Genomic DNA, 70,834 nt, shown 5'->3' on the forward strand with positions numbered 1-70,834 from the left:
CACTGCGCTGTACAGTAGAAGCCATTTTAAAGCAGTACAGTAGAAGCCATTTTAAGGCACAACAGGCTGTAACTTAACAGAACACACACACCCCGAGGGGGTGTCAGGGGTGTCTTATCCCCCCACCATATTTGGTTCCAGAGAGTACGTCATCTGTGTATCACATTTGGTTGAAATTGCTCGAGGCGTTCCAGAGTTATGCTGGAACGTACACTCACGCGCACAGCCATTTTTATATATGTATAGATTGTTTTGGAATTGAATGGCACACGAAGAAAATATGTTAGAAGCACCACCCATAATCCTTGATGTTACTCATTCTGCCCTGCTGCTTACATCGTATCGGGGGGGTGCCTTTGGGGTGCCTTTTCTCTGCCTAAGGTTATGATAGAGGACAATAGAGCCGCCCTGAGTCTCTCGGGAATAGGGCGGCATACAAGTTGAATAAACCTAAACCTAATTTATTTCACAAGAGGTAGTTCTCCAGATTGTGATGGATTATACAGTAGTCTTTGGTGAAGGAATGGATGATGGGGAACCTATTTTCTATAGGCTGGTCTTCTTGTTCAGTGACATCCCCATCCTACCTGTAATTCAATCGAGCTCTGGAGGAAAGGAGAGCTATGGGGCAATTTTATTTGACAGTAAGGTAAAGGTAAAGTGTCCCCCTCGCACATATGTCCTAGTCGTTCCCGACTCTAGGGGGCGGTTACTCATCTCCATTTCAAAGCCGACAAGCCAGGGCTGTCCGAAGACATCTCCGTGGTCATGTGGCCAGCATTACTCAACGCCAAAGGCGCACGGAACGCTGTTACCTTCCCACAAAGGTGGTTCCTATTTTTCTACCTGCATTTTTTTACGTGCTTTCGAACTGCTAGGTTGGCAGAAGCTGGGACAAGTAATGGGAGCTCACTCCATTACGCAGCGCTAGGGATTCGAACTGCCGAACTTTCTGATCGACAAGCTCAGCGTGTTAGCCACTGAGCCGCTGCCCTTTTTTTAATTTGACAATAGCCGGTGTTCAAAATCTTGCTGGTTGCAGGCAATTGCTACACAGCCGGCACTTCTCTGCTAAGGAGGAAATTTTTTTGGGTGGGTGGGTGGGGGAAGCAAACTATATAAAGTGAATCCAGAGAATGTTGTTCAAGAGAGAGATTCCTATCTAAAAGGCCTTCCCTAACTCTACATCCTCAAGACAGACAGGTGACAGACCTGTACTCCCTGAATTCCTAGAGTCCCAAATCCTGGCTAATCCCAACACATCTAGAAGAAGTTAGACTGGGGAAGACTGCAACCCCAGGCAGCATGCTATAGCTACGTTCATACAATATCCTTCTCAGCTGTAAATTTAGGAACTGCATTCATACAGGCTGAACTTGGTTCCGGTGGGTTCCTACCGGTTCGACCAAACCGGTAGTGATTTGGCAGGCTGGGTCGCAGGAACCGGCAGCGACCCAGGCCTGCCATGCCCCCTGTACCGGTTCTCCTACCATCTTGATTTTTGTTTCTACCCATGCGCAGAACAGTTGTAATTACACAAATTTAACTTTTCCCTCTTCTTTTAAACATTTTGTGCATGCGCAGACCTATTTTTGCGCAAATGTGCACATGCACGGAGCACCGAAACCGGCAGTAATGCCGGGAGCAACCACCCCTGGTTCCGGTTGACCCAGTTTCTCTTTATGGGGAGGAATTTGGAGTGCGAATCCAGCTTCTTTGGTTTAGCTTATGGGTCCGTGGATGGTGTGAATCCCATTTTTTTTTTAGTTCAGTAACCAAGTTAAGCCCGTTATGTGAATGCGAGCGATCTGTGGCCATTAACAGGTAAGAAATATAACAGAATATCCAGCAGCATGTCCCAGAGTCTCTGATAGCAAGGTTTCTCTTATTCCTGGACCTCTTGACTGGAGATCGAAACGTCAACGGAAACCAGAGCTTTCGGTGTGCAAAATATCTGCCCCACGAGTGGAGAACAGGATTGAACAGGAAGGGTAGTCCATCCAGCAAGAAGCGTTTAATCTTCCGTTAATCTCTGCAGACTCGCTGGATTGACCAAATGTCCCTAGCTGTGACATATTTGACATTTTTCATTGTCCCACAAACACAGCCACAGCCACGTCACATGGAGTCCCATCAAGGAAGCAGCACCCGCCTCCGAAGGAGAAGGGGGAAGTCAACACCCTTCTACCTAGGTGCTCTTTTGGGTGTGGGTGGGAAGAGAGGACCTGGCCAAAGTTGATGTTCTCGCTGGGGTTGAGGTGGCCCACACCATCGTGGGAAAAGGAGAGAGCTTCGGGGTCTTTGGTAGGGGATGTATTGCAGTCAAGGGCATGAGTCCTGCAGAGCACAGGTCCCACCTGGCCACCTGGAGTCCAGCCCCCATCTTGGAGTTCAACCTATTGGGAGCCACAGGACAGGCTCAATATTCAAAGCACGGCCCAAATCACCGAGGAGAAGCAGAACCACGCGGGCACTTAAGTAGCGTGCCAGGCTCCTGCCTCATGTGATGGGACTGCGAAGGTGGGTGCCACTCTCTGCAGGGCCAGTGGTGACCACATGGTTACATTGACACATCGTTCCTGAGGGGTTCCAAACCTGCCCCGAGAGCCATGTTCAGCATGGCTCTTTCCCTCAAACATCACACACAGACCTCACACAAGGAAAGTGGGGGGGAGCCACAGGAGGACGAGGCAACCCTGCCCCCTTCCTCAAGCACACACACAAGGTGCATGGCTGACGGCCCCCACTGCCCATCACTGCAGCTGTCCTATCTTGTCGCTGTCTCTTCCCTTGGGACATGCCGTCGATTGCGATTCTGCCACATGTTCTGGAAATTTCCGGGCGTTCTTGGGGCTGGCAGACCCTTTCCTGGAAGCCTGTGGGCTCGAGAGGCCTTTCTTCTGGAGCTGAGGGCTGGATTGAGCTGAGGAAGACTTTCTGCCCAGGTTGGGACTCCGAGAACCTTTGCTTCTCGGTGGAGGTTGAGGAACCTCAAGGCTCTTCAGAGCAAGGAGCTCACAGTAACGGTTGCATTGATGGGAGGTAACGAAGTGATTGAGGAGGTTGGGGTAGCAGCTCTCCTTCAGGCCTTGGTACCTGGCAGAGAAAAAAGGTTACTTCCCAAGATACATTCCCCTCCCATCTTTGACACGCTCATAAATTATGGGATTCACTGATGCTTCCCCCTGGTCTTCTATCTATTAATGGGTTTGTTATGACCTAGGCTTCCTCAAAAAGCAAAAGAGTCTTGGCACCGTCAAAATCCCTTTTATTTACATGACTGTGAATTCCTTTCATTCACAGTCAGCAAAACATACTTTCCAAGGAATATTTATCCACACGAACCTTATCTCGTTTGGAGAGCTGCCAGGCAACTAGTTTCCAAATGCAGGGCAAAGCAACACTTGGCACAGATTCTCTTATAGAGCCGAGGTGGCGCAGTGGTTAAATGCAGCACTGCAGGCTACTTCAGCTGACTGCAGTTCTGCAATTCGGCTGTTCAAATCTCACCGGCTCAAGGTTGACTCAAGCCTTCCATCCTTCCGAGGTGGGTGAAATGAGGACCCAGATTGTGGGGGCGATATGCTGACTCTGTAAACCGCTTAGAGAGGGCTGAAAGCCCTAGGAAGCGGTATATAAGTCTAACTGCTATTGCTATTGCTATTATAGTCACAAACAGAACTTTCCACTCTTGAAACGACTGAAGGAACAAATTGTTTCCTGCAAAAGCCCCCTCCCCATTTGCTCCTCTTTTGTTTTCTATCAGAGGGGCCAATCACCTCCAAGGTGTGGCTTTACTCGACCCTGCTTTCTTAGATGTCTTCTGGCAGCTCTGCACATGCGCACACTGGGAACAGGCTCCAGATGTTCCTCTGCCTCACTGCTATCTATCTCCTTCTCTGCCTCTGATGCAGGGCCCTTGTCTGAGCTTCCCTCAGCCTCCAGGACCGGCCCTTATTCCTCCCCAACTTCCTCACTGTCCGACTCCGCTGTCAGCTCTGCTGGCCATTGGTGGACCACAACAGGATTAGCTGGCATCTGAGAGACAGCCTCTGCGTTAGCAAGCACCATAGAAAATTGCAAAGGATGTGTCTGGAGAAAAATCTCAGCTCAACCCAGGAGATCTGTGGGGTGACTAATCAAGGTTTAAATGCCCACATCCCATCAGATCATCTGGCCTGGATTGTACAAGAGTTTAACATGGGGCTGGCCAATCTTTGTCTTTTGCTAAGCCATGATGGACAAAGATGTCATGGGTTCCTAGTTCAGCAGTATGAACTTCACAGAAATCTGGTTAGACAGCAAGAGATTACTATCATGGTTTCAACCTAGAAGGAAGCTATGGAAGGAAAATGCCCTAAGATACACTGAAAGTTGAGTTAAAAAATGTGCCAAAGCTGTTTATGGTTTGGCAGGAGGATAGAAACTGCTAGTTAGCGATATTGGCAGATTCCTTTATGTGCCAAGAATATAGAATCATAGGGACGGAAGGGATCTTGGAGGTCTACTAGTCCAACCCCTAGCTGAAGCACTAGTCTTGGCTCACTCTGGTTGAACCCAGTTATCCAGCCTGGATGGAAAGCGACACAATCTATCTATCTATCTATCTATCTATCTATCTATCTATCTATCTGTCTGTCTGTCTGTCTGTCTGTCTGTCTGTCTATCTATCTATCTATCTATCTATCTATCTATCTATCTATCTATCTATCTATCTATATCTCTATCTATATCTCTATCTATATCTATCTATCTATCTATCTATCTATCTATCTATCTATCTATCTATCATCTATCATCTATCTATCTATCTATCTATCTATCTATCTATCTATATCTCTATCTATATCTATCTATCTATCTATCTATCTATCTATATCTCTATCTATATCTATCTATCTATCTATCTATCATCTATCTATCTATCTATCTATCTATCTATCTATCTATCTATCTATCTATCTATATCTCTATATCTATCTATCTATCTATCTATCTATCTATCTATCTATCTATCTATCTATCATTTATTTATGTATTTATTTATTTATTTATTTATTTAGTAAATTTATAGGCTGCCCAATCCCGAAGGACTCCGGGCGGCTTACAAAGCGAAAAGAAGAGAAATTAATTTAAAAAAAAATAAAGGAAAACAATTTAAAAACAATCACACATGCACCCAATCTGATTGGGGCTGGGCCCCAGCGATGAGGTCAACAGCCCCAGGCCTGCCGGAACAGCCAGGTTTTAACAGCTTTTCGGAAGGCCACGAGAGTGGGCAGGGTCCGGATCTCTGGGGTTACTTACAATGTGGTTACTTACCCCTTGATTTTGGTAGCAATCTTCACATTGGTGACCTTCCACCCAACACCTGAAAAAGAAGCTCTGATGAAATCGTAAGGCAGGTCCACCACTCCTCATTTTTGTTCAGTAACGCTATCAGGCTGACTCTGAGAAGGACACACTGAAGCCAGCCTCTATCCATTCATCTACAGCAGAGGTGCCAAAATCTACATTCCTACCACTGTTGCTGACCTCCAACAGTGTCAACAACTCCCAGCATTACTCAGAACATCAGGAGGACAACAGATTACCTAGAGAGGTAAAGGTTCCCCTCGCACATATATGCTAGTCGTTCCTGACTCTAGGGGGCGGTGCTCATCTCCATTTCAAAGCCAAAGAGCCAGCGCTGTCCGAAGATGTCTCTGTGGTCATGTGGCCGGCATGACTCAACGCCAAAGGCGCACGGAACGCTGTAACCTTCCCACCAAAGGTGGTTCCTATTTTTCTACTCGCATTTTTAACATGCTTTCGAACTGCTGGGTTGGCAGAAGCTGGGACAAGTCACGGGAGCTCACTCTGTTACGTGGTGCTAGGGATTCCAACAGCTGAACTGCTGGGCTTTCTGACTGACAAGCTCAGCTGAGTCACCGTGCCACTTCTGAGCTAGAGAAGCTTCACCTAAAAGTTAGAGGGTGCATCTAGTTGCCCACACAAAGGCCTCACCTTCCAGGTCCGTCACCAAAATGTTGCCATTTGTCCACTGGTAAAGCCAGTGCTGGAAAGCAGAGCACTTTTGCCCAATCTCAGAGGGGTCGGGTGGAGCCAACCTGTTGCCATCTCCTTCTCGTCCACAGTAGCACTGAAACGAGCCAGGTAAGTCTTGCTCCATGGTTGCGTAAGGAATATTGTTGGCTGGGCGATAGATCAGGTAAAGTGGGATTATCCTGCGTCAAAGAAAAAGAGCGCTCCTATTAGGGAACTTCAATTAAATTAGTTGATACGTCAGATGTGGCCATTGTCTCCCAATTAAGACAGAGGTTGGTCTGGAAATGAAATTGTTTATTAATGTACTATCAGAAAGTTATAGTCATTGTTATGAAAGTATTTTTTTCGCAGATTTTCTTATTATTTTTTCCCTTCTACAACACCTTACAGTCATTACATCAACATTGTTATGTCATCATACCTGTACGTGTATATAATATTTTGCTTCTATATTTACACACCATTATACACAGTTCTATATATATTTATATATATTGTTTTTTGGCTTAATTAATTTTATTCTTGTTTTGCAGCCATTTGTACCAATTGTTCCAAATTTCATAATATTCCGACTCTTCTTTATCTTTTAATTTCAGTGTTAATTTGTCCATCTCTGCACAATCCAAAGTTTTTTTTATCACTAATTCGTCCGAGGGGGTATTATTTTGTTTCCAGCATTGGGCAAATGCTATTCTAGCTGTAAGTCAGCAGATGTATTAATGTGTACTTAATTTTCTTTGTATATTTCCCTTTGATTATTCCCAGTAGAAAGATTTTGGGTTTGTATTTTATCTGTTCCCCTGTAATTTCTTGCACCCATTTCCAAATTTTTGTCCAATATTTTTGTGTTTCCGGGCAGGTCCATCATATGTGATAATAAGTCCCTTGTACTTTTTTACACTTCCATACTTATGAAAGCATTTTTTTTGCTATGAAATAGAGTGTTTGATCATATGATATATAAAGGACAATAATCTATTCAATGTATAAGAATTGGATGATTTGAATCCTATGCCTAATTGTAAGTATTGACCATGTTATACTGGAAAGATTTTTATATGTTAAATGGACTAATGATGATGTAATGAATAATTGATACATATATGAATTGAAATGTTCAATAACTACTTGGATTAGCAATGGGAAACTATTTCTGGAGTTGAATATGCCACACTATAAGTATTGTATACTCTATGGATGATTAATATTAGCAGTAACTTGAACACATAATGCTCAATGACAAGGATGTATTTAGTTATGTTTGATGGATAACCAGTGATCTTATTTTTAATTGTAAAAACGGATGCACAAAAGTTTGTAATCAAACAACATGCTTGATGAAATTGAGGGAAGTTTTTTATATGTGTTGTTTTGTTTTTGTTGGTTTTAAAAATAAGATAGATAGATAGATAGATAGATAGATAGATAGATAGATAGATAGATAGATAGAGATAGAGATAGAGAGATATAGAGATATAGATAGTGATAGAGACAGAGATAGAGATATAGAGAGATAGAAATAGATAGATAGATAGATAGATAGATAGATAGATAGATAGATAGATAGATAGATAGATAGATAGATGTAGATATAGATATAGATAGAGATGATAGAGATAGAGATAGAGATAGAGATAGAGATAGAGATAGAGATGATAGAGATAGAGATAGAGATCGAGATATATAGAGATCGAGATAGATAGATAGATAGATAGATAGATAGATAGATAGATATAGAGATAGAGATAGATAGAGATATAGATAGTGATAGAGACAGAGATAGAGATATAGAGAGATAGAAATAGATGATAGATAGATAGATAGATAGATAGATGATAGATAGATAGATAGAAAGATAGATAGATGTAGATATAGATATAGATAGAGATGATAGAGATAGAGATAGAGATAGAGATGATAGAGATAGAGATAGAGATAGAGATATATAGAGATCGAGATAGATAGATAGATAGATAGATAGATAGATAGATAGATAGATAGATAGATAGATAGATAGATAGATAGATAGATAGATAGATATACACATACATACATACAGAGGTTGGGACCAGCTCAGGCGAACCGGTAGGGATGATTTGAATCAGTTTGCCGAACCGGTAAAAATCACCCCACCCACGCTCGCCCGGTCACCCACTCAGTTGCCTGTTTGCCACTCACCTCTTCGGGCCACTTGCTCGACCCTTCCAGCCGCTCGACCTGCCCTCCCAATCCAAACATTTTTCCTTCCATTCACAGCAGAGCTGCTGCAACCTGTCCCTTTAAGGTAGTCCCCAGGAGGGAGGGGTTCCGGGGCGGAACCATAAAGGTAGCAGGACCTCTGCTGTGAACGGAGGGAGAAACGTTCAGATTCTCTCCCGTATTTAACGTTGAATTCTGTGGCAGAGAGGATCGGAACGGAGGTGTAGGACCCCCCCCTGCAAACCTATGAAGGTTTAAGCAGGCAGTTCAGAAAGAAACTACGTACTCAGGTATTGATCCAAAGTCAGCAATGGCTCGGGTCTCTGCAGCGAAGATCTTGCAGTATTCCCGACTTGAATTCTGGATTTTACACTCCTGCAAGGAAACGGACAGTTCTTGACATCTTCTAACCAGACAGTAATGGAACAGAAGTTGCTGTTCTGACAAAGGCTTCCCAAGAGCATGAGGGAAATTCCTTGTCCCGAGAAAAAAAACCCTTTTATTAATTTCCTGTGAGTTCTGCTCATTCACATTCAGCAAAGTCTTTCCAGGGAGGATTTACAGTCACAGACGTTATCTGGGTTGGAGAGCTGCCAGGCTCTATATCTGCAAAACCTGGCAAGGAGTCTCGGAGAGTCACAAACTAATTAAGCGAATGAATTGTCTCCTGCAAACTCCACTCCCCTTTCACTCCTCTTTTATTTCTTCTGGGAGGGGCCATTCATTGTCCGCCTGTGGCCTTACTCCCATGTCGCCCCCTGTTCTTTAGCTGTTCTCTTCGTCTGGCAACTCTGTGCATGCACACACTGGGAACAGGCTCCAGCTGTTCTTCTGCCTCACTGATGTCTGACTCTGAAGGCAGCTGATAACTGGCATATGGCTCTGGCCCTCTCTCTGCCCTCCGACACAGAGCCCTCATCAGAGCCTTCGCCAGACTCCAGGACTGGCCCATCTTCCTCCCCAACCTCCTGTCCGAATCTGCTGCCAGCTCCGCTTGACACTGGCGAGCCACAACAGTTGCCTTCAGAAGTAGTGGGAGCTTCGTCACTGGACGTTTGAGTGTGGGTTTGGACTAGATCCCTTTCAACTCTGTTGATCTGTAAATATGTAAATCAAGCAAAATAAGTCACTTAGACTTATCTACCGCTTCACAGTGCTTTACAGCCCTCTCTAAGAGGTTTACAGAATCAGCATCTTGGCCCCAACAATCTGGGTCCTCCTTGGAAGGATGGAAGGCTGAGTCAACCTTGAGCCGGTCAGGATCGAACTGCCAAACTGCTGGCAGCCGGCAATCAGCAGAATTAGCTGCAGTACTGCATTCTGACCACTTGCGGCACCACGGCTCTTATGACTATAATTCCGGGCTCCATTGGGGTCATAGGTCAAGCGCTTTGTCTAATTCTGGATGACTGAACTTGAAGGTCTGCTTGACCACAGAACTGGGGTCTACCCACCTGAATGGTGATGTCGTAATTCCTCTCCACCAGCGTGTTCTCACTGCGTCCACCAAATGCAATGAGGTTGTGGACCTTAATGATGCCCGTGTGCCCAGACTCAAAGACCGGCTCAAGGCCATAGATGGCACGGGCCCGGCAAGCCTTGCGTAGAAATCCTTGTCCTGCCTCCAGGTCCTCCACCATGATCCGACCAAAGAGCTTATCCCCCCAGAAGCCAGAGTCAGCTAAGCCTTTGGCAAACACCATGGGGGTCATCTCGATCTCCTCTCCAGCTGAAAAGAACAGAGGATGTGTCTTAAGTTTAAGACTGGAATTCCTAGCAGTGGAGGAGAAGAAGAGGAGGAGCAACCAGGTGGTCATCTGGGCCATGTCTACCGCTGCAGCAATGGCTGAAGTAGGAAATCAGGCATGGGTTGATTCCACCAAGATTTGCTGGTCTGATTCCATAAACAGCATTGTCTGCAAACACAGCAGTTGGATTCACATATCATAAGAGTGCCAAAACACTCTTATGCACCAGTTGCGTCCCTACCTGAACCGGGAGATCCTCACAACCCTTGTGACCTCTAGACTGGACTACTGCAACGTGCTCTACATGGGGCAGCCCTTGAAGAGCATTCGGAGACTTCAGCTTGTCCAGAATGCAGCGAGCGATTGTGGGTGCACCTCGGTTCACCCACGTAACACCTATCCTCCGCGAGCTGCACTGGCTGCCTATTGGTCTCCGGATACGCTTCAAGGTGCTAGTCGTCACTTATAAAGCCCTTCATGGTATTGGACCTGGGTACTTGAGAGACCGCCTGCTGCCAATCACCTCCACTAGACCGATTAGATCCCACAGATTAGGCCTCCTCCGAATTCCATCAGCCGGCCAGTGTCGACTGGCGACTACCCGGAGAAGAGCCTTCTCGGTGGCTGCTCCGACCCTTTGGAACGAACTCCCCGTGGAGATTCGAACCCTCACCACCCTCCAGGCCTTCCGCAAAGCCGTTAAAACCTGGCTGTTCCGACAGGCCTGGGGCTAAAGAGCTGTGGCCCCCGTCTCGAATGATATGACTGTTGTGTGTTTTTAAACTATGTATTGTTATGTTTCGTTTTTTATTTTTTGTCTGTACCCCCCTTCCCTGATTTGAATTGTGAGCCGCCCTGAGTCCCCTTTGGGGGAAAAGGGCGGCATACAAATATAATCAAATCAAATCAAATCAAATAACAATCTTGGCCCATGTATGGCCACAACCAATGAAATAGGAGAAAGGCCCAGAATTTTGCTCCAAACATCCATGAATAAAATATCTCCCTTGCTTGGATCTTTGGCCTCAGTATGAAACTGGGTCAACTCAACCTCTTCCCTTCAACTGGAAAGTCATCCATGGTGAAGAGCTTGGAAGGGTTCATGACAGGGGTCAGGTTATCTCCAAGGACATTGACTCACCATACCTTTTTTCTGGTGTACTTTACCTTCTATTTCTTCTTTGGCGATAAATCCGGAGAGGACTAGGAAAAAGAACAAGATAAGGAAAGAGATATATTATGATTCTCTTACTCAGAAGAAGATCGGAAAAGGGGTAAGGAGATCTCAATAGAGTTGGATTCAACGCATTGCTGGACTTGCTCTTTTGGAAGACACAAAGTCACCCATAGGAGATGACCAGGATGACCCCGAGGGAGGAGTCAAGCAAGTCATTAGTCTCAAATTAGTCTCATGCCCACAAGAGATCTAAATCCAGCTCACCTTGAATTTCATTTGTCAATTTGCTTTGACCATTAGTAGGTCAGATTCTTGTAGACAACTTAAGCTTGCAATAAACCTCTATGCTCATTTGAACGACCTGGATTTCCTGATTTCTGACACTTGACACCACCTTTTTCCTTGAGACTCATTTCTCTAAAAAGTTTCTGACTCACCCCTCTCTATACCTATTACAATGTCTCACTCCGAAAACTGAAAGAGACACGTTGTGATGCTTCCCAGAAGATTTATCTATTGTTCCCCACTATAGACAAAGTCTAGCCAATGAAAACAAACTACCACCCCCACCCATATAAAGCATATACTTTGGGAACTGTTCTGACCCCCCCCCCTTCTCCATCCAGGAACGAAAGCCAAAAACAAACGTAAATAAGAATACTTTTTAATCAATCCAGACTCTCGTTGGCTGCAAGCCCAAAATAAACAAAGAGATAAGCACTCTGGCAGCAAGTCCTACAAAGCTAGGTAGCAATGCAAACAAACTCTGGCAGCAATCCAACTTGCCAAGTTGATTTCTCGTTACTCGTGAACGCTGACTTCTGCAAGAAGGGCGTGGCACAAGCAGTCTCTTTTATAATCAGGAGAGGAGCCTAATGACCATCAGCTGAGCGTAATTACCTCCTGTAATTACGTAGTTGTTCTTGACGCCGAGTAGCCCTTCGCCGGCGTGCATCCCGGAACAACTCACAGGTGGTTTCTGTATCATTCTCTCTTGTCTCCTCCCCACTGATCCAAGGCTCAGGCGTCACCTGGTGACCAACTAGTCTCTCTGCGCCCTGCTCGGAGTCGGAACCCTGTCCAGGGTCCTCCACATCCTCCAGGGCCAACTCATAAGACCCCTCGCTGTCAGAGTCTGGTGACAGGTCCAACGGCTCCTGCTGAGCCACAACAGGGAACTATTAAGGAGGGGGCATCTTCACTCTCTTTCTCTCACACAAACTATCCGAACTCTCTTGCTTCTCTAGAATCCAATCCTTCCTTCCTGGGAATTTGGATGACATCCCATCACAAACAAGCTCAAAAGAAAAAAGAGCTGCTTTGCAACAGGTTGTATCTCCTGGATTCCTTTACGTTCAACTACGGTTGTCTCTATTTTCGTTGCAATTCCTTGCCTTTGGGGGACCTCCCAGTTGTGCACACACAACTTCCCTCTGGACATTTTAATTTCATAACTTCTGTGGGCAACAGTTTTCCCATGAAATATTGAGTAGCAACAGGACAAAAGGACAACAGAGCAGCGTAGTTCTTGCCCATGGGCCATCCTTCGGAAATTGTGGAGTTCAGTTTCCAGAATTTTCAATAATGTCCACATTTGTTGGGGGATTCCTCGAGTTGAAGTCCACAGATCTGGACTCATTAAGACCATTATCATGCCTACTAAGACTGTGTCAGGGTTCCAAATAGCATCCAAAATTAAATCAGAGTCCAAGGCAAAGTATTGCTCAAAGTCCCAATTTATGAAGAGAGCCATGTTGGCACATCTGGGGAAACCCGAATCTGAAAACTTCCTGGTTTTCCCAACCCAGTTGAAAGTTCAAGACCTTGCCTCCACACCCACAAGTCCATCCCATGGTCCAATCTTCCACTGCCATGCTGGCAGCTTCCACCCATCCAGTCCCGGTCAGGTGCAGAGGTGCAAAGACAAAGGATGACCTTGGCTTTCTGGAAAGAATGTTGTTATGGCTACATTGCATCTCACTACTTATAATCCCCCCCTCCCATTTTCCCACCATAGGAAATTGGCCCAAGATCCAAAAGAAAAGATGACTGCAGGACTGAGAGGCTGGTGCAGATGGAAGTCTAGCATTCTGTCTCTATTATCTCTTCTGTTACCCAGACTTAACAGCGAAAGTCTATCTACTGAGCGACTAAATCTTACCTTCAGAACTCAACAGGAAGTCGGTACTGTCAGTCCCGTATTCATTCTGGATGGTACATTGATACACCCCACAGTCCTTCGGGGACATCTGCACAATGGCCAGAGCTGCCTGCCCTTCATCTCCAGAGCTGGAAGACATGAGATCTAGAGCACACACTGCAGGAATGACTAACCAGATACTTGCAAATTATCATCATAAGAATCAAAGAAATTAAGCTGATGGTGAATAAACGTAAACCTTTTGCTTGAGTTAGGTAAGCTAACAGCCCTCCCCAATTTGCTACCTACCAGAGGTGTGGGACTTAACTTCCAGAATTCTTAAACAAGCATGACCTGATGATGGCTGGGAATTATGGGGGATGGAATCCAGTCTATCAAGAATGTTGGGGAAGGACTGAAGATACGAGCTTGGGCCGGGGTGGGAAAAGTAAGACAGAGCAAAAATTATGTGGGAGACACTGCTCACACCATCATATTTCTGCTGCAGCCTTTTACTACTGGTTCTGTGGGTGTGGCTTGCAGGGTATGGCATGGCTTGGTGGGTGTGGCTTAGTGGGCATGGCAGGGGAAGGATACTGCAAAATCCCCATTCCCTCCTCACTCCAGGGGAAGGATACTGCAAAATCCCCATTCCCATATCACTCCAGGGGAAGGATACTATAAAATCTCAATTCCCTCCCCACTCCAGGGGAAGGATACTGCAAAATCCCCATTCCCTCCCCACTCCAGGAGAAGGATACTGCAAAATCTCCATTCCCTCCCCACTCCAGGGGAAGGATACTGCAAAATCTCCATTCCCTCCCCACTCCAGGGGAAGGATACTGCAAAATCTCCATTCCCTCCCCACTCCAGGAGAAGGATACTGCAAAATCTCCATTCCCTCCCCACTCCAGGGGAAGGATACTGCAAAATCTCCATTCCCTCCCCACTCCAGGGGAAGGATACTATAAAATCTCCATTCCCTCCCCACTCCAGGGGAAGGATACTGCAAAATCCCCATTCCCTCCCCACTCCAGGAGAAGGATACTGCAAAATCTCCATTCCCTCCCCACTCCAGGGGAAGGATACTGCAAAATCTCCATTCCCTCCCCACTCCAGGAGAAGGATACTGCAAAATCTCCATTCCCTCCCCACTCCAGGGGAAGGATACTGCAAAATCCCCATTCCCATCTCACTCCAGGGGAAGGATACTATAAAATCTCCATTCCCTCCCCACTCCAGGGGAAGGATACTGCAAAATCCCCATTCCCATATCACTCCAGGGGAAGGATACCATAAAATCTCCATTCCCTCCCCACTCCAGGGGAAGGATACTGCAAAATCCCCATTCCCATATCACTCCAGGGGAAGGATACTACAAAATCTCCATTCCCTCCCCACTCCAGGAGAAGGATACTGCAAAATCCCCATTCCCATCTCACTCCAAGAGAAGGATACTGCAAAATCCGCATTCCCTCCCCACTCCAGGGGAAGGATACTGTAAAATCTCCATTCCCTCCCAATCAGCTGGGACTCGGGAGGCAGAGAATAGATGGGGGCGGGGCCAGCCAGAGGTGGTATTTACTGGTTCTCCGAACTACTCAAAATTTCTGCTACCGGTTCTCCAGGACTTGCCAGAACCTGCCGAATGCTACCTCTGGCCCACGGGAGACATTGCCACAAGACTCACCTTCTTTTGACATCTGCAATGGGCACCTCATCCTTGTACCAGATCAGCTTGGAGTCACTCAAGATGTTGAAGAACTGGCACCATAGCTTCAAGTTCCCGGAGGCATCGGAGAACTGTTCTGCTCGGATCTTGCGAACGACTTGCGGTGCTAAGAAATGACGACAAATCAGAGCAGTCAGTTCTTAATGCCTAAACGGGATGTTGGGATTAAACAAGTGGCTAGTCCTCAACTCCCTTGGCTTTTGGAATGTTTTGGATTCTAGAAAGCAGGGAGCGCCCAGCAGAGAGGCAATAGCAATAGCAATAGCAGTAGACTTATATACCGCTTCATAGGCCTTTCAGGCCTCTCTAAGCGGTTTACAGAGAGTCAGCATATTGCCCCCAACAATCTGGGTCCTCATTTTACCCACCTCGGAAGGATGGAAGGCTGAGTCAACCCTGAGCCGGTGAGATTTGAACCGCTGACCTGCTGATCTAGCAGTAGCCTGCAGTGCTGCATTTAACCACTGCGCCACCTTGGCTCTTTGAGCTTCCGTAGGTTTGGTCAATCCACAGTTGTGAAGGTTCCAGGATTTCTTCCTACCCTGTTCAGCCTCCAGCCACCTATATCCCCCTTTTCGGACCTAGGCTTCCCCAGCAGCACGAAGCCAAATCCTCGTCTCGATAAACCTCATGGGAGTGGGCGGCATACAAATTTTATTAAACTGAAACTGAAACTTTTATTTAATGTACAGTGAATTCCTCTCCAGAAAAGTCCCCCCTCCACAGTCTTTCAATATAGCTCACAATTACCTACCTTTTTATCAGGCTTCGAGAGTGGCCAGGCCGAGATCTTCCAGACGGGCACAATAGTTGGCGAGAATGCAGGAATGAACTAATTGTCTCCTGCAAACTCCACTCCCCTTTCGCTCCTCTTTTATTTCCTTTGGGAAGGGCCATTCACCGTCCACCTGTGGCCTTACTCCCAAGTCGACCCCTGTTCTTTAGCTGTTCTCTGCATCTGGCAACTCTGCGCATGCACACACTGGGAACAGGCTCCAGCTGTTCCTCTGCCTCACTGATGTCTGACTCCGAAGGCAGCTGATAACTGGCATACGGCTCTGGCCCCCTCTCTGCCTCTGACACAGAGCCCTCATCCGAGCCTTCTCCAGACTCCAGGACTGGCCCATGTTCCTCCCCAACCTCCTCTCTGTCTGAATCTGTTGCCAGTTCTGCTGGCCCCTGGCAGGCCACAACACCCCCAGAGAGAAGATCTTTTCAAAACCTCCCTCATCAAGATCTCTTGACTCTCCTAGAAAGAGGTATTGCACACCTACCTTTAAATGGATCATTTGTTTTCCTAGGTTCTCCTATCTTGGGCACACTTTCTTCTACACTCTCTGGAGCCAACGGGGAGCTGTCCTCCTCCTTTTTGCTTTCTTCCGCTGTCTCCTGATACATCTTGGGAACTTCCAGAGTTGCCATCTTCCTGGCAAAGCTTGGGGAGCGCTTCTCCACAGGAGGAGAACCCGGGGCCGAGGTCTGCAAGAGAGCCTGGCTCTTGCGGCCCTGCTGTGGAGACACACTGGGACTGTCCCTTTTGGGCCGCGGCTGGCTCTCCAGGGCCCCTTCTTCCATCTCATCAGCTGGCTTGGTTTTGTGTAGAAAGATCTTCCGACGGGCTCCAGAGGCCAGCTCCTCAGGGGTGGCGCTTGGCAGAGCGGCTGGGGTCTCACTAACCATCTCAGAAGAGGGAAGATGGGGGAGACCTTCTGGTTCTCCTCCAATGCTCCCTACCACAATCGAGGGAACGCAGGGTAAAGGAGGGATCTCCAGTTCAACGTTTAGGTTCTTCTGGCAGGCGAGCAGTTCTTGGTTGATCATTCCCGTGAGTTTCCTAGACGTTTTGGGAGTCAGTTGCAAGTTCTCGGCGCTTTGGAAAAGTTGAGCGGTCTCCACCTGTTCGAAGATCTTCCTGGAAGTCCTGGGAGTTAATCCTGCAATGCCCACATCTGGCAGATGTTTCGGAATAGCGCTTAATGGAGTCTTCTCCTCCATCATCTTGGCTTCTGGCTTGAGGCTTCTTGCTTTGCCTTTGTCTGACTCAGAGGTCATCTTCAAGAGCAAAAGCAAATAATTTTTCAAAGAAGAAACAAGGTCGCTGTTCTGTTCTTTCTCCACTGTTCGATTCTCCTCCGCTGCAGGCTCAGGAGGACGAGAATTCTCTCTTAGAAGAACATCAGAAGCTATCTTGTCCTTTTCCTTCTCTCTAACCTCTGTCTTCTTGGTGTACGTTTTAGACTCTTGCTTATCTTTTTTACTCCTTGGAGGAACCAGGAATTCTTTCTGCACACAGACCTCCTTGGTTTCAACCCTGGTGACTTGTTGGCCTGGTTCTTCTGAAGCCACCATATTACCAGGTTCCCGAGGTTCTGTTTCTCTCTTAATATCTTTTAGCAAGTGGGCTACGGATTGGTTCCTCTCAACAAGGTCTTCCTTGACCGGAGAAAGCGGAGCTGGTTCTCGGGAATCATGAGGCACAGGAGGCATCGCCACTGTTGAAGCTGGAGGAGGACCCTCTGAAAGAACTTGAGAAAGATCTGGGGTTGTTGTGGCAACTTCTGAGATCGGTCTTGACTTTTCTATTGCTTCAGATGATCTCTTCCTCTCGGGAACTAAATGCATTTGGGGGCTGGGTATATTGTCTCTCAATATCTTAGGGGCTTTTTCTGGCTCTTCTCCTCTTGTGCCTTCGGTCCAAGGAGCAACTTGGTCCAACTCATCCATGGGTCTACCCTGAAAATGGGTTCCTTGGGCTGCTGATGCAGGAGTATTTGGACATTTATCCTCAAGATTAGGAGGTAGTCCACGTTGGATTTCATCCTGGCCCCAACCTGTAGAATGCTTCTCCACATCTTCCATCTGAATCTGATTGTCCATCCCATTTGGCAATGGGACACCAGAAGAAATGCCTGGGATATTCTGAGAAGTCACCGGACGATTCTGGAAAATTGCTGGCTGGTGATCTTCCAGGTGTTGCATTCCCATACTTGAATCTTGGATCTCTGGGCTGGAACCTGATTTCTTCTCCGGCCGTTTTATTCCTAAACCTTCCGAGAGATCTTTCCTTATTGATAAGCAAGCTGTTTCTTCTTTTGCATCTTCCCCAAACCTGGAATTTGGAGACCGCAAAACAGAGGCAGCTGACAGGTTTGGCTGTGAGTTTTCTGAGGCCTGCAAAAGAAGAGACAGTCATTATTTCAAAACTAGGAATCAAGACCAGCAAACTTTCCTCTCTCTTTCCATTCTGCATTTTGGGAAGAAAAAAATTGCATTTGCTACCTCGTTTCTCCTCTCCGATCCATTCCTCACTTTTGATACCCCTCTGAATTGAGACTCATAGCAGACGGTTTTGTTTTTTTTAGTTTTGCTTGTATCGTTACCAAAAAGTGTCTTTGCCTCCTCCCCGGCCGTTCTTTGAAACATTACACGTTATTTAATTGAATTCTTAGATGTCAGTTGCATCATTTGGGAGAAAGCCAACCTGAGAAATAATTTGGATCCTGGTACATTCAGGTGTTGGGAGCAGAGTAAACTACAGTCTGCAGCAGAAGCAGAAAATAATGTTTTCCCTCTCCAAGTCTGTCAAGCGTATATTCATGAACTGGAATAGGGCTTGGTAATGAAGTCAGCCAATGGGAGCTAAAATACTTTGGAGCCTGGGGATAGCTTAACTGTTCTGCCCTAGATCTCACTGTAAAAAGACATTAAGAGTTGTCACCCTAATTTTGTCAAGCTTCTTCTCCGGTAACATTCTACTGCTAATTAGGGCATACAAAACCTTTGCCAGACCAATTCTCGAATACAGCTCGTCTGCCTGGAATCCGCACTGTATATCAAACATTAATACAATTGAGTAGGTCCAAAAGTATTTCACGAGAAGAGTACTCCATTCCTCTACTCACAATAGAATAATTTTGGGCTTGGACAATCTGGAACTGTGCTGCCTGCGGTTCAGTCTCAGCATAGTACGTAAAATTGTCTGCTACAACGTCTTACCTATCAATGACTTCTTCAGCTTCAACCACAATAATACTCAGGCAAACAATAGATACAAACTCAAGGTAAACCGCTCCAAGCTCGATTGCAGAAAATACGACTTCAGCAACAGAGTGGTCCACGCCTGGAATGCTCTACCTGACTCCGTTGTTACATCCTCAAACCCTCACAGCTTCAACCTTAAACTGTCGACCATGGACCTCACCCCATTTCTAAGAGGTCCGTAAAGGGGGCGTAAAGGACCAGTGTGACTACCACCCCTGTCCTACCGTCCCCATTTATTCATATTCATTTCTTTCATTCATATCCATGTTTTATATTTATGCTTACTATCTTGTGCATGTGGCGCAGTGGTTAAATGCAGCACTGCAGGCTACTGCTAGATCAGCAGGTCAGCGGTTCAAATCTCACCGGCTCAGGGTTGACTCAGCCTTCCATCCTTCCGAGGTGGGTAAAATGAGGACCCAGATTGTTGGGGGCAATATGCTGACTCTCTGTAAACCGCTTAGAGAGGCCTGAAAGGCCTATGAAGCGGTATATAAGTCTACTGCTATTGCTATTGCTATTGCTATGTTTGACAAACTAATACATACAAATACAAATATATAAGCTTGAGGGCACTAGCTTCTCCCTCCTCCATTTTGTGCTTCCATTTCGTGCTGTGCTTGTACTTGCTGTTTCTCTTCTCTGCAATGTGGGGAAACCTACAAGGGCATTGTATGCCTTGTGTGTTGTTATGCATACAAAGATGTTTTGAATCCTGCTGAATTGTCTGATTGTGTGTGCGTGCTGCAACGAACTGACAAAGTCCAGTGGGGAGCGGTCAGCTTCCCCCAAAGCCCTGTAATAACCTTTTTCTCTTGAACGTTTGGTTCCAAGAACCCAAATTAACCTTGCTGACAACTCTTAAGCTGATGGATGGATCAAGGAGAAGCAAGCCATGAGATCCAAGCCGTCCGCTGAGCACATGGCTTAGAAGCATACATGAAGACTTGGCTTACACAAAGCACATACATACAAGGCACTGCATTGATCCTTTTTTTTTTCCTGGTTTGCACAATATATTCAATGGTAAACTGACCAGCTGTCAGGGTTCCAAATAACATCCAAAATTAAATCAGAGTCCAAGGCAAAGTATTCCTCAAAGTTCCAATTTATTAAGAGAGCCTTGTTGGCACATCTGGGAAAACCCGAATTTGAAAGCATCCCGGTTTTCCCCCACCTAATAGAAAGTTCAAGGTCTTGCCCACCACACCCACAAGTCCATCCCACGGTCCAATCTCCCACTGCCATGCTGGCAGCTTCCACCCATCCAGTCCCTGTCAGGTGCAGAGGTGCATAGACATAGGATGACCTTGGCTTTCTAGAAAGGAATTTTGCTTTGGCTACATATTATCATAACTCCTTACTATTCTCCTTCCCAATTCCCCACGAATGAAACAGCATAGTAGAATGGAATATTAGTGTGGCAGGCCAAAGATCCCAAAAGGAACAGGCTGAAGGCATGACACCCGCTGGGTTTCACCAACTAGCTATGCCGGCAAAGAACTAATCCAGGCAGGGGTGGGATTCTACCACTTTAGAGTGGTTTGGACTAGTTCGGGTGAACTGGTAGCTCTGACTCTCAGCTGGGAGCGAACCGGTTTTGCTCTGACATTGAAGTGGCCCCTCCCTCCTGCCCCTGCACTATACTATACTCACCTATATTTCCTTTTCTGAAGCCCAGCTGATCAGAGCAGCAGAGTTCTACGCCCGAGGGGTTTTCCTCGCCAGCAATAATGTGGAAGGTGAGTTTTCTGCATACTGTGCACACACACACACATGAGGGAAGCGTGTGTGCGCGTGCAAAGCGCACGCTCAAAGAACCGGTTGTTAAACCGGTAGGATCCCACCCCTGAACCCAGGTTAAAACTAAGCCTAGTTTTATGGAAGACATGCATGAATAAAGCCGCCAAGGCTTTAACTGGGGTTGTGAAAATCTCTCAGTTAAAGGTACGAGATCGTGGCAATCTAAGTATCTTGACCATTTTGCTCTTTAGCTGCTGGGAATTATTGTGCTAGGTTAGAACGTCCTCACAAATCAGCAACATTATTCGACAACTGAATCGGTTGGAGACTTGCCAAACCATGCAGCATTCTTCCTCCTCCGCAGTTTCTCCATGAATACAAAATCCTTCTCTCCAATGAAAGGCATTCAATAAGTTTGGGGCACCTTTGGCTGAAGCCAGGGGTGGGTTTCTCGTCCCGTTCCAACCGGTTCGGTTGGAACGGGGCCGGTGGCGTTCTTGCGCACACGTGCGGTGCGCGTGTGCACGCACGTGGCGCATGCATGCATACTAGCATCTGTGCGATGCTCCAGCTGCTCCTGGAGGATCGTGCAGGCGCTGTATGCGTCCTGCGCATGCGTGGAAGCGCAGAACTCGTCAAAACCGGGTAAGGAGCGCGGGCACGCAGGTGGGCCCTTCGCCGTTCCCGGACGTTACTTACTTCCGGGTTCGCCAACCAACCAGTTCGCAGGGACCGCCGCGAACCGGTTGAAACCCACCCCTGGCTGAAGCATATTTCTTTACACCAATGTCGCTCGCGCAATTCTTTGTGCATCGACTCAGGAACGAGCATCGCAAAGTCTAATGTAACTAGGACTGGCCCCTTTAATAGCAGAACTTTCGTTTTGTGTTTTAAGCCTAGGGCACTGTTGCAATTCAGCCGGTTCTATCTGGTTCGGGCGAACCAGTAGCAGCGGTGGTGGGAGGCTCCGCCAACCCAGCCGGACGTCATCGCGTCCTGTTTTTGACGCTCTGCGCACGCGTGGAAGTAAGTGAAAGTAAGTTGATTTCACCCCTGGCCTAGGGTGGTTTAAAATGGGCTAAACTGGCTTGTTTGGTTAAAAAAGGAAGAACAACTACTTTAACAAAAGACTGGAGACCCTTTATGGACTTTTTGCTGGAAATGGACAAAAATGTCCGAAGCCTGGAATTAGCTCCCCCTTCCATGGTTATGTCTGTTCCCATTCTTAGCTTCAGGTCTTCATCAAAGGCTGAAGCTCTCCTGCATCTCCTAAAATGGTGAGAGGCCAGGCAAATTCCAAAGAGGCTGCAGTCCAATCACCAGAACACACCCAGGTGCTGAAAGCTGCTTTAAGAGGGTGATAAGAAGAAGAAGGAAGTCAACTTAAAGTAGAATAAAATATGGATTAAAAAAATATAAGAATGAAGACATAGCATAACAGGGACAGTTAGAAGTTTGCTTAAAGGAAGAGTCACCATTCACTAACCACAAGATGTTCTAGCCAACGTCCCTATGTCAAAACCTATGTCAAAAGCCCAAACCACAAAGTTCAATTAAAGTTCGTTAATGACACGTCGTCCATACCTGTAACAAAAGGGAGAAGTAAGACCCCATCTCCTTATAAGGCTTTCTCCTCAAGGTAACCACTAAGAAATGTGTTAAGTATTTCCGTGTTGCAATGCTTTTGGGAATGTATAAAGAATGTGTGCTTCGATAATGAAGATTGTTCAGAACTTGCAATGCTAGCCATGGGCTGGCTTTCTGAACCTGGCTGCCAAATAAACCTTTCCTGTATCCTGAGAAGTCTAAAGCCTGTCATTTTCTGCAACAAATGTAATAGTCCCTCAACAGGGTCGGGGGGCTTGGTTGAGCCTGCTCACTTACCACTATATCAAAGCAAACTGTTCCTTGGTAAGGAGAGGGTTAGGTGCTTATTAGCTTAATTATCAATTTTAATTACAGTTTTTCCATACAATAAAAGTATTAAAAAGTTAAAATAAGAAAAAGATAGTAAGACAGAAGGGAAGGGAAGAAGAAAGGAAAGTGAAGTAAAGGAAAGTATTGGTTATGTTTTGCTCTGTACCAATTCTGGAACCGAAAATGAAGGGCAGGGAAGGAAGAGAAAGAGAAGGAGAGGAAGGAGGAAGAGAGAGAAAGAGAAGGAGAGAAGGTAGGAAGGAGAAGAAAGAGGGTAGGGGTAGGGGAGAGGGAAGGGAAGGAAGAAGGGGAAGGAGAGGAGGAAGGAAGGAAGTAGAGAAGGAAGGGAGGGAGGGGAGAAAAGAAAGAGAAAATAAGGTGGTGTTACAACAGGTGCTAGGGATGGTAAACAAAGCAATCCAAACTATACCTTATAACCTTTTAAACGGAATAACAAAAGTATAAGAATGGCAAAGAAAAAGAATAACTATGTGAATGTATACCTATAATTGTATGTAAGAGAATAAATGACAATAAGGATATAAAGCACATTATAGATAAACAATATTTGGTTATAAATAGCTAAGTATAAATAAATATAGAATAGTACATAAAAATGGATAACAAATAAGGAGATTATGAATGCAAGATAGAAATGTATAGAAGGGAAAACATTAACTGCAAAGAAACTGATATGGAACTGCTGAATAATATACGATGGAACTTCTTGTTCCTATGTTGTTTTAAGTCATGTGTCTGTTTCTGTTGATGTGTTTATGTGTTTAATATATATATATATATGTGTGTGTGTGTGTGTGTGTGTGTGTGTGTGTTGTATTTTTGCTGATAAATAAATAAAGGGAGACTAGTATAGATCTATTTCAAGCTATTTAGCTCTCATCAGCTAGCCATACCCTTACTGGGATTCGAACCTGTGCTGTATTGCATCTTAGGCAAACGTCTTAGCCATTAAGCCTATATATATATAGTGTCACAACCCCTGGTATGCTCCAATTATGGGAGGAGGCTAACTGCTTCCATATCTGTCAATCGGCTCGTCACAAGAGTCCATCACAACAGAAACCTATTTTTACTGTTGCCTTTTGTACTTATTTTGTACAATATATGTTGTATTTTTACTTATCAGCAAAAATACAACAATATATATATATATATATATATATATATATATATATATATATATATATATATATATATATATATATATATATATATATATATATATATATATATATATATATATATATATATATATATATATATATATATATATATATATATATATATATATATATATAAAGTTAAAGGGAAATAAGAAAAAGATAGCAAGAAAGAAGGGAAGGGAAGAAGAAAGGAAAGTCAAGTAAAGGAAAGTATGGGTTATGATTTGCTCTGTACCAATTCTGGAACCGAAAACAAAGGACATTCCAAAGCCAGATATCCCTCCCCATTAGCCTGGAACAGATGGGCCAATTATCTAACTCAGGACAAAGAACAGCATCTGTTCACATTCCAGAGGTCTCCTAATTCCCCCCACCCCGGTGGAGATCTGGAGTTTCCCAGGAAGGAAATCCGGCCTCTCGTCGAGACACCAGACAAGCCTCCTTCTGCCCCTTCAGCCTCCCACGTCCAAAAGCATCCCACCTCCACGCCTTTCCCACGCTCCGGCAGTGGTTGCGTGACATGCCACGAAGCCCACCTCCACACATTTCCATGGCTTGGTAAGCTCTTGGGATGCCAAGAGTGTCGGGAGCGTGAGACCCTGAGTTAGGAAACTCCAGCGTGACGAATGCACGCACAGCCACCCGCCCACCTGTGCTTCTTCCCTACGGCAGAACCGTATGGAAAAACGTGCATCAAAACGATGGAAATAGACCCCCGGCGAAGCAGGCTGGTAAGTGTCAGAGACAGCTGGGGCCAGGCTGGCAGGCACAGCGAACATGCTGGTTGAGAAGGGACCCCGGAATACAGGAATTTTAAGATCAAGAAAAAGAAGAAAAAATAGACAAATGGGTGGAGAGAGGAGAATATGAGTGAGACGAAGTTCCTGAGAGGCTGAGAGTTGAAAGGAGGAGAGAAAGTAAAGGATTGACTAGTAGAATAGAATGACACTTAGTAAATATAGCCAACGGGGTATATATTCAATAAAATGTGTGGGATGTAGATTAAAATGACTCCTTGCGGATATTTTTTGAGTATTTTTTTGTGTATTTTATTAGTACTTATAGGCCGCCCTTTTCCCTGAGGGGACTCAGGGCGGCTTACATAAAATAAGGGGAGGGGATATACAAACAGTAGACACACACAATACATAAAGTAAAATAATAAGCAACATTCATTCATCATTCGGGTGGGGGCAATTATCTTTGTCCCCAGGCCTGACGGGCTAGCCAGGTCTTCAGGGCTGTGCGGAAGGCCTGGACGATGGTGAGGGTACGAATCTCCATGGGGAGATCATTCCAAAGGGTCGGAGCTACTACTGAGAAGGCTCTCCTCCTTGTAGTTGCCAGTCGGCACTGGCTGGCAGATGGAACTCGGAGGAGGCCTAATCTATGTGATCTAATTGGTCGCAGGGAGGTAATTGGCAGGAGGCGGTCTCTCAAATACGCAGACCCACTACCATGAAGGGCTTTGTGAGTGACAAGTAGCACCTTGAAGCGCACCCGGAGATCAACAGGTAGCCAGCGCAGCTCGCGGAGGATAGGTGTTATGTGGGTGAACCGAGGTGCACCCACAATCACTCGCGCGGATAACTGATTAAATGAAACGTTGACCGTACAAAATTAAACACGAGGATATGTATTACTAGCGGTAAAACAGAACAACGGATGGAAACGATATGTTCAATTGGATTCACGTTGAGAGACAAAAGGATATTTGTTTATATATTAAGAAAAAAAAAGAAATTAAGCGGGAGTAAAAAATAAGAGGACTAAAATATAAAATGGAAATAGGGCGTAAAATGTAATATGCACAATAGAAGATGTAAAGCGGGGGGGGGGGGGAATCAGGACAACACTTTGTTCATAAAAGAAGTTCAAATATGTGATAAAAAATAAATAAATAGACTTTGTCTGAGAGAAGCAGTGGCGGGATTCAGCCGGTTCGCACCTATTCGGAAGAACCGGTTGGTAACTTTCTAAGTAGTTCAGAGAACCGATTGTTGGAAGAAATCTCCTTTTGTTTTTTTCCACTTTACAGGGATAATCCTGAAAGGAAGGCAGGAAGGAAACATTCTGGTGTTGTTTCTAGCCTCATCTTTATTGCCCTGCTTATAGAAACTGCCTCTCCCGTTAACCCTTATTACATTGTAACAGCTAAGGTGAAGCGCCCATTAACCTGAGCGTTGAGTTGGCCATGCCCACCCAGTCACATGACCACCAAGCCCCACCTGCCCTGCTGGTCATTAGGGCAGAGAACTGGTTGTTAAATTATTTGAATCTCACCACTGGAGAGAAGGGACCCTGGAGTCAAGAGTAGAGCTTTGATCCATACTGGCCCACATGCACCCCAAAGCTGAGTTGGGCTTCGCCCTCTCTCTACGGCTGTACCTGGCCCACCTGGTTTGCCACCTACCAAAGAACCAAGGAAGCCCTCTATCTATTCTGGTGGTTTCAAAACCAGGGATCCGTCCTGGCCGTCCAGGAGACCCCTCTCTCTCCTCTTTTCCTGGCCTGCCAGCTCATGCGTGTCTCTGCTATAAATAGCGGGCAGAACTCGGGCAGTTGCTGTAGAGCTGGTTGGCAAGCATTATGCATGAGGTCAGCCTCACCCAAGAAGAAAAATTAGAACTTACAGTACCTCAGAAGGCCCTGGATCAGGCAACGGTTTCTCCTCCGAGGCTAGCGGGGTAAGGGCTCGCCTCGCTTCCTGCAAAGGCAGGGGCAAATCCACGAGTCCAGCCTCAGGGAGAGCAGAGTCCAGCAAGTCCGTTTCACGGATGAGAAGGACTTCCCCTTCCTTCTCCTCTGGGAAGAGAGGTGGGCTTCCAACTCTTGGTGGGCCAGCTTGGCCTGGCTGCAGAACGTCGCTTTCCGGGGCCCTGCCACTTGGACATTCCACCTTAGGTCCCATCAGGACCTCTGTTGTGGGCTCCACTGCCCGGCTGGGATGATGGAATTGCTGGGGGTTCAATTCCCTGTCTATCCCAGGGGCTTCTGTTTCACCTTGCTTCATCTCCACGCCTTTAGATCTCTGCCTGATTTGGGTTTCGTTTCTTTCATCTTCCGCCTTGGCCCTTTTCAAAGCTTGAACAGTCGTCGGAAGAGCGTCCCTCACCTTGGAAAGGTCTCCAGTGGGAAGGGTCTTCTCCTTACTTTCCGGCACATTCTTCTCCACTTTAGGTTTTGCTCCAGCGTCATAATACATCTCTTTCAACGAAAAATGCATCTCGGGTTTGGAAGGCGGGGAATGCAGCAGGGACTTTTCTTGGGGCTGAGTTTCCACTGGCCTTCCGTTGACAACGGGAGATGCGACTTTTGGGGATGACACCGCAGGCCCAGCCTCCTTCTGCACTGAGACCTTCCTCCTTGGTGGCAAGCCATCCTCCAGTTGGGAGACATCTTGGCTTGGCTTCGCTGGAGCTTCCTTATCTTCCTCTTTCTTTTTCTTCTTCGCTGAAAATTCCTTGGGCACCATTCCCACCGTCTCGTAAATATATTCGAGGAAGCCATTGTCGTTCCTTTCTCCGTTTTCCTCCCCGCTTTCCAGGGAAGAGTCCCCGTTGGCGGTGGCCACTTCCGTTTCCAGATGTCCCGCGATGAAGTCGTTGGGGAAAAGGGTGGGGGCCGTCAGAGCAGCCTCTCTGTTCTTGGCATTCTCGTCTTCACCGAAACAGGCCTTCCCATCCGGAATCCGCACCTTGGCTACTTCCTCTTTATCCCAGAGGGAGGTGCCCGAGCGCATCCCCACGTCCCCCGTCAACCGTCGCTTCCTCTGGAACCTGTCTGGGCTGACTCGTCTCAGCTGCTCCATCTCTACGTTCTCCTTCCCTCGCTTCCTGCTCTGCTCGATCTCGTACAGCTTGGCTTCGGCGTTCCTCTTGAGCTTGGCGAACCAGCGTTGGTGAATTTTGTACTCCGTCATGGTTCCCACCTCCAGAACTCCAGAACAGGAGACGATGCCCTTGTTGTTTCTTGCCGAAGCCTGGTAAATAGCCGCATCCTCCTCTTGACACCTGTGAGTAAAAAAGAAACACCAACCATGAGGGCAACTCTGGACAGTGAGGATTGAATTTGCTATGGATGATGAACAACCTTCTTTTTCTTGATGTTCCCCAGCAATATTGGGGTTCAGTTCAGTGGCCAGATGCTCTCCCTGTCACCAAGGTGGAGTTTTGTCCAGCAGATACAGTCTCATTATGCCCAGAGAGAGAAATGTCTGCCTCAGTGGTGAAATGCATTTTTTTTTACTACCGGTTCTGTGGGCATGGCTTGGTGGGCATGGGGTGGGTGGTGGGCATGGCTTGGTGGGTATGGCAGGGGAAGGATACTGCAAAATCCCCATTCTCACCCCACTCTGGGACCAGCCAGAGGTGGCATTTGCCGAATGGCGGTTCTCCGGACTACTCAAAATTTCCGCTACTGGTTCTCCAGAACCTGTCAGAACCTGCTGGATTTCACCCCTGGTTCAGTTCCCAGAACCTCCCAATTAGAATGGCCATAACTGAGGGAGCCTAGACTTTGAAAGGGAACAGCGAAGTTCCACATAGCTCTATCATTTCTTTATTTCTTAATTACCATGTTCCCCCCAAAATAAGACAGGGTCTTATTTTCTTTTGACCTCCCCGAAGTAAGCGCTTGGCCTTATTTTCGGGGAGCTCTTATTATTTTTGAGGTTCAGGAGGCGGCGAGCGTGGTCACCTCATGGCTGCTGCTGTGTTGCAATATTTTGGGGGAGGGCTTATTTTAGCGCATGCGCTCAAAAGCCCGATTGGGCTTATTATCTGGGGAAGGCTTATTTTCAGGGAAACAGGATAGTTACATAACAATAACAACCCTACTATTATTCTCTTTAGTCTACTAATGTAACTCTTTTTCCCTTTCTTCTTCTTTTAATCATTATTTTTGGTCACCAGAGTTGTTGTATTGTTTGATTTATCAGTCCCCCTCTTGCCAGAACTGTCCTCACTGCCCCGAAGCAACATCTCATTTCTCACCTATGCTCCTTACAAAAGGATCAATGTCCTTCCCCCAGACACACACACACCCCGGTCTGTACACAAAGGGGACAAAGCTGATTTTTTTTTGGCCTTCTAGGGCACCCTTCCAACCTGGCCAGGAGACAAGAAATTAGGCTGCTAAATCCCCATGGCTTGCAAGGCCGCCTTTCTTAGAATAACTGGAATCATCTGCTTATTTGTAACGGAGCGTTTGACCTTGCGCTTAGGAAATGGTTAGACACATGGACAGATGGTCTACTAGGAAGGGTATCGTTCTGAGCTTAACTGAACAATACACGGGCTCTTCCTCTCCTCTCCCCAGAGACAGCTGGTGAACGGGTGTCACCCAAGAGACAGGCGCTCCCAGGGGTGGGTTTCAAAATTTTTTACATGGGTGTGGCTAGATTGTGGAGAGCGCATGTGACGGAGTGGGCATGGCATGGCACACTCAGTCACATGACCCCCCCCTCACCAAGCCATGCCCACCAAAACCGTGACCTGACAAATGCACGAACGACAAAAGCGCGCTGACAAAACCGCGGCGCTAAAACCGCGATGTCATCAACGCGCCGACAACAGCGCGCCGACAACAGCGCGCCGACAGAAGCGCGATTTAAGTTAAGGTAAGGGTTAGGGTTAGGGTTAGGGTTAGGGTTAGGGTTAGGTTTAGGGTTAGGTTTAGGGTTAGGTTTAGGTTTAGTGTTAGGGTTACAGTGCGCTTCTGTCGGCACGCTGTTGTCGGCGCGCTTCAGCACTAATTCCTCGGCGCGCTTTAGAACTCGCGGTTTTGTCACCACGGTTTAGTCAGGCGCGCTTTTGTCGTTCGCGCATTTGTGGGTGAACCCACCAAAACGGTGGCAAAAAGTTTTGACCGGGGTGGGGGAGCTAAAGCAGCACCTGTAAACTATCCAGAGTGTCTGCAAACTACCCAGAGCACTCTGCAAGCTTCAGCAGGGCTGGGGGAAGGCAAAAATGCCCCCCCTTTTTTGCAAAAAATGGGTGGAAAACAGGCCATTTCTTGCAAAAACAGAGGCATTTTTGCCTCCCCCGCCCCAGCCCTGCTAAAGCCTGCAGAGTGCTTCTGGAGGCTGGGGGAAGGCAAAAACGCCTCTGTTTCTGTGAAAAACAGCCCCTCTCTGGGACCTCTCTGGGACTGGCACGCACATACCATTAAAAAATGGGGCGATACTACATTTTTTCAATGAAGATTGTTCTGCCCATGTGCAGAACAGAAAATAAAGATGGTGGCACCCAGGATAGAACTGGTGTCCGGCTGAGTTACTACCTATTTGGCTGAACCAGCCCGAACTGGTAGGAAGCCACCCCTGAGCGCCCCCCCCCTCCTTCCTTACTTGTATAACTGCAGGGTGTGGCGATTCCCGTGTCGCAAAATCTCGTATTTCGGCAATCCACAGTATCGATCCATCTCTTCATTATCTTTGTACCAGGTCACCTCCGGCGGTGGGTATCCTGATGAGAACATTGACACATTAGCAGAATCAAGGGGCGTTCGGGCTGGAGAAACAGATCGCGTTTCAAAACAAACATGGAAACCACAGTCTTTGGCCCGCGAGACCAGCTCAAACAAGTTGCCCCGTTCTGTGTTGACTTTGGACACAACCGGAAGGTCGATTTGGACTGGGGGGGGTGGAGGGGAGGGAAACAAGGAATGTTGAAAATGGATACTTCCGGCCCAGGCACCGAAAGGGAGCTCCGAATCTAAGAAGCGTGCTGAGAATAGGAGCAAGGAACTGTTGAATAGCCTTCTCCAACATGATGTCTCCCAAATGCAGGATTCCATGCATATTGACACAGCCCCATGATGGTGATCTGTTCTGACCTCCCCCCTTTCTTCGCTCGCTAACAGACGACAGTCAGACAGACTTAAAAGGCAATAACTTTATCAGTCCTGGTTCACGCTGGCTGCAAGCCCAAAATAAACATAGATAAAAGTCTCTATCAACAAAGGTTACGCAGCAGAATGCAGAAACAAAACTCTTACAGCACCAGGTTTTCAAGAAGCAAGATCACTTATCCAAGTGTCTCACAAATGCAAACAGGAACGGAACTGAGTTCTCCATAAACGAACGATGAACCACGAACGAATGAATGAACGTTGACTTCTGCAACCAGGGCGTGGCACCATCAGTCCTTTTATCTCCAGAAGACCACACTAACGAGCCCCAGCTGCATTGTTATTCCCGCACCCTGACTCAACTCACAGCAGGAGCTCACCCCATCCCGTGGCTTTCGGGCCTTGAACCTGGGCTGGTAGCTTTGCCTCTTGTGTGAACACAGCCAGGGAAGGATTTCACCTGATGCAACAATAAGCTATGAAAGGTCAGTCTCCTTCATTCACAACCTGGAAGATAAGTTCCCGGTTTCGCACTCCTTGGAGGGGAGAAAAAGGGCGGATCCAAACCGGACTCGTAAAGCAGTGGTGGGTTTCAAAAACTTTTCAAACCTACTCTGTGGGTGTGGCCTCCTTTGTGGGAGTGGTTTGCCGGCCATGTGACCTGGTGGGAGTGGCTTGCCGGCCATGTGTTCTCTCTCTCTCTCTCTCTCTCTCTCTCTCTCTCTCTCTCTTTCCTTCCTTTTGTCTCTCTGTCCCTTTTTCCTTTTTTCTTTCATCTCTCTCTCACTTTTTCTTTCTTTCTTTCTTTCTTTCTTTCTTTCTTCCTTCCTTCCTTCCTTTCTTTCTCTTTCTCTCTCTGTGTAAGTCTGTCTGTCTGTCCGTCCATCTGTGTGTGTGTGTGTGTGTATGTCAGTGGTGGGTTTCAAAAAATTTTGGGAACCCCTTCTGTAGGTGTGGCCTGCTTTCCGGGTCCACTGGTGGAACCTCTTCTAACCGGTTCGGTAGATTTGACGAACCGGTTCTACCGAACTGGTGCAAACTGGCAGGAGCCCACCTCTGTCGTAGAGCAGTGGGATCAAGCGCTCCTTCCTTGCCACCCTCCACATAGGCAGGGGATGAGAACATCTCCACCGTTCTAGGAAGTGAGACCGCTTTGGTGGATTTAAGTCCGAGGTTAAAAAACAGACCCTTGGTGGAAGGCCAACCTCTCCATGGAGAACCAGACGTCACGGCCTGTAAACTGAACCCAAAGTTTCCATTGGGCCAAAGCAACAAGGGTTGCATCATAGCCCTCTGGGTGTCCTTTAAGTGCCTGTGGTCAGCAGGTGCCTTTTCGGGACAATGATATCATCCTGTCTGCATGACTGCTTGCTTCTGAGCCAAAGGAGGTCCTGTGCTCGATGCGTAAAGGGCCAAGCTCCAGGGAGGGATTGTCTCCTCCAAGCAAAATTAAAAGGACCCACCTACCATTAGGCTCCAGCTTGCACCAACTGAGGCTTCAGGTGGGAAGAGAAGCCCATCTCTGAAAAGCAGAGCCCTAATAAGCCCTTTAAAGGCTGGGAGGATAATTGGATTGGCCCTGAGAGGCATAGAGATGTTTGTGAGAATGCTCAGTCCTACCGAGCCCTTAAAAAAATCATCTTAATATTCCCCATAAAATGTCCAGTCTGCTCCTAGGGGACCTTGCTAGACGATGGTTGTGTTCCAGCAAAAAGGATGGAAAGGAGGCAGATACTGAGCATCAAGAGGAGTCAAGTGGTGGTTGGGAAACATAATTTGGGGCTTGAAGACCTCTTTGGAGATAGAAGGGAAGATGAAGGTGGAGATGGAGATGGACGTGGAGGTGGAGATAGAAAGGGAGATGGAGGTGAAGATGAAGGTGGAGATAGAACTGGAGATGGAGGTGGAGATGGAGGTGGAGATAGAAGTGCAGATGGAGGTGGAAATAGAAGTGGAGATGAGGTAGAGATGGAGGTAGAGATGGAGAAGGACGTGGAGGTGGAGATAGAAGTGCAGATGGAGGAGGAGATAGAACTGGAGGTGGAGGTGGAGATAGAACTGGAGATGGAGGTGGAGATGAAGGTGGAGGTGGAGATAGAAGTGCAGATGGAGGTGGAGATAGAACTGGAGATGGAGAAGGAGGTGGAGGTGGAGATAGAAGTGCAGATGGAGGTGGAGATAGAACTGGAGGTGGAGGTGGAGATAGAACTGGAGATGGAGGTGGAGATAGCACTGGAGATGGAGGTGGAGATGAAGGTGGAGGTGGAGATAGAAGTGCAGATGGAGGTGGAGATAGAACTGGAGATGGAGAAGGAGGTGGAGGTGGAGATAGAAGTGCAAATGGAGGTGGAAATAGAAGTGGAGATGAGGTAGAGATGGAGGTGGAGATAGAAGTGGAGGTGGAGATAAAGGTAGAGATAGAGAAGGAGATGGAGGTGGAGATAGAACTGCAGTTGGAGGTGGAGATGAAGGTGGAGGTGGAGATAGAAGTGCAGATGGAGGTGGAGATAGAACTGGAGATGGAGAAGGAGGTGGAGGTGGAGATAGAAGTGCAAATGGAGGTGGAAATAGAAGTGGAGATGAGGTAGAGATGGAGGTGGAGATAGAAGTGGAGGTGGAGATAAAGGTAGAGATAGAGAAGGAGATGGAGGTGGAGATAGAACTGCAGTTGGAGGTGGAGATGAAGCTGGAGGTGGAGATAGAAGTGCAGATGGAGGTGGAAATGGAAGTGGAGATGAGGTAGAGATGGAGGTGGAGATAGAAGTGGAGATGGAGGTGGAGATGGAGAGCGTCCTACCAATAGTTTTCCACCCAGGGGAAATCAAACCCCAAACGTCTTACATGCAAGACACAAAGCTCCATCCCTGACTTTTGCCCTCATCCCCAAATCCAAAGAATGGGGAGGGGGGTGTAGAATTAAATTCGCCAGCTCTTCCAGGCACGGATCTGGGACATGAATCCTTGTGATGCAATGCTTTCTGCACCATCCATCTCGTCCCTTAGAAATCAGTGGCCACTCACCCATCACAATAAGGAGGCTACAGAAAGCCACCCTAAAGCTGGAGGAAGGGGAAATGCCAGCTGGTTTGCCATGCATACCTTTTCAGCGATCATGCTGGCCAAAGATCAGAGGAGTGACGCGGACCAAGAGCATGAAACAGGATCTGGACTTGCTCTCACTCTGCTCCAGATTCGTTATCAAGAGAAGCTATCCAAGAATTTGATTAGTTCTCTTTCCCCAACAGGAGCTCCAGTTACATGTCCCAAGCCCATCACCACTAGCACAGATGCCGTGAAGGGTAGATGGCATCAGCAAGCAACTTGTGTGTAGTTGAAATCCATCCCAGAGATCTATGAAGGTCTGCTCCAACAATTGACAGGTTTCCAGAGACCAGTGTTTCTCAACCGTGGTCACTTCTGGCTGGAGAATTCTGGGAAGTCCACACATCTTCAAGCGGCCAAGATTGAGAAATACTCATCCAAGGAGAGAAGTAGGAACCCACCACTGATGTGACCATTCAGGACTGCCACAGCTTTGTTTTGAGATCACTCCTACCAGATCAAAAAGGAGGTAGAGTGGGGAGGATTTTGGGGCACCCAAAGCCATCCAACCATTTAGCTTGACCTTGTATTGTACTTTTCACTTCTGTTGTTGTTAGTTGTGAAGTTGTGTCCGATCCATCGCGACCCCATGGACAACGTTCCTCCAGGCCTTCCTGTCCTCTACCATCCTCTGGAGTTTATTTAAGCTCACTCTGACTGCTTTGGAGACTCCATCCAGCCACCTCCTTCTCTGCCGTCCCCTTCTTCTTTTGCCCTCAATCTTTCCTAGCATGAGGCTCTTCTCCAGGGAGTCCTTCCTTCTCATTAGGTGGCCAAAGTCTTTGAGGTTCATCTTCAGGATCTGGCCTTCCAAACAGCAGTCAGGGTTGATCTCCTCTAGGACTGACTGGTTGAATTGCCTTGCCTTCCAAGGGACTCGCAGGAGTCTTCTCCAGCACCTCATTCTCTGCCGTCCCCTTCTTCTTCTTTTGCCCTCCATCTTTCCCAGCATGAGGCTCTTCTCCAGGGAGTCCTTCTTCCTTCTCATTAGCTGGCCAAAGTCTTTGAGTTTCGTCTTCAGGATCTGGCCTTCTAAAGAGCAGTCAGGGTTGATCTCCTCTAGGACTGACCGGTTGGATCACCTTGCAGTCCAAGGGACTCACAGGAGTCTTCTGAAGCACCAGAGTTCAAAGGCCTCCATCCTTTGACGCTCAACCTTCCTTATGGTCCAACCTTCACTTACTTTAAGCTTTTTATTGCTGTGAATTACCAATAGCCTTTGGATTCTATTAGTGTAAGACTTTGAGTAAATAAATTGCTTTTTTTTGTGCAAATTTGCTGGGTTTGCACAATGCACTTATTGTACTGGATATTTTATTCATTCATTTGTGTTTGCACGCTACATCGAGTCATAAATTTAATAGGCATCCAGAGTTTATGCAACCAGCTAAACCAAAACAGGCAAGCTTAATTTCATTCAATTTAGCATGTTGTGTGAATGCATCTCTGTCCCCTGGTTAATTATACTATTAAAACCGGCTTTGGAGTGAGTGAAGGAAGAGTCAAACTATTGTGATTCGAACCACCATAAATATATCACTATCCTTGTTCAACGTTTCACATTGTTTCCCTGAAGGACGTTGGCAACTCTACTAAACGGTAGTAAGAATTTCCTGTCTGAGTTGGACTAGAAGGCCACCAAGGTCCCTTCCAACTCTGTGATTCTGGATTTTTCAAGGGAGAACTTCCCCTCCTCTCCAAACGGAAGGAAATCCTTTTTACGGACAGAGTACCGAGATTATAACCGGTTGGAAGAACAAGGGAGAGGTCAGACATGAAGATGTTATTTTTACATGAGGATGGGCAGAGCGGAGAGCTTAAAATATATCAGCCACTGATCAAAGCAGCGAGGGTGAAGACAGACTTTCCAGGCCTCAGAAGAATTCTAGGACCAGCAAAAGGGCAAGGAGAGAGCCCTGCTGAGGACGTGAAGGAAGGGAGTTGCAGAGGACCAGAGACACTTCGGAGTAAAATTGAATTAGAGAGAGGGCAAATGCACTTTGCACCGAAAGAAAGAAAAGGAAAAGGAAATTTTGAGCCCCCAAAGAGAAACAATCTTTCTTTCTTTCTTTCTTTCTTTCTTTCTTTCTTTCTTTCTTTCTTTCTTTCTTTCTTTCATGTTTCTTTCTATGTTTCTAGCTAGCTAGCTATAGCGATAGCTATCTATATGTATATGTATATGTGATTTCTATATGTATATCTATATATCTATATCTATCCATCCATCTATATCTCTATCTAGCTCTCTTTCACTCTCCCTCCCTCCATATGTATATATATCTATATATAACTCACTCACTCACTCACTCACTCACTCACTCACTCACTCACTCACTCACTCTATCTATCTATCTATCTATCTATCTATCTAGATAAATAGATAGAGATAGATAAATAGATAGATAGATAGATAGATAGATAGATAGATAGATAGATATAGATATAGATGGATATACATATACATACACATACACACACACACACACATATATATATCCATCTATCCATCCATCTATCCATCTATCCATCTATCCATCTATCCATCTATCCATCTATCCATCTATCCATCTATCCATCTATCCATCTATCCATCTATCCATCTATCCATCTATCCATCTATCCATCTATCCATCTATCCATCTATCCATCTATCCATCTATCCATCTATCCATCTATCCATCTATCCATATCTCTATCTCTATCTCTATCTCTATCTCTATCTCTATCTCTATCTCTATCTCTATCTCTATCTCTATCTCTATCTCTATCTCTATCTCTATCTCTATCTCTATATCTATATCTATATCTATATCTATATCTATATCATCTATATCTATATCTATATCTATATCTATGCATCAATCCATCTATCTCTATCTCTATCTCTATCTCTATCTCTATCTCTATCTCTATCTCTATCTCTATCTCTATCTCTATCTCTATCTCTATCTCTATCTCTATCTCTATCTCTATCTCTATCTCTATCTCTAGCTAGCTAGCTAGCTAGCTGTGTGTGTGTATGTTCCAGCATAACTCTCGAGCAATTTCAACCAAACTTGGTACACAGATGACTCACTCCCTGGAAAATAATACTGTGGCGGTAAGACACCCCTAACACCTCTTAGGGTGTGTATCCTGTTAAGATACAGCCTGTTGTGGCTTAAAATGACTTCTACTGTACTGCCGTAAAATGGTTTCTACTGTACAGCACAATGGAGTTGCCATGGTAACGGCTTCACACTACTCCACAGGGGGGCTTGTGAAGGTTGGACCATAAGGAAGGCTGAATGCTAAAGAATGGAGGCCTTTGAACTCTGGTGCTGGAGAAGAATCCTGCGAGTCCCTTGGACTGCAAGGCCATCTAACCGGTCTGGACCAAACATAATTTCTAATGTTGGATTTTCCCCCTTACCAGAGGGAGTCAAAGTCAAGCTGCATTTCTCCTTGGATAGGAAATCGTGCAATCCCAACCTGAGTGATGGTCAAATAAGTTCTGAATTATTGCTTAGAAAACCATCCAGAGATCCATTTTAAGGCGACTTAATTTACATGAAAGGAATGAAAACAAAGCTGAACGGGCTCAGAACGTGTAAATTGGACTGGTGGGAAGGGATCTCTTTAGAAGCTTTCTCCTAAGCCACCCTGGACTTTTGAAGATCAAATCAAAAGCTTCGGCAGGCATCAATCTTATTATCACGGGGAATGTCTATCCCAGGCATGACGGACAAGAGGCAGAGAAACTTTTGATGGTCAAGGATATACAGTGAATAATTCAAGGAGGAGCAGAGGCCAAAAAGTGAACGAGAAAAGCCATTGGGGGGGGGCAGAATTTGGCAGACTGAGGAGTTCAATGTTAGGCCTTAACAATACACCTTGAGATTGTTTTGGGATTCTATAATCTCAAAAGATAGATAGAAGATAGATAGATAGGTAGGTAGGTAGGTAGGTAGGTAGGTAGGTAGGTAGGTAGGTAGGTAGGCAGGCAGGCAGGCAGGCAGGCAGAGATAGAGATAGAGATAGAGATAGAGATAGAGATAGAGATAGAGATAGAGAGAGAGAGAGAGAGAGAGAGAGAGAGAGAGAGATAAAAGGAGAAGTTCAAAGAACAAGCAGGAGGTCCAGAAGAAGATGGAGAGACAACATCAAAGATACAATACAACAGCATCAAATAACAATGGTTGAAGCCACCAAAAGAGCAAGAACAGAACTCTGCCTGTCCCTTACCACCCGAAGTGGTAAAAGAGGAGGAGGAGGAGGAGGAGGAGGAGGAGGAGGAGGAGGAGGAGGAGGAGGAGGAGGAGGAGGAGGAGGAGGAGAAGGAGAAGGAGAAGGAGAAGGAGAAGGAGAAGGAGAAGGAGAAGGAGAAGGAGAAGGAGAAGGAGAAGGAGAAGGAGAAGGAGAAGGAGAAGGAGAAGGAGAAGGAGAAGGAGAAGGAGAAGGAGAAGGAAGAAAAGTACGAGGAATAGGATGCAAATTTTAACAGTCCCTTTTCCTTAAAAAATGACAAGGACATTACTATTATTTTTAGACTAGAATAAAAACTTTATTGCCACTTTAAATGTACCCTAATCAGCATATATGAAAATGAAATTTCATTGCATTCAGCTCTCAAAAGGTAACCATTATGCCTACACCTACATACAAGCACATATCATAGCATCGTATTCTCAGCCATCATATCACCGGAGAGGTTCGCAAAGCCACAAAAATCTGGGCTCAGAGGCAGCATGTTGGAGAAGGTAGGTAGATATCATTCTAAATATACCGTATGTATACATCAGGACATAACATCCGTCAACTGGGATAGGTATCATCCAGTGCTGGGATTCAAACATTTTTACTACTGGTTCTGTGGGCGTGGCTTGGTGGACGTGGCAGGGGAAGGTTACTGCAAAATCCCCATTCCCTCCCAATAAGTTGGGACTCAGGAGGCAGAGAATAGATAGGGGCGGGGCCAGCCAGAGGTAGTATTTACCGATTCTCCGAACTACTCAATATTTCTGCTACTGGTTCTCCAGAACTGGTCAGACCCTGCTGAATACCACCTCTGGTATCAGCCCTGTGGTAGCCCAAAGGAAGAATTTCAATGCTTGCTCTTGAGAACATCCATGCAAATGGGGAGTTGTGTCAACTCACCTATCACAATGCACGTGAATTTGGCATCGGCGTCCTCTGAGACGGCATAGGACTTGAGGGTTGTTTCAAAGACGGGCTGGGTCTCCTCGGTCAGTTGAGCAATGATGGCACAGAAGGTGCCCCTAAAAAGAATCAAAGGACCCCCAATTAGAACCCGAGCAAGCTGGTTAAGGAAAATGGGAAGAGTCATCTTCCCTCCAGGCACTTCCATGGAGTACGCCCACATTTCTAGCGGTTGGAAAACACTGTTCCCCTCTCTTAGAAACCTTCTGGAGAACTTAAGAGGCAAAGCACTGCAATGAAGCAATTCCAAGTTCATTCCAGACGTGGACAGTTGAACAAACGACACGAACGTTGCAACACACAAACTCATCCTGGTCATTCCAGGGGGACAGATGTTGCCAACGGGCCCAGCAGCTGTAACGTGGCACACACATGGAAACAGACACCTGGGGGGGGGGTCAGCATCACCGATTAGGGTCTCTTGTCTTTAAAATTGATGCAGTTCGTTTGGTACTAAATTAGTGCTGTTTGTCTCAGGGAATCAAAAGGAATATGGCTGGGTTTGTAGCGAAATATTAGGTAAAGGTTTCCCTCGCACATATGTGCTAGTCGTTCCCGACTCTAGGGAGCGCTACTCATCTCCGTTTCAAAGCCAAGGAGCCAGAGCCATCCGAAGACGTCTCCGTGGTCATGTGGCCGGCATGACTGAATGCCAAAGGAGCACGGAATGCTGTTCCCTTCCCACCAAAGGTGGTCCCTATTTTTCTACTTGCATTTTTTTACGTGCTTTCGAACTGCTAGGTTGGCAGAAGCTGGGACAAGTCACGGGAGCTCACTCCATTATGCAGCGCTAGGGATTCGAACCGCCGAACTGCCGACCTTTCTGATCGACGAGCTCAGCGTCTTAGCCACTGAGCCACCGCCTCCCTTTTATATGCAACATAGAAGGCAGCAAAACCATAGAAAGAAGGATATTCAAGCTGTTATCCTTTTTTAAAAAAAACAAACGAAACTCTCTCTGGCCCTGGCTTAGTTTTGTCAATCAATACAATAATAACCTTTTTAGAATTGCACTTGGGGAACTGAATGGGCCCCAGTCATTTGACTCCAGGAGATAGGAATCTTAAATATTTCTCTAGTCGTGAACTAGAGAACTAAACATGTGTTTTCCGGAGGAAAGAGACACACTGAAATTCTCCGAAGTCCAAATTCTTCATCCCGTATCTGGTTTCCACACAATGCAATGTGTACGAAGTGGAAGATATGAATAGTACAGCTTTGGAAAAAGGAGGTACTTCCCATGTTCTGTCTCCTTAGTCCTCTCTTTTTCCTGGTTTTAATCCCTATTTTTTTTTCCTTCATAGTTATAGCATGACGAGTTATGGGCTTCAAAAATTTTACCAAAGGGATCTCTGCCCAGTTGCTGGGTGGGTGTGGCCATGGTGGGCGTGGCCTAGTTGGCCTCCTGCACCATGGCGGGGAGCATTTTTGCCCTCCCTGGGATCCGGAGGCTCTCCCCGAACATCTGGGAGAGTGAAAATGACCTCCCCAGGCTCTGGGGGGGGCCTCTGGAGGCCTGTTTCCGGCCTTTCTGAACTTCCGCTAGGCCCATTTTTCGCCCTCCCCGAGCCTCCGTGCCCACCATGCACTTACCTGCATCCAAAACGGGCTGCGTGGGGACTCCTGAGATGGTTGGGGCAGGGTGGGCGTGGCCAGCCAGGAGTGGGATTTGGGAGGGTTCTGCAAACTGCACAGAATCTTAGCTAGAGGTTCTCCCGAACCCCTGCGAACCCCCAGCAGCCCAATTGCAGCCCAACACAGAGTTCGTTGTTCCAGTTGCTTTCATGCATTTGTGCGCGCACCCGCTCCGTTTGTGCGGAGGGGGAATCAAGGGAGAGGGGAGGGGGGGAGACGAGATCACAGAATCCCAGGCTTTGCTTGTGCAGCTACACTAACGTACTACAGACGGTCGTGCATGGGTAGAACGAGTGCAGATTCATCTCAGACGGGAATGCTGGATGATCAAAGGAACCACGTCAGACTACGGCCCACATTCACGGGTGCAAACAACGGTTTTGTGCAAGTCCACACACTCCACACAGTGAGAGGTCGTGCGCGCACACAGTGGCAAATCAAAGTCGCGAGATGTGTGGCGGGCTAGCAAAGATCGCTTGAAGTGGTTGGCTCGGGGTGGGGGGGAACGGATTCCGCTAAAACCTCCCAGGGTTAGACCGAATAAAAATATATCATCGCTTTTGTGATAATACATTTTCCGGGTTACATCTCCTATCTTTAGTCCCGCTGGACAGGACTCCATCACCCGCTCGCTGGACGCATGCTTGGCCCTGCCGCAGATCCTGGGCTCAACTCTTGACATCTCCCCTTTGAAGGATGGCACAACAGGTGACAGAAAAGTATGCTTGCCCAGGGCTTTTGAGAACCGATGCCCAGTTTGGATGGACAACAGACCATCGGCCAGATCTGATTTAGGGGAGCTTCCAAGGTTTATGTCCTCCTCCTCCCTTCTAGAAATTCAGCCCTGTTCCATGGTACCCTAGTTCTACCTTGCCTGTCCCCCATTAGATTTTCAGTACTGTCATGTTTGTTTCAAAAGGAGGAGTGAGATGGGGGAGAATAGCAATAGCAATAGCAGTTAGACTTATATACCGCTTCGTAGGGCTTTCAGCCCTCTCTAAGCGGTTTACAGAGTCAGCATATTGCCCCCAACAACAATCCGGGTCCTCATTTTACCCACCTCAGAAGGATGGAAGGCTGAGTCAACCCTGAGCCGGTGAGATTTGAACCACCGAGCTGCAGAACTAGCAGTCAGCTGAAGTGGCCTGCAGTACTGCACCCTAACCACTGCGCCACCTCGGCAAGGAATTTTGCATAAGGTTGGCAAGGAATCCCAGCGACTCCTAACTTCTGCCCCCTTCGTGCCAATAATCCCATCCAAGGTGATTGTCAAGGACAAGCAACTGATCAGGCTGAAAGATCCATTAGATCCTTCCTTTTCCATCCCCTCCTTCCTTGTCCACCCTGCGAAAGGTGGAAAGCCACCTAAGGGAGAAAGGTTGTCGACTGGAAGGTCCTGAAAATAGAGAAACGGTTCTCTGCTCCATGAAGTTAATAAGCTCGTGGCCTGGGCAGTCTAGTTGTTGAGATGTGGGTTGTTTTCTTGCAGACGTTTCATTACCCAACTAGGCAACGGCATCAGTGCTGGAAGGGAGTGGGCTTTGCTCTCTGTTTATATATAAGTAGTTTTCCCTGTCAGTGTTGGTAGGAAAATTCTTGGTAGCTCCTTGATTGGACTGTTGTTTACTGTTTGTTTGGTTGTTTATCTAAATCAGTAGCTCCTTAATTGGAGCATTGTTTACTCCTTGATTGTTGGTCTAGTGTCAATTTTGGTGCTTGTTGATCACTGAACAAGGAAATCTTTTGGACTTTCAGTTTCCTTTTAAGCTTTTGGATCGTCTGTCTTTCAAACCATCAACAGTCCCTCTCTTGGAAGCACTACGATACAAACAGAAAGGAAACCTAGCATTGAAGATGTTACCCAGTTGGGTAATAAAACATCTGCAAGAAAACCACCATGTGTCAGCCTTGCGAGTAATGCACCCATAGAAAGCAGAACTCCGAGGCAGGCAAATTCCTCAAAGAACAATTTATTGGATGCCGTCCTACTGGCAGAACTGGTGAAAGCCGACTCTGAAAGTTCCTGCGCTGTCCAATCAAGGTGCTTGGTTACTTTGCTCCTCCTCTGGCCAGCCACCAGTGAGACTGTCCTTGGTTCTCGCAGGAAAACTGTATTGTTTTGGCTACAAGATCCCATCTAGCTATTTCCACCCCTCCCTCTGTTGGACGTCAACCCTGAAGCCTCCAAGATGGCCTCAGCCATGGGTTGGCACTTCAGGGTTGGCACCACGCTTAGAGAACACCAAGAACCCAACAGGTCAAGTCTAAGCTACCGATGTTCTCTTCTATTCGTCCCTAAGTCCCTAGTGGACTGCTGTGGCCTAGAGGTGGGGCTCTCGACTCACAATCAGGAAGTTGCGAGTTCAATCCTAGTAGAGGCAGATATAAGGTCTCCTGCTTGGGCAAGGAGTTGGACTAGATGACCTACAAGGTCCCTTCCAATGGTTAATCTGTTAAACTACTTGGACTGAGACACAGGAGGCCCAGATTCAAATCTCCACTCAACCCAGGAGAAACTTGACCAGTCCCCTTCTTCCAGCTCAAACGAGCTTATAAATCTATTGCCAGATTTGAGCAAGGACCTGTTTCCAAACCGAGCCTTGTGTCTATGAAGTGGTTAGGGGGGGGGGGCTTGGTCCTTGAGGAAACCCAACATGGCTTTAACCAACACTTAGCAAGGAAGGTGCTGCCGAACAGAAGCAAGCGGGGGGGGTGTAAGCTCCCTGGCAATGTAGGCAGAGCTGTTAGTACCCCTGGACGACAGTGTGCCACACCAAAAGTTTGGATGCCACTGAGTCGCAGTTGGCCAAGACGTAGTAGGAGTAGATTTACCTTCCATAGCTGGTGGGGGACGCCCGCCTGGGTAGCAAGCTAAGCAGAAACAGCAAACAAAAGAATTAGGCTTGAAAGAGAGGGAGGGAGGGAGGGAGGGAGGGAGGGAGGGAGAGAGAGAGAGAATGAGAGAGAGAGAGAAACAGAGAAAAGAGATGAAATCACAGCATCCATGAAACCAATCTTCTGGCCGAGGTCAAGGTTATTAATATAATTCAGCTGCTTCTGACGACTAGTGAGGATAAGCAAAGGAGGTTGACCATGGTAACCAAAGCTCTGAATGAAGGACCTCATGGAGAGGAGCAGAAAGCAGTTATCACAAGGCTAAATGTTTCCCTCTCTCCCAACCAGGGGTGGGTTCCTGCCAGTTCTAACCTCTTCTATAGAAGAGGTTCCACAAATCTATCTAATTTAGAACCGGTTCAAGCTCCCTCCCCCTGCCCATCCGCCCATCATCAAGATGAAGAGCGAGAGGAGGAATTCTGGGAGTTGAAGTCCACAAGTCTTAAATCTGTCAAGTTTGAACACCCCTGGGGGTTTTTTTTTTCTAAAGGGTTAGGGGTGCAAGGGTCTTGTAACTTGACAGCTTTAAGACTTGCCTGCTTCAAATGCCAGAGTTTCTGAGCCAACATTTTGGTTGCTAAGCAAGAGCGTCGTTAAGTGAGTTTCACCACATTTTACAAGTTGGTCGTGCCCACCCGGTCACATGACTGCCAAGCCACTCCCACCTGATCACATGGCCGGAAAGTCACTCCTATCTGGTCACATGGCCAGCAAGCCACTCCCACAAAGCAGGCTACACCTACAGAAGAAAAATTCTAAAAAATTTTGAAACCCACCACTGCTCCCAACCACCAATTAGCAGCGGTGGTAGCAAAAAAAAGTCACTTGCAAGACGATTCGTTGAAACATTTGTAATGACTCCCGCTTTCTTGAACTCTAAAAACTCTGGTTGAGACTATTGAGAAATCAACAACGAGGCACTGGCTCCTTCTGCAGGAGAAGGACTAAAGGCAAGACGATAGCAGTCTTCCAGTATCTGAGGGGCTGCCCTAAAGAAGAGGGAGTCAAGCTATTCTCCAAAGCACCTGAGGGCAGGGCAAGAAGCAATGGGTGGAAACTAATCAAGGAGAGAAGCAACTTAGAACTAAGGAGAAATTTCCTGACACTTAGAACAATTAATCAGAGGCTGCCAGTCTCTTGGTAATTCCTGAACTGCAGAATGGAGAGACTCTGTCCATTCTCAGTCATCCAGGTCATGGTTGTCCCCAAAGGTGCTTTTTTCAAGAGGAAACTGGACTTTCTGGTTTTTATCTTGGAAGACATTTCGCTTGTCATCCAAGAAGCTTCCAGAGCTGAAGAAACTTCTTGGATGAGAAGCGAAATGTCTTCCGAGAAAAATGTCGTGACCCGCCAGCAGAGCTGACAGCAGATTCAGAGAGTGAAGGAGGTTGGGGAGGAAGATGGGCCAGTCCTGGAGTCTGGGGAAGGCTCTGATGGGGGGGCTCTGTGTCGGAAGCAGAGAGGGGGTACCAGAGCCGTATGCCAGTTATCAGCTGCCTTCAGAGTCAGACATCAGTGGGGCAGACGAACAGCTGGAGCCTGTCCCCAGTGTGCCCATGCGCAGAGCAGCCAGACGAAGAGAGCAGCTAAAGAACAGGGGTCGACTTGGGAGTAAGGCCACAGGTGGACGATGAAGGGCCCCTCCCAGAGGAAATAAAAGAGGAGCGAAAGGGGAGTGGAATTTGCAGGAGACAATTGGTTTGCTTAATTGGTTTGTGACTTTCCAAGACTCCTTGCCAAGTTTTGCAGATCTCGGCCTGGCAGCTCTCCAAGCCAGATAAGGTCTGTGACTGTAAATCCTCCCTCGAAAGGCTTTGCTGGGTGTGAATGAGCAGAATTCACAGTCAATTAATAAAAGGAGTTTTTTGTCGGGACCAGGAGTTTGCTTCAAGCCTCGGTCAGAACAAAGCCGCTTGAAAAAAAAGAATGGAGGGCGGACACACGAAGAACAATGTTGTGTTGGCCGTGACATGACAGTTCAGCTTTAATCGGTTCCTAGGTGTCAACATACCCTCTTGGGAAACCAGAGAGCGAGCTGAACACTATCTTGCGGAGGCCCCGTCAGAGTGCAGCATTCCGGAAAGCAGGCATATAAATAGCCCATCTGTTCTCCCTTAGCCAGCTCTCTCCAACTTCTCTCCTCCAATTGGCCTATTGGCAAGCCAGACGGTGACCCCCTTCGTTGTCGCGAGAAATGCCCTCCTTTTAATTTGTTCCTTCGAATGGATCCCAAAGTCCTTCTCCAAAACTCAAAAACTGTGATCGGATCTCAGGGGGCATCGCTAGACAGCCAAAAGGATGGAAAATAGAATCGAGATTATGTGGCACCAACACAAAACAGCTCCTGGTTTGGGAAGTGGGAGGAGATGGCTCCATATTTTTGCAAGGGGATACAAACTCGGTTTTTATTTATTTATTTGTTTTGCATAACGTTTATTTTTGTATTTTTAAATGTACATCAGCATTATGACAAGGACAGTGTGGCATCTGAGCGTCATTCATTGTGATACAAAAATAATATTGCTACAAATGAGAATTACTACATTGATCAAACTTAAGTGGTTCTAATGTTATTATATATATTTATGTCAGGCACGTACTCCTTCATTCTTCAGTTATTCATTATTTGCTACACCCTTCTAATAGTAATAGCATTATTCTTTATTTAAAATAATATGTGTTATCTTTTAATATTTATGTTTTTCCTCCTCCAAAAGTTAAAAATATAATTGAGGTTGCCTTTCTGCCATCCCTTACACCCATCTTATTTTATAACGACCCTCCTTCTTCTTCCTTCCCCTTTTCTCCTTCCCTCCCTTCTTCTCTCCTTTCTTCTTTCCTCCTCTCCTTTCCCCTTTTCTCCTTCCCTCCCTTCTTCTCTCCTTTCTTCTTTCCTCCTCTCCTTTCCCCTTTTCTCCTTCCCTCCCTTCTTCTCTCCTTTCTTCTTTTCTCCTCTCCTTTCCCTTCTCTACTTCCCCTTCCTCTTCCCCACTCCTTCCCTCTTCTTCCCTATCCTACCCTCTCTCCTACTCTTACTCCCCCTCCATTTCTTCTTCTCCTTTTCCCTTTCTTCTTTCCCTCTCCTTTCTCTTCTCCTCTGGAAATAGCATTATTCTTGAGAAAACCTGATAACAACCTTTTTCAAAATCTAGGTTCTATGTGACCTCTTTGGGCATTTCCTATCTTAGAAGGTTGGAGGTTGCTTTCTAGAACGACTTTGGAAGAGGCGGGAGTGTGTCCACTTGGCTAGAGAGATGCAATGACCATTGACTGGCTTCAGTCTAGGGGAGTTAGAGATGATCTTGCCATCTTGTCACTCAATCTTGGTGAGGTTTGAGGGTGGAGGAGGAAGGAGGCTGGGGTGAATAGGGAAGAGATGGATTGGTGCCACAGGATGGATTGGAACTGTAGAATTCACAACATTATGAATTTTATAACAAAAGCTTGGGGCAGTCTCCATCTGGTTTGAAAGAGACAATGTCATAACAACAACAACAACAACAAGCAGAAGGGGGAGGGGGAATCAAGGGAGAGGAAGATGGCAAAGAGGAGGAAGAGGAAGAGGAGGAAGAAGAAAGAAGAAGAAAGAAAGAAGAAAGAAGAGAAGAAAGATGAAAGAAGGAAGAATATCTCAGGGGTTGCCACAAAGCAGAGGGTGTCAAACTATTCTCCAAGGCACCTGAGGGCAGGACAAGAAGCAATGGGTGGAAACTAATGAAGGAGAGAAGCAACTTAGAACTAAGGAGAAATTTCCTGACAATTAGAACAATTAATCAGTGGAACAACTTGCCTCCAGAAGTTGTGAATGCTTCAACACTAGAAGTTTTTAAGAAGAGATTGGACAACTATTCATCTAAAGTGGTGTAGGGTTTCTTGCCTAAGCAAGGAGTTGGACTAGAAGACCTCCAGGGTCCCTTCCAACTCTTGTTATTCTATTCTATTCTAAGGAAGAAAGAGGAAGGAGGAGTAGGCGGAAGAGGAGGAGTAGGCAGAAGAACAACGAGGAGGAGGAGGAGGAGGAGGAGGAGGAGGAGGAGGAGGAGGAGGAGGGAGAAAGAGAGAAATAAAAAGGAAAAAAGAGGAAAGGAAAAGTAGAAAAAGGACTAGAATGACCAGGTATCCTGGACTGTGTAAAACTCAACAGAACTATAAGTTTTCAATAACCATTTGGAAAAGATTCTTCCTTAAACATTTTTGCTTCGTTCCCCCCTTCGGCTAATACAGCAACACCAAAAAATAAAAAATAAGAACCACCATCTGCTTCACAGTCAATACATTCCTAATCCATTTTCACAGTGAACCAGCTCACGATAAGAGTTTCCTGCATTTTCCCACGCCTTACAATCTTTTTTACAGTAAAAATGGTGGATAGCTTCCTATTTGGAAACATAAGAAGCCTTTGCCGCATCTCCCCCCCCCCCAATGGTGACTGTGTGTTTGCGTGTGGAGCCTGCATCTCTAAGGAGTTTCAGATACACAGCAAGGCTCCAGGTAGGTAAGTCATGCCATAATGGAATTAATATCAAGCACTTGTGTAATTTTGATACTATTATCTTGATTTGCCACCACTTAATTCAAGAAAGCACACACCTGCGTTTCTGTTTTATCCCTGCTTTTATCCTCTTAACAGGCTTTCAAGGTAGGCTATGGTGAGATATAGTAAGTAAAATCTTTATTACGGTCAAAGACCAGCAATACGCATTTGTTTTTACACTGTATTAAAAAAATACTAACATTAAAATATAATTTAAAAGTATTGACATTTGTGGGAAGTTATCATCCAGCCCTCTCCCAGAAAAATGAAATATCCTAGGAAACATTGAAAAGGCAGAATATTTCTCTGGATGTGAAAAGAAACATGTTTTAAAAGACAGAATAGTTGCCTATAGCTTTCTGCCCATCCCCACTTTGTCAATGGGCCATTAAGACGGCCAGGCTAGTCCACTTTACATAATAAAGACTTCAGCAGCAGCTACAGGAAGGCATGATAATATTGGCCCTTTACTCAACTGACCACATGGCATCTGAGAACTCATCCATACCTGGATTCAAAACACAGCCTAGAGAGTGGCCCCCTGCATGGCCCCATGGGAGTCTGACAACCAATCAGAATACATTTCTTACACAGGAACAGGAAACAGAGAGGTGGGACTGAACAGGTTATAAAAAGCCTAGCAAGCCCCTTCCGCAGCCCTTCTCTTCTTCTCCACCAACATTGAAGCATGAGATCCCCTTTTCTGTTCAGGGCTCAAGCCATGTGGTCCTGTCCAACAATAAACCATCTTCCCAAGCAGCCTCCATGTCTCCAGTGTCTTTTTCCCCACTTGGAGCCGAACCCAGAAGGACACTTCTTTCATCACATTAAAAGTGGATAATAACATAATGGTCCAAAGATTGTTAAAGGTATGTCCAGATAATTGGTACAAAATGGTACTATACTTCTGTAGCCAATTTTTTTCTTATGGACATTGCAGCAGCACAGAACTTTTGCCACTGCATACATGGTAACCGGGTTAGTATCCTGGAGGAGGAAACCTAGATAAAAATGGTCTGCCTTCCCTGGCAATCTCTCTAATAAGGGGAGAATATGTGCAGACCTACAAGCTCTGTATAGCTCGCAGTGTAATAGAACATGTCAATTATCTTCCATTTCTCCTTTACCATATATACAAACCCGTTCTGCTATAGGTGTTCTCTTATACCTGCCCTGGAGGAGTGCTGAAGGGAGAATGTTAAATCTGGCTCTGAAGAAAGCTATTCTTTGTTTTGGGGAGATCAGGTCATTTAGATATAGCAATAGCAATAGCAGTTAGACTTATATACCGCTTCATAGGGCTTTCAGCCCTCTCTAAGCGGTTTACAGAGTCAGCATATTGCCCCCAACAACAATCCGGGTCCTCATTTTACCCACCTCGGAAGGATGGAAGGCTGAGTCAACCCTGAGCCGGTGAGATTTGAACAGCCGAACTCCAGAACTGCAGTCAACTGAAGTAGCCTGCAGTGCTGCATTTAACCACTGCGCCACCTCGGCTCGATATCACCTCGGATATCTTGCCGATTCCCACACACCCTGTTTGATTCTGTCCCTACTGTGGAGAGGCAACCTATTTAGTTCTTCTTGGAACTCCATGTCCCTCAATCTATTAATTACTACTTGCTTTGCTTGCTCAAAGCCTAGGGACATTACGAATAACGGTGAGAGCCCATAAGAGCCCAGCTTGTGATCAATTGCTGTTTCCAGGGGGATGGGAAATTGTCAGTCAACACTAGTGGGGACAGTCCCTCTGGAAAGAAAGGCATATGGTGAGATATATATAAAAAAAAGGGGGGGTTGAAAAATCTGGATTTTTGTTCCTATGACCCTCATTTAATTATCTTGGACCAGTTTTTATATGGTGAGATATAAAAACTGGTCCAAGGTCATTAAATGGGGGTCATAGGAACAAAAATCCAGATTTTGCAAACCCTTGTTTATTAGATGTGTTTGCTACTTCCTACGACATCATCACCCACCATACCATTAGAACTTTGTTGCCCACAAACCATTACAGGTTAACTGTTTTCATGTAAAGACGTGTCCCCTTCCAGGCTCAAAGTAGATCCACAATTGGATCAACACAAGAGGGGAGCTACATCCCGTTCTTAATTCAAAGAAGCCTTCTTAAAGGTAAAGGTTTCCCCCTCGCACATATGTGCTAGTCGTTCCTGACTCTAGGGGGCGGTGCTCATCTCCGTTTCAAAGCCGAAGAGCCAGCGCTGTCCCAAGACGTCTCCGTGGTCATGTGGCCGGCATGGCTCAATGCCGAAGGCACACGGAACGCTGTTATTTTCCCACCAAAGGTGGTTTGAAATGGTATAGATTCTTCTGCTTGAGCAGGGGGCTGGATTAGAAGACCTCCAAGGTCCCTTCCAACTCAGTTATCCATCCTTCCTTCCTTCCTTCCTTCCTTCCTTCCTTCCTTCCTTCCTTCCTTCCTTCCATCCATCCATCCATCCATCCATCCTTCCGTCCTTCCTTCCTTCCTTCTCCATCACTGAAGATTTTCAAGAAAATCACCATCACATCATAGTTCACCATAACTGGACTAGAACTTGAGGTCTCCTGATGACTTTAACCACAGAAGAGGTTCTTTTTACCAAGATCTCTTTCAGAACAGGAGGGCCTACTGCAAAATCCCCATTCCCTCCCCACTCCAGGGGAAGGATACTGCAAAATCTCCATTCCCTCCCCACTCCAGGGGAAGGATACTGCAAAATCTCCATTCCCTCCCCACTCCAGGGGAAGGATACTGCAAAATCTCCATTCCCCCCCCCCCACTCCTGGGGAAGGATACCGCAAAATCCCCATTCCTTCCCCACTCTGGGGCCAGGTTCTCCCAACTACTCAAAATTCCCGCTACCGATTCGCCTGTGAGAACCTGCTGAATTTCACCCCTGCAGGAGACCCTACATCATTTTGGACAGATGGCAGTCCAATCTCTTCCTAAAAGCTTTTTTAAGAGGCTGGGGGGAGGAGGGGGAATCGGACGAGTTGACAGCTTCATTCAGAAGCCCAGACTAGCATCTGGTCTCCTCCATCCCTCACCTTTCTCTCCCCTCCTCCCACCCCAGACCTCCCTTCCCCTCCAGCTCTGTGGCTTAGACCCCCGCAGCAATCTGATTCTTGGCCTCGCCCCCGCCCCCCGCCCCTTTCAGATTGGTCTGGTGGTCTGGTTCTCTACTTGGGACACGCTTCGGTTTCCTTCACGGAACGCCCATTTCTCAACTCCGGAATCCTGGCCCCCTTCCCCATTTCTTTGAAAGTCAGGCGAAACTTTGCTGGGATTGGGGGGGGGGGAGGCAGAGAGGGAGGGAAGAGGTCTTGGGACAAAAGCATTGGGTCAGGGTCGTGTTTTTTTGGGAGAGAAAGCCTCAAAGCTACCCCAGACAGAAATAGCCCCTTTCTCCTTTTTTAGGGTTCCAGACCTCCCCAACGCCTTGTCGGGGGGGGGGGGTGTTCCTGCTCTTGCAAGAAATGGGGGGGGGGGAGGACTTCATTTCGGCCACTTGGCTTTTACCCAGAGATTGAATCAGCCTCCTCCTTCGGAAGCTCGCTAGAGCAGCGGCCCACCCCACCCCCTAATAACCCCTGAATCTTGTGGCCGCGAATTCCGCAAGCCACGGATCTTCCGAAGGAGCCCTCGCTCCCTCCTACCGCCTTCCACCTCATCTGGTGCCCGGGACTAGAGGCTTCCCAACCGAGGGTCACATTTGGAACCCTCGGGGAAAGGGGGGGGTGTCTCCTGCTGAAAAAAGACCCCTCCCCGGCGCCTGGCAAGGGGCGCAGCGCCCTTTGGCTTTCAACGGGGCTGGGGGGGGGCTGGAGCTTCTTCATTCCTCGTCCCCAGCGGACCCCTCTTTCCCCTCCGCGGCTCCCTACCTGTTCTCGGGGCGCACGCTAAGCAGGTAGCTGCGCCTATCCGGCCGGTACTCCACCAGGGGTCCGTTATCCTCGCCATCGCTGCCGGGGCCGGGGCAGTAGCTCAAGGAGGACCCGTTGCCCGAGTAGGAGCGGCCCAGGGGTCTCCGCCGGGAGCCCATCGCGATCAGCCCAGGGGTGGCGGCGCTTGGTCCGGCGAGCGGGGAGCAGGGCAGGGCAGGGGGTCGCGCACACGCCGGGGGTCCCAGGAGGCTCCCGGTCGGGGGCTGAGTGGGCTACGGGCCGCTCCGCGCAACCCCAGCGCCGCGGCCGTCAATCACCCCCGGAGGGCCGCCACCCAGCTATTTATAGTCGGCCCACTTGGGGCCGTCACTCAGGCGGAGCGCAGGGGGGGTGGGTGCCGGGGCTGGGGGGCTCGGCCAGTCGGCGCAGCCGGGCTAGGACGGGCCCCTAGCGAGGCAACGGAGGCCGTCGGGGTGGTGGGTGGGTGGGGGTCTCTGCGCCGCCGTAGGTCGCCTAAAGGGGTCCCAAGGAGATGGTCACCCGTCTCCTCCCACTTAGGACTGCAGGGCTGTAACTTTGTTGCTTGAATCCTTTTGATATTGATTGTTTCCTGACTGCTAATTTGTACCCTGTGATGATCATTAAGTGTTGCACCTTATGATTCTTGGCGAATGTATCTTGTCTTTTTATGCACCCTGAGAGCATCTGCACCAAAGACAAATCCCTTGTGTGTCCAATCTCACTTGGCCAATAAAGAATTCTATTCTATTCTTCTCTACTCTACTCTACTCTACTCTACTCTACTCTATTATTCTCTTCTCTTCGCTATTCTATTCCATTTTGTATTCTATTCTCTTCTCTCTTCTGTCTTCTCTTCTCGTCTATTCTTTGGTGGGACATGTGGGGCGCTTTGATTCTCCTGTTCCCAGCAAAGAAAACGGATCATGCCCACTGAAGCAGGCCCCCCACCCCACCCCGCTGAATATCACTAAGTGTTGTATCTTATGATTTTTTGATGAATGTATTTTATTTTTCTTTATGTACACTGAGGGCATCTGCACCAAAGACAAATGTATTGTGTGTCTGATCACACTTGGCCAATAAAGTATTCTATTCTATTCTATTCTATTCTTTCTATATTCTATTCCATTCTATTTGTCACCAAGTTGGTTTGCTGTCTAAGGCAGGCCTAGAATCCCAGCCCTCCATTTCTCTATTCTTTTATTCTTACTCTTACTCTTACTCTTACTCTTACTCTTACTCTTACTCTTACTCTTACTCTTACTCTTACTCTTACTCTTACTCTTACTCTTACTCTATTCTTATTCTTAATCTATTCTTAATCTATTCTTATTCTTAATCTATTCTTAATCTATTCTTATTCTATTCTTATTCTATTCTTATTCTTATTCTATTCTTATTCTATTCTTATTCTTATCTTACTTATTCTACTCTTACTCTTACTCTTACTCTTACTCTTACTCTTACTCTTACTCTTACTCTTACTCTTACTCTTACTCTTACTCTTATTCTGTTCTTATTCTTATTCTTATTCTTACTCTTACTCTTACTCTTACTCTTACTCTTACTCTTACTCTTACTCTTACTCTTACTCTTACTCTTACTCTTACTCTTACTCTTATTCTATTCTATTCTTAATCTATTCTTATTCTATTCTTATTCTATTCTTATTCTTAATCTATTCTTATTCTATTCTATTCTTATTCTTATCTTACTTATTCTATTCTTACTCTTACTCTTACTCTTACTCTTACTCTTACTCTTACTCTTACTCTTACTCTTACTCTTACTCTTACTCTTACTCTTACTCTTACTCTTATTCTATTCTATTCTTAATCTATTCTTATTCTGTTCTTATTCTATTCTTATTCTTAATCTATTCTTATTCTATTCTATTCTTATTCTTATCTTACTTATTCTATTCTTACTCTTACTCTTACTCTTACTCTTACTCTTACTCTTACTCTTACTCTTACTCTTACTCTTACTCTTACTCTTACTTCTATTCTTATTCTTATTCTATTCTTATGCTTATGCTTATGCTTATGCTTATGCTTATGCTTATTCTATTCTTATTCTATTCTTAATCTTATTCTTATTCTATTCTATTTCTGGTTGCGATTGGCCACTTGGGGATCCAGTAGGCCATGCCATCCAGCCAACCAGTGAGAGGAGCAGATGACATGCTTGGCTGCGAGGTTAACTCCATTCCACCCTCCACTGTGAATGAATGGAGCCAGTGGGTGGGTGGCAGATGCCCTCAAGGAAGCGTTCAGCTCCTGTTGTTGTGTTTTTTAAAAATTCTTGCATTACAATCCAATTCAACAAGACCCACTTTAAGCTGCATCATGTGCCGTGGGGCATGCTGGAGTGTTGAGCAGAACATCACTTGCGTCACTGTCCTGGCTAGCTGCCCTCCCTGAATCTACCTCTCTGGACTCCCTGCCTTTGGCTGGTGCACTTGTCAATTCTAGGAGCGCCGGATAGGCTCTTAAAAAAGACTGGGGTTTCTTTCTCTACTACAGCTTAATTGTGCGTGGCACTTTTACGAGCCGTATCCGCGTGTTGGGGTTGAGAGATGGAGCTGATTTAAAAGGGTCCTCGCAGGCAGCCGGTATGACGAAACCCCTCGCACATCAGGAAGGAGTTACGGAGTTCACATGACGTGTGCTTTAATCTTCTTTGTTTCTCCTTCTTTAAAGAAAAAACCCAAATACCTTCCAGGATTATATTCGCACAATATTGGAAAAAGGAAGGAAGAAATACCGCGAGATGAAGAGATAATCAAGAAGATAATCAAGGAGGGAGGGAAGCAAGGAGGGAAGGAAGGAGGGAAGGAAGGAGAGAAGGAGAGAAGAAAGGAGGGAAGGAAGGAGGGAAGGAAGGAGAGAAGGAGAGAAGAAAGGAGGGAAGGAAGGAGGGAATGTAGGAGAGAAGGAAGGGGGGAAGGAAGGAGAGAAGGAGAAAAGAAAGGAGGGAAGGAAGGAAGGAGGGAAGGAAGGAGGGAAGGAGAGAAGGAGGGAAGGAGGGAGGGAAGGAAGGGGAGTAGGAGAGAAGAAACGAGGGAAGGAAAGAGGGAGGGAGGGAAGAAGAAGTAGGACCGTGGTAAGATAAGATGGATCTATGGGATGTTAAAAAAAGCAATCTTCAAGTATATTGTCAACAGTAGGGAAAAATTGTTATAAATACATATTATTAATAACAGTTATGAGATCATATAATTGTGAATGTATATATGAAATTGAAAATAAAATATATTTTTTTAAAAAAAGAAGATATTATTTTGCGCAGAAATGGATAGACTTGCGCTGAGAATCAAACGGAAAGAAGAAACGGGATATTATCAAACATGGAATTTATTTTACCAGTGGTTGGGGGGAAAAAGAAGTGGAGAGTTAAGAATGCAATCTGTACTGTCCAGCAAATTAAATATCCAGACAACACGATGTTTATTAAGCGCTAACAAATGTAAACCATAGAAAATTAATACTTTTTTTTTTTTTTTAAGGGATATTTTCCTCCAGGAACACTGAACATCTCCGGGATCTGATTAAAGTCTCAAACTGTTCTTGGCCCCAGGATCAAAGCAAAACTCCCCCCTACAAAAACTCCTGCAATTTGGACTCGGCTTCCTGCAAATCTATCAAAACAAAACAAAAAATGTCCTTTTACAAATTGCAGCAGATAGATTTCGCAAAGCGTGTTGAGTCACGCTGGAGCGAATCAGATTTTGGCGTAGGTTGTGTTAGGCGACGCCAATCTCTGGAAATGTTGCTTCACTCTTAGGAATCTTCCTTTGGAACCCTTGGCCTATCTTCCCCCTCTACACGCACATACACAAACATGCACACAACACTGTGAAAGGCCGTGGTGTCCTATTTCTGGCAGATGTTTGGAATGCCAAACGGAACAGGACTGGCTTCCTGTATCTACAAGTAAATGTTCTGACCGAGGCTTCCCAAGAGCAGGAAGCAAACTCCTGGTCCCGACAGAAACCCCTTGGATTAATTGACTGTGAATTCTGCTCATTCCCATCCAGTAAAGTCTTTCAAGGGAGGATTTACAGTCACAGACCTCATCAGGCTTGGAGAGCTGCTGATCTCTGCAAAACATGGCCAGGAGTTCTCGGGAAGTCACAAACCAATTAAGCAAACTAATTGTCTCCTGCAAACTCCATTCCCCTTTCGCTCCTCTTTGATTTCCTCTGGGAGGGGCCATTCATCATCCACCTGTGGCCTTACTCCCAAGTCGATCCCTGTTCTTTAGTTGTTCTCTTCTTCTTGTAACTCTGTGCATGCGCACACTGGGAACAGGCTCCAGCTGTTCTTCTGCCTCACTGATATCTGACTCTGAAGGCAGCTGATAGCTGGCATACGGCTCTGGCCCCCTCTCTGCCTCCGACACAGAGCCCTCATCAGAGCCTTCCCCAGAATCCAGGAATGGCCCATGTTCCTCTCCAACCTCCTCGCTGTGTGAATCTGCTGCCAGCTCCACTGCCCCCTGGCAGGCCACAACAATAAGAGAAGCATATAGCTGCTCCATATTATAATTGGAAGGGAATCCATACTTCAATATGCGCATACCATGATACAAATACTACAACCCCTCCCCTAACCCTAATCTATTAACACACAATGTCTTGAACCACAAACTGAGCGATTTTAGCGGCTCCTTGGTTCTCTCTGAGCTGGGCTATTTTGTTGCAGGCTTTTCATTGCCCAACTAGGTAACAAAGTTTTAGCATTGATGAGATTCCCTAGTTGGGTAATGCAAAGTCTGCAAGAAAGCCACCAAGCTCTGAGAGCACCAAGGAGCCCCTCATTTCAACCCTGAGCTATAAAATATTCTCCTTTATCAGTAACTGCATTTTAACTCAATGTGCTACATAGGAATGCAGCTTGAGTGATGAGTTTATCATTCAGGCTGTGTTGTCTCAATCCAGAGAACGGGACATTAACCGTGTGTGAGTTAGTCAAGGCTATGCTTTTCCCACTTGCAATGGATGGCTGTGAAAGTTGGACCATAAGGAAGGCTGAGCGCCAAAAAACGGAGGCCTTTGAACTCTGGGGCTGGAGAAGACTCCTGCATTGAGTCCCTTGGACTGCAAGGCCATCCAACTGGTCAGTCCTAGAGGAGATCAACCCTGACTGCTCTTTAGAAGATCCTGAAGAGGAAACTCAAATACTTTGTCTCCTGCAAACGAGAAGGAAAGACTCCCTGGAGAAGAGCCTAATGCTGGGAAAGATTGAGGGCAAAAGAAGAAGAAGGGGACGGCAGAGAATGAGATGACTGGATGGAGTCACCAAAGCTATCTATCTATCTATCTATCTATCTATCTATCTATCTATCTATCTATCTATCTATCTATCTATCATCTGTCTGTCTGTCTATCTATCATCTTTCTGAAACTCAAATACTTTCACCACCTAATGAGAAGGAGGGACTCCCTGGAGAAGAGCCTCATGCTGGGAATGATGGAGGGCAAAAGAAGAAGAAGGGACGGCAGAGAATGAGGTGGCTGGATGAAGTCACTGAAGCAGTCAGCATGAGGCTTAAATGGACTCCAGAGGATGGTAGAGGACAGGAAGGCCTGGAGGAATGTTGTCCATGTGGTCATGATGGATCGGACACGACTTCGCAACTAACAACAACAAAATACATTTGTCGTTTTTTTAAAAAAAGAAATCAGGATGAAGTTAACCAGGGTGTGTCTTGCCTAAAACTAAGTGCTTCTCTCTCTCTTAGAGAGAGTCTCTTATTGCATTGTTCCCACAGTGATAGGGAATGTTAAAATGAGTTGGGGTCCCGAAGCAGCCGACGTGAATAAGAAGAGGCTGGAACGATTCAATCCAAGTCATCTTTTTCCAAACCAAGAATTAGCATGTGCTGACCCCAGGTGGCAGCTGGGGGGAACGTGGCTCTCCGAAAAGGAGGAGTCTAATCAACAATGTTAGACATAAGGCAGAAGATCAAGGCCCTTCTATGTTAGAAGAAGAGGAGGGTTCCTGAAGACTGCAAATTCCCATGCCATTTTTAGAAGCCGTGAGACACCTATGATCACATGCGGTGGACACGTGTGAAGGCAAGAAAATACGCGACGAAAATACACACATGGTTGGAAAAGAGGATGAAGCAGCATATAGATTTAAAGCCAGAAATATTTTTTTGGTTAGGTATAATACCAGAAATCTGTGACAAAGGGACTGTGTACTTAATACTTTGTGTATTGACAGCAGCGAGAATTGTATCTGCACAATATTGGAAAAATGAGAACACCCTGCCAGACGAAGACATAATCCGGAAAATATTTGGACTGTGCAGAGATGGATAGATTGACATTAACAATAAAAGATAGAGGGGATACGGAGTATTATTCAACATGGGAATAATGGTTAGATGTATCAGTGGTTAGATGTAAGATAGAAGTTAGACGAAGAAAGATTATTGTTATGTGTATGTAAAAGATGAACGTTATTTATTTCTATAAGCATGCTAGTATAATTAATATGATTACAGATAAGCTTTTAATATAATTATTGCTATAATTACTATGCATATTATTATTATTATTACTGGTTAATCTTTGGTGAGATTCACAGCCTTTGGAGCTGGTTGGTAGCTCAACAGCTCGAGTCCTAACCAAGGACCTAGGAACTGTTAAGGTAATGTCGGAGGATACAAGCTGTTCCAAGTAGGGAGGTTTTCTGTAGAATCCGAATGTTCAAGTCTGATAAATTTAGAATTTCTAAATAGCGAGGTAGCTCTTTGGGTATTGCTCCAAGGGCTCCAATTTATTATTATTATTATACAATTGTATCACAGCGGCCAGTTGTTTCGCCGGATTTGGCATTGGTTACTAGTCGGGTCCCACCCAGGGGCCTAGGACGTCATAATGTATTTTCGTAATATGCGTGCAGATCCAAGCAGTGCGGCTTTTTGCATTTGACTGATGGTGATTTTGACAATTTTTAACTGTTTCAAATGTAATTCCAGTGCTTTTAAAACAGTTAAAAATTGACAAAATCACCATCAGTCAAATGCAAAAAGCCGCACTGATGATGATGATGAGGAGTAGTAGTAGTAGTAGTAATAGTAGTAGTAGTAGTAGTAGTAGTAGTAGTATATTTGTTGTTTTTCAGTAAAATGAAGTGTCCAGATGATACACTGTTTTCAAAATATTTATATATAAATAAAAATTATAATAAATAAATAAATAAGCCACGAAACAATAAACATAAATAAAGGACCTCTACCTGGCTATCACATCTCAACCGCCTCTCCTACTTTCAGCGATCGTGTAAAAAGTGTCAATGCTCCCAGGCTACCAGAATCTGAGATACAGAGAGAATTAGTTATAGCAATAGCAATAGCAGTTAGACTTATATACTGCTTCATAGGGCTTTCAGTCCTCTCTAAGCGGTTTACAGAGTCAGCATATTGCCCCCAACAACAATCCGGGTCCTCATTTTACCCACCTCGGAAGGATGGAAGGCTGAGTCAACCCTGAGCCGGGGAGATTAGAACCGCTGAACTGCAGAACTGCAGTCAGCTGAAGTAGCCTGCAGTGCTGCATTTAACCATTGCGCCACCTTGGCTCTTTACAGATACAAGTAGTTCTTGAGTGACAACCACAATTGAGACCCAAACTTTATGCTGCTAAGTGAAGCACTTGTTAAGTGGGTTTGCCCCATTTTACAGCTTTCCTTGCCACCGTTTGTTACGTTGAATCGTTGCCTTTGTTAAGTGAGTCACATGCTTGCTCAGTGCATCTGGATTCCACGTTGACTTGGCTTGTCAGGAAGTCGCAAGAGAGGATCACATGACCCACACACACACACACCCGGGATGCTGCAATTTGTCATAAATATGAACCATTTACCAGAGAAGGTCTGTGACTGTAAATCCTCCCTCAAAAGACTTTGCTGGAGGTGAATGAGCAGAACTCACAGAAAATTAATAAAAGGGGATTTTGTCCGGACCAGGAGTTTGCTTCCTGCTCCTGGGAAGCCTCGGTCAGAACAATACCATACACAAAATCCTAAACCTGGGATAACAAAACCCTAAAATGTGTTCACCTAACGAAAATGTGTTCACCAAAGAAACACAGGTAGTCCTCGATGTATTATCATTAGTTGGGACCAGAACTTCTGTTGCTAAGCAATGCAGTTGTTCAGCAAATCAGGCTGGATTTTATGAGGTGTGGTGGTTTTTCTTTTGCAGACCGTTGTTGTGTGAGTCTGGCTTCTCATCCCGGCTTATGGGTGGAGCAAGAGATTGGCAAGATTGATGTCCGCCTTACAAGGTAGACAGGGAACAGGATCAGACGAGCTAATTCCACTTTATTGTAAAACTACAGGAACAACATTTTGCAAGTCTGAAAATACATCCTCTCCCCCCCCCCCGCTTCCCGTCTCCTTTACAGCCCAAGGAACTAGGGAGGGTCTCTTCTGAGTTCCTTGCTGTGCCCATATTCCAGCTGTGGGCTCATCTGCCTTTTATCAGACCACTCCAGAGTTGCATCTCTGCTCTCAAGATCATCCCCACAGATCATTTATACCAAAGCAGATAATAAGCTCAAACGTCTAGGCCATTGTAGAACAATGCACATTGACAGGGTTGTGGTAGATTAGGGATTGTCATCTACCACAGCCCTGTCAATGGGCATGGTTCTATAATTTGGTTGGCCTGCAAAAATTCCCAGGGCAGCTTATTTCCCCAGGTAAGATTAGATTAGATTAGATTAAAAGGTTTATTTATATGCCGCCCTTTTCCCTGGGGGGACTCAGGGCGGCTCACAATCCAAAGGAAGGGGGGGGGGAAACAGACTTTTACATATAAGACAATACATAATTAAAACGCAACATTCATACCATTCAGGTGGGTTACAATCTTTAGCCCCAGGCCTGACGGGATAGCCAGATTCTAAGGGCTGTGCGGAAGGTCTGGAGGGTGGTGAGGGTACGAATCTCCACGGGGAGATTGTTCCATTGGGTCGGAGCTACCACCGAGAAGGCTCTCCTCCGCGTGGTTGCCAGTCGGCATTGACCAGCGGATGGAACTCGGAGGAGGCCTAATCGATGAGATCTCATAGGTCGTGTGGAGGTGATCGGCAGTAGGCGGTCTCTCAAGTAAGAATGCAAAGGAAGAGGCAGAGCTGAAGCGATGGAGAAGGAGTGCCACGAAGTACTGCAGTTGTCAGATGAGTTCAGGACCATGGAGAGCAACTCTGCAACTAATGGATTGACGTTGTTCTAGCAGTGTTTCCCAATCTTTCATACTTTCATTTTTTTATATCTATGGCTATCAAGAATTCTCAGCAATGGCCCTGCTGGCTTGGAAATTTGGGGTACTGGCCAAGTTTATAACTTGGTCACGACAGTCCTTTGAGAAATCCCTCTCAAGGGCTGAAGCTGGTTTTTTTAAAAAAAAAAACAGCTACAGGTATTCCTCAATTTAATAATCCCGACTGAGGTCAAAACGTTTGTTCCTAAGAGAGACAGTGCTTAAAGTGAGTTTTGCCCCATTTTACGGCATTTCTTGCCACAGTTGTTAAGTGAATCACTGCAGCTGTTAAGTTAGTAATATGGTTGTTAACTAAAGGTGGCTCCCCCATTGACTTGGCTTGTCAGCAGGTCGTAAAAGGTGATCAGGTGACCACAGGACACTGCAACCGTCGTAAGTATGAGTCAGTTGCCGAGTGTCTGAATTTTGACCATGTGACCATGGGGAGGTTGCGTGGAAAATGGCCCTAAGTCATGTGTTTCAGTGCCATTGTAACTTCAAATGGTCACTGTTCTGACCCCCTCCTCCATCCAGTAACGAAAGCCAAGACAAGCTTAATTAGAATGTACTTTTAATAGCAAGAAGCCAAAATCTCGGTGGCTGAAAGCCAAGCAAACAAACAGATAAGGACCTTGGCAGCAAGTCAGACAAACCTTGGCAGCAATCCAGCCTGCCAAGTTAGTTACGTTCTCTTTAGTCAATGAGTTGATTTCTGCAAGAGGGGCGTGTGCACAAGCAGTCTTTTTTATAGACTGGAGAGGAGCCTAATGACCACCAGCTGAGCGCAATTACCTCCTGTAATTGTATAATTGTTCCTGACCAAGTAGCTCTTTGATGGCATGCATCCAGAAACAACTCACTGCTGGCTTCTGGATTACTCTCCCTTGTCTCCTCCCCACTGGTCCAAGGCTCAGGCGCCACCTGGTGGCCAACCAGTCTCTCTGTGCCCTGCTCGGAGTCGGAACCCTGTCCAGGGTCCTCCACCTCCTCCAGAGCCGACTCAGAGGGCCCCTCGCTGTTGGAGTCTGGTGGCAGCTCCAACGGCTCCTGCTGGGCCACAACAGGTTACTAAATGAAGTGTTGCAAGTCAAACTACCTGTATCCCATTCTTAATGGTTCTTGATAATCTCAGGTGGAAGGTGAATTGATTTTGTCCCCTTTTTGGCAAGATTTAGTTCATCAAGAATCTCACCACTGTTAGAATCAATGTAATTAATTTAATGTGCTTTTGAAGAAATCCACCACCAATAATTTATCTAGATGCTAAAGTAACAGACGCGGTGGTTCATGGGCTAAGACACTGAGCTTGTCAATCAGTAAAGGTTGGCAGTTTGGCGGTTCGAATCCCTAACGCCACGTAACAGAGTGAGCTCCCGTTACTTGTCCCAGCTTCTGCCAACCTCGCAGTTCGAAAGCATGTAAAAAATGCAAGTAGAAAAATAGGAACCACCTTTGGTGGGAAGGTAACAGCGTTCCGTGCGCCTTCGGCATTGAGTCATGCCGGCCACATGACCACGGAGACGTCTTCGGACAGTGCTGGCTCTTCGGCTTTGAGCACCGCCCCCTAGAGTCAGGAATGACTAGCAAATATGTGGAGGGGAACCTTTACCTTTTTAAAGTAACAGGGGGAAACAGGTAAATGTAGCAAGCAAAACTCTTAATTATGAGATCGGAGCAAAGTTCCTTGAAATATTGTCGCATCAGTGTTCATTTACCCACCATATGCCATCAAAGTCAGTAACCATTATTTACAATGCTTTTGCCCTACTAAAAGAAACAGCATGGAAATTAGCAGACACATTTCAAAAGGGCACATTAAAAAGTTGGGTCTGGACCAATTTCGCTTCTTTTACTGTGAATGCTAATACTCTTACCACAGAAGGGCATGTTTTTACAACATGTTTTAACGCTAAATTCTCCAAGATATTTTTGTGAAGAGTTTACATCTAATAAGGCAGCTTTGAATCCAATATAGATGTAATATTAATGCAATGCTGTGTGCATTAGCACAGGAGGAGACATACTGAAAACAGTGGAGTTGATTCTCAAATAAATGTATACAGGAAGTTTTCGAATTATGACCGTATGGAGCCTGCCCATTATGGTCGTAGTTTGTGACGCTCATAAACTAAGTCACTCACATACTCCCCATGTCCTTCGAAGAGTCATGACACCCACATATGATTTATCACTAGACATAAGGGCAATGTGCCCTCCTCATGAGGCATCGAGAAAACCTTCAGAGTTAAACCAGATTTCACCACAACACAAGCACAGATGGCAATTTCAGAAATACACACACACACACACACGCTAAAATCTCTTTGGTTTTCTGCTTGCATTGAGATTTTTGTGTCTGTGTACACGCACCTCAGGGACGTGGTGGCTCAGTGGCTAAGACACTGAGCTTGTCGATCAGAAAGGTTGGCAGTTCAGTGGTTCGAATCCCTAGCACCGCATAACGGAGTGAGCTCCCGTCACTTGTCCCAGCTTTTGTCAACCTAGCAGTTCGAAAGCAGGTAAAAAATGCAAGTAGAAAAACAGGGACCACCTTTGGTGGGAAGCAGAGGTGGGTTCCTACCAGTTCGCACCAGTTCGGTAGAACCGGTTCGTCAAATCTACCCAACCGGTTAGAAGAGGTTCCACCAGTGGACCCGGAAAGCAGGCCACACCTACAGAAGAGGTTCCAAAATTTTTTGAAACCCACCATTCACACAGACAGACAGACAGACAGACAGACAGACAAACAGACTCACACAGAGAGAGAAAGAGAAAGAAAGGAAGAAAGAAAGAAAAAAGAAAAAAAGAAAGAAAAAGTGAGAGAGATGAAAGAAAAAAAGGAAAAAGGGACAGAGAGACAAAAGGAAGGAAAAAAAGAGAGAGAGAGAGAGAGAACACATGGCTGGCAAGCCACTCCCACCAGGTCACATGGCCAGCAAGCCACTCCCACAAAGGAGGCCACACCCACAGAGTAGGTTCGAACATTTTTTGAAACCCACCTCTGGTGGGAAGGGAACAGCGTTCCGCGCCACACGACACATTTTTTTTTTGTCTGTTTTAGTATCTGGGGAAGATGTGCATTTAAACCAGGCGACTGTTGGAAGTTTTTTATACGGTTGTTACATTTTACAGGCTGAAAAGCATATAAAAAGTTGAAATAAATATGTCAGCCATAACGAGGAGTTTTTGTTGTTGTTTTTAATCACACTATGCGAAGTTAACAATGATAATGTTGCACTTACGGCTCAGCACACTGTGCGTGGCGGGCTTTAATGCCTTACTCAAACATCCCGGTTAAAATAGATTTCCTTAGGGCATTGCATAAACCGTGTGTATATTAAAGTGTACGTCTACTTATTGGCTGGGTTTGCATAACTAATGATAGCTTGAGCGGAGCAGGATGAGCTCCGAGAGTTAAGCTTAGGTAATTCTGTGTGGCTTGGCATCTTGTTCAAAGCCAGCCCGCTTAGTTGCTTTCTCAAAACCTTGTGCAACAATACACCTCAAACAGGTTAATTCAGCGAGTAGGAGAGGCCTGTTCCTGTGACCTCGATCCCCCTGTATTTCTAAACACTGCGCCATGAGGTGCACGGCTAATCACGAATTTCTTATCTCCCCTTGTAGAACAGATAAAAATGAGCCGGAGAAAGTAAGGTTGGGAGTTTTATTGAGCCCAGTGCGCTGCCAGCTGCCAGAATCTTTCTTGCGTTACACTATTTAAAAACGAAGAAAACAAAGGTTAGCAACAAGTTATTTCCGTGTTAAATCGCTCAACTGCACCCGGAGCTTCCCAGGTGGCGACATTTCCCTACGTGTATATGTCTCCTTGGTTCTAGTTTTCAGATAGTATTGCAATTGTAATTCTCATTGTTCGTCTATTTATCTTTTTAATGTTTGTAAGCCCGCCCAGATTTGCCTTATCTCCGGCAGGCCTGGGGCTGTTGACCTCACTATTGAGGTCCGGTCCCGACTAGAATGAATTTGATGGGAGGATTGTTGTTTTAAATTGTATTGTTTTTTATGTTTTTTATATTTTGTTTGTAAGCCGCCCGGAGTCCTTTGGAATTGGGGGGCATATAAAAGTGTTAAATAAATAAATAAATAAATAAATAAATAAATAAATAAATAAATAAATAATAAATCTCTGAGAGGGGGGCATGTAAATTTAATAAATAAAGGATGCTTACCTGCTTTAAATTTCATCCTGACAAACTAGTATCATAGAATCACAGAATGCCAGGATTGAAAGATACCTTGGAGATTGATTGATTGGTTGGTTCCACCACAAAACCGCGGTAGACTAAAGCGCGCTCAACGAAAGCGCGTACCTGTGAGCGGTAAAGTTAAAATTAACACGTAAACCTAACCCTAAACCCACCAAACCTAACCCTAACCCTTAACCTAACCCTAACCCTAACCCTTAACCTAACGCTAAACCTAACGCTAACGCTAACGCGAACCCTAACCCTTAACCTAACCCTAACCCTTACCTTTATGTGAATCGGCTTGCTTTAAAAGCGCTTTTTAAAGCGCCCTTTTTTCTCCGCGGTCGTATTTGTCGCGCTGCTGATGACGTCAGGTACGCGCTTTAATCGGGCGCGCTTTAGTGGACCGCGGTTTTGTCGTGCCACGGATTGATTATGCTGCCTATCTCACTCTGAAAAACCTCAGATAAGGAGAGAATGGTCGTTAATGTTATTCTTTATGGGGTTGTGTTCATGGCTGTGAATGGTTAATTTTTGTTCAATTCCTTTTTTGGTTTTTACCTCTATAAACTAACTAGAGTCACTTCGGTTAATCATTGGCCTTATGATTGTCTGCGTAGGCAGGTAGACAGACAGAAATTGGTCTGACTCCTAGATCTGCCTCCAATGATAACCGAGATCAGAAGAGACGCGTGAGCTTTTGAGGGGGCAAACAGACACTGGCAATAGACTGCTTAAGTGTGTTTTGCCCAAGGCACCGGCGATTAGGTCACACAGCCAACGAAACTATAAAGCTACAACTGAGAAACTAGAATGGCTGAGTTTACACATAGCACGCTCAGCCACAAACAAGCCAGGCCCAATTGTGGTTTAGCATGTTGGGCAAACCTTACCGAGAGACCGGTAAGCAAGAGGTTGAGCAAATCTTACCGGCAGCCAAGGCAAGTTTTCCAGATCAATAATGAGAACCGCAAAGCTACATTTCATTGTTTAGGATGACTGGCCCTGCCTGTTGCCCATGGAAACGGGAGTAATAAGAATCCCATCATTTAGAAATCAGAAAACTTTCTCCGCTGCGGGGACCGTCGGCCACCAGGACTTTCTAAACCCCCATTGTGTCTTCTTGAAAGCAACTTGATGGGTTGGAGAGAGAGAGAGGCTTGAAGCGAAAGAGGCTGGAGCTGACATGATGCCAGCCTTCTCTTCCAAACACCTCCCCACCACCACCACCCCAAGAAACCCTTCATTTTCGGAGATAAAAGAAGTCATTAGCCAAGGCACAAAAGGGCATCACAATTATGTCAATGTGCCTCTCCTTTGAAATGAATGGAATAACCTTTTATATAATCCCATTAGCATTTTCAGGGGGAAATGGTGGCATTTGAGCAGATAGTTAGAAAGAATGCGGCTTCTTGTCTTGGCAAAAAGGCCAAAAGTATTATCCGATTTACTATCTCAGAATTTGATATTCAATAATGCAGGAGAGCCTAGGGTGAAGAGGGAGTCAGCTCCAACCTACTAAGAGGTTGGGGGTTTTGTTTGTTTTGCAAAGTATCCTAGTTGTATTTTCTCAGCAAAGGGAAAAAGTTTTGAGAAGACATTGTAAGGCTTATGTAACTATTGCCATTAGTATGCAATGACCGTTTGATTATGAACCATCAAATCATTTTCGGCTTTTGTTATAGATTTCTTCTATTTCTTCTTCTTTTGGGCAACTGGGTCTTTTGATTTACTTAAGATGCTTTGGAGGACTGTAGTTGGTTTGTGTTACTTAGCTGGGTAATGAAATGTGTCCAAGCCAACAACCAAGGTCAGAGAGCACCATTGTTGTTAGTTGCAAAGTCGTGTCCGACTCATTGTGCCCCATGGACAACATTCCTCCAGGCCTTCCTGTCCTCTACTATCTTCTGGAGTCCATTGACGCTCACGCCGACTGCTTCAGTGACTCCATCCAGCCACCTCATTCTCTGTCGTCCCCTTCTTCTCTTGCCCTCAATCCCAGCATGAGGCTCTTCTCCAGCGAGTCCTTCCTTCTCATTAGGTGGCCAAAGGATTTGAGTTTCCTCTTCAGGATCTGGCCTTCTAATGAGCAGTCAGGGTGGATCTCCTCTAGGACTGACCGGTTGGATCGCCTTGCAGTCCAAGGGACTCGCAGGAGTCTTCTGCAGCAACAGAGTTCAAAGGCCTCCGTTTTTGGGCGCTCAGCCTTCCTTATGGTCCAACTTTCACAGCCATCCATTGCAAGTGGGAAAAGCATAGCCTTGGCTAACTCACACACGGTTAACGTCCCGTTCTCTGGATTGAGACAACACAGCCTGAATGATAAAACTCATCACTCAAGCTGGATTCGTATGTAGCGAATTGGGTTAAAATACAGTTAATGTAGTTGCAAAGTCATGTCCAACCCATTGCGCCCCATGGACAACATTCCTCCAGGCCTTCCTGTCCTCTACCATCTTCTGGAATCCATTGACGCTCACTCCGACTGCTTCAGCGACTCCATTCAGCTACCTCATTCTCTGTCGTCCCCTTCTTCTCTTCTCCTCAATCGCAGCATGAGGCTCTTCTCCAGCGAGTCCTTCCTTCTCGTTAGGTGGCCAAAGTATTTACAGAGGGCATCAAGGACTCCACAATTCAACCCTGAGCTACAATCATTCTCTTCTAGTATAACTCTTGCTTTGTTAGCGTGTAGTTGTTTCCTTGCTATTTGTTTTGGATTGGTTATCTCTGGACTAGGGTTACATTCTGGATCTTGGATCTGGAGTTCTGGTTTCATTTTTCTTGTGAAACGTTTTGGGAATATCCTGTTCTGTTCCATCTAATCCTTGGCATACCTAATCTGGCTTGCTCAGACAGCTCCTAGCATGAAGGAGGCCATTGACCTCATTCAAACACAGATCACAAGGGATAAACATTGGACCCCACCCTGCAGAAGATTAAGCTATCCATTTCTACCCGTAGTACCTCACCCCCAAACCACTCTTGAGAGTCCGCTCTTTGACATGATAGAACAGAGAATAGAATAGAGAATAGAAGAGAAAAGAGAATAGAATAGAGAAAAGAGAATAGAATAGAGAGAATAGATTAGAATAGGGAAGGGAAGAGAATAGGGGAAGGAGTGGAGTAGAGTAAAGTAGAGTAGAGTAGAGTTAGAGTAGAATAGAATAGAATAGAATTCTTTATTGGCCAAGTGTGATTGGACACACAAAGGATTTGTCTTTGGTGCAGAAGCTCTCAGTGTATGTTAGGTAAGCTCCCCGTTGGGAGAGCGAGTACGTTCAGCAAAGCGTTGTGAGAGTTGTGTTGGAGAACACACAAACCGGCATACAGAGACACTGCAGTTTACTTTCGTGGAAATAGAGGTATCAGAGTCCATCAAACAGTCCAAGTCCTACACGGATAAGACAGTCAGTCGTCAACGTCTTTCAGTTAAGGGATAATCCAAATAACATAGTCCAGTATCATATAAACAGGTCAGTAGTCAAAAGTTTGCTAGCAGTTGCAAAACTTACAATAGCTCACGGCACTTTCTAACAGCCAGCTTCCACAACACTCAGATCAGATCAGCCCAGCATCTAACGAACAGAGAGAGGGCTAACAGTCATTCTGGCTCCCTCTTATGGCCGATTGAGGAAAACAGCAACCAATCACATTTTACAGTATGATTTAAAGAAACAGGTATAGCATTGCTACATGATTTATATATTGCCAACGCAACCATTAGATTATATTCCTAACAGCGTACATAAAAGAAAATAGAATACATTCATCAAGAATCATAAGATACAACACTTAGTGATGTGTCAAAGCCTAACTTTCAGAGGCTGCACAGTGGGGGTGTAGAAGAACGCTCACAGCAACATGAAGTATGTAAAACCATTCACGCCCCCCGATACTATGAACCACAGGTAGGCCTCGATTTACAACCACAACTGAAGCCAAAATTTCTGTTCTTAAGTGAGATATTTATGGTTTTGCCCCATTTTACAAACTTTCCTGCCAGTTTTTCAGCGAATCGCTGCGGTTGAAAAATTAGTAACATGGTCACTAAGTGAATCTGGATTCCTCCACTGACTTTGCTCGCCAGAAGGTCGCAAAAGGGGATCGCATGACCTTCAGACACAGCAACGGTCGTAAGTATGAACCAGCCGATCAATATCTGAATTTTGATCACATGACCATGGGGCGGCTACAAAAGTTGTAAGTGTGAAAAATGGTCATGTCACTTTTTTCAGTCCTGTTGTAACCTTTGAACAGTCACTAAATGGAACTGTTGCAAATGGAAGACTACCTGTAATAAAAGATAAATGTAAGCTTTCCAGCTCTGTTTTTATTTAAAAATCAAAATAAATAGGCGTTCTAAATAGATATTCTAGTAAACTTCCAGCAGTCACTGAGAAAGAGCTAGGGGGCAATATAAAATTTCTTAAATTAAATAAATAACATCCGTTTCAAAAAAGAACTTTCTGTAACTGTAGTTCATAAGTGAATGAAGCATCAGTATGTACAATAAACTTTCTGTATTGTACAGAAAGAGACAGAAAGGAGGAGAAAGTGAGGTGTATTATGACATAAAAAAAGATGTTTACTATGAATCCTTGGCATAATTGAAGATCTTACTAAAACAGAATTCCCCCCAAAGAAATCACGAGAGCGCTTAAGATTTTAATTGCAAGATGCTAGCTGTGTAGCCTCCACCTGTCTGGAATTTCAGGAGGCTCCTTGGCACAATTTGGAGCTGATAATTAAAATATTATCTAGGATTGGCTTATGCAAATAGATCGGGGAATTAGAACTACTCAAAATAATTCAGCCTCTGCTTTCCTTATAGGCTAGCTGGTCTCAAACACCTGAAGGCAAGTCACAATAATAAAATCCAACATAAAAATCCATTAATGATGAAAGTAAATTATAGCACTTCTCATAACCAGAGATAATTGAGCAGCTGGGGAGGCACCAGCTTCCAAAGATGACTAAGAGAGACTCATGCCATGGTGGAGTCAGGAAGAACCATTGGGGCCAAAGGGTAGTGTGGTCCTCACAAGGTTTAACCAGGTTCAACGTGACACTCATCACCTTACAATATTTCTGGTCCAACAAAGCATCAGTGACCCAGGGGTGGGTTTCAAAAATTGTTGGAACCTACTCTGTGGGTGTGGCCTCCTTTGTGGGAGTGGCTTGCCACCCATGTGACCGGATATGAAATTATGAATTAGTACTTAGGTTAGTCCAAGTAGCTATTCAGAAACTCTGGCATTGAAGCATGCAAGTCTTAAAACTGTCAAGTTACAA

At 45.8% G+C, this 70,834-nt stretch overlaps 1 protein-coding gene across 2 annotated transcripts; it reads right to left on the reverse strand.

Annotated features, from left to right (window-relative positions):
* Positions 1-1,958: 1,958 nt before the first annotated feature.
* On the reverse strand, positions 1,959-52,324 carry ALPK3 (alpha kinase 3). 2 transcript variants are annotated; one of them, XM_087704114.1, is made up of 14 exons: positions 52,032-52,324; positions 43,550-43,588; positions 39,020-39,141; positions 30,279-30,396; positions 26,568-27,942; positions 16,319-18,215; positions 15,003-15,150; positions 13,334-13,461; positions 11,163-11,198; positions 9,702-9,976; positions 8,534-8,622; positions 6,007-6,227; positions 5,323-5,371; positions 1,959-3,096 (listed from the first exon to the last, which is right to left on the reverse strand). In XM_087704114.1, exons 1-14 carry the CDS (start codon positions 52,190-52,192, stop codon positions 2,754-2,756), a joined length of 5,001 nt encoding a protein of 1,666 aa, XP_087560240.1. In that variant the 5' UTR covers positions 52,193-52,324; the 3' UTR covers positions 1,959-2,753. The 2 variants fall into 2 exon arrangements, with proteins under 2 accessions (XP_087560240.1, XP_087560241.1); XM_087704115.1 differs by lacking the exon at positions 43,550-43,588 and having other exon boundaries at positions 52,032-52,323.
* Positions 52,325-70,834: the final 18,510 nt, after the last annotated feature.

This window comes from Thamnophis sirtalis, unplaced genomic scaffold (assembly GCF_051295495.1).
Source record: "Thamnophis sirtalis isolate CommonGarterSnake01/CBP01778 unplaced genomic scaffold, rThaSir2_p1.2 scaffold_2, whole genome shotgun sequence".
Classification (NCBI taxonomy): Eukaryota; Metazoa; Chordata; class Lepidosauria; order Squamata; family Natricidae; genus Thamnophis; species Thamnophis sirtalis.

Excerpts from the sequence above, each read along its gene's own strand:
- ALPK3 (XM_087704114.1), bottom strand. The coding sequence starts at position 52,192 with ATGGGCTCCCGGCGGAGACCCCTGGGCCGCTCCTACTCGGGCAACGGG. Across the intron at positions 30,397-39,019 it reads ATTCACGTGCATTGTGATAG|GATACCCACCGCCGGAGGTG; the intron begins GTGAGTTGACAC and ends TGTTCTCATCAG. Across the intron at positions 3,097-5,322 it reads ATTGCTACCAAAATCAAGGG|GTACCAAGGCCTGAAGGAGA; the intron begins GTAAGTAACCAC and ends TTTCTCTGCCAG.